Raw genomic sequence first — 72089 nt, forward strand, 5'->3', positions numbered from 1 at the left:
CTCCTGTGCAGGGCCAGGAGCTGGACTCAGTGATCCCTGTGGGACACTTCCACCTCAGGATATTCCATGATTCTGTGATATTTTCACTGATATAAATGTGTGCAAAACTGTCCTGTGGAGATTTGGATTAAATAAAGGCTGTATATTAAAAACTTCTAGATTAAGTTGCTGCAGTCATAAATTGCCATTGCCAGCTCAAGACACTTTTTAAATATGGTATTTAATCATTCAAGTTTCAAAATCCTTTGAATAAGAGCCATAATAGCAACAATTTGAAACTTGTCTGAAACAGTCACCTGCTACACAGGAAAATGTTTTTAAAAACACGGCCTGTCTGTGTGAAATGAAATCACATTTATTTTTGTTTACATGGGCAGCATGACGTCTGACCTAATCAAGCCTGTCATCATGTGCATTATATTTTGCTTACCCTGCTGGGTGTAAATAATTTCTTCTTAAGCAGATTTTGACTGCAGTAAGAATGTAACTGCTTTTTTTTTTTTTTTTTTTTTTTTTTCCTTGCTGTGATGTTCTCAAAATTGACCTGAAAGGAAACCCAACCACCTGCTTTTAAGCTGATACAAGTATTATGATTAAAGTTTTGTGGTTGGAAGAAGAGTGGTGGGGACTTGCTGGGTGTGATGGGGTTTGGTACCACGGGCTCCCTCCCTCCGCCCCAGCTGCCAGGCTGCTTCCCTGTGCCAGGGCTGCATGGGAGGAGACTGGGCTAAGTTTTTCTCCCATGCTTTGTCTTCCTGAGCCTGGAAACCTCAGCCTGGGAAGTGCCACAGCCAGGGAGGAGGAGAATCCAGCTCCCCTTTTGATGAGGAGTTGAGCAAGGGCTGAATCAGCAGCGAGCTGCCTTCTCTCCCAGCATGTTCCTGCTTGGGAATGTTGCCTAATTCAAACTTTCTCCTTCATTTTAATGGCACCTGGTGCAATTATTGAACAGTTAAGGGTTGTCTTAGTGAAAATATGTGCTTCATTTCTCAAATCTCAAGGAATGCTGCTGAACCTACTCTGCCTAGGCTTGTGCACAGTTCACTATAGCACACATTCAAATATCTCCTAGAAAAACAAAATCCAGCTGGGCAAAAATTGTTGCTGTGCCTCAGTTTTACTTTGTCTCTTCATACATGCAACATTTAAAACCAAACATCAAACGGGCCACGAGCAAGTGCCAGATTTAATAAACTCTCTTTATTTACATACAAATACATGTACACATATGTTCTGTATATGTACACATATTTAAGTGTATATACATACATGGTTTCCACATACTCTACAATAAATAGCATGTAGGGTTTTCTTTTAATTGCCTACAGTGCTGAGTAAAAATACATGGCAATAAAATCATGGCTTACAGCTAAGTTACAAAAGCACCAACCACTGAACTCGTAGCAATAAATCCAAGCTCATGTACAGCTGGGGCGAGGACACGCTATACAGAATACAAAGAGACCAACTTGTAGGAATTGACAGGATTAGGCAAACTAAAAAACATCATTATAGACCAGGAGAGACTCTGTATGAAATAAGATGAAGGAAAACATTTAGATTATTGATCAAACTAAACCACACATTTAAATTTGTCACCTAAAGAGAAAAACAAATCACCCAGTTACTCGTATATTTTTAACAGAGTAATTTTTTTGTGTGAGTCTTTACCAAGGAAATCAGAATTAATCTCATGAGTGAGTCCTTCTGAGCTGCCACAGTCACTTGTCTGTGTGCACATCACCAAACAGTATTTCAATAGTGCTTTATTTAAGCTGTGTGTAACTCCTTGAACCCTGTGTGCGAGTCTGACTGGAGGCAATCAGCACTTCCTCAGCCAGCTCCTTCCACAGGACCTGTGACATCGAGCTGTCACCAAGGAGCAGGAGAGCAAATTGGCAGCAGCAGCAGCAGATCAATACCCAGAGAAAGCACAGGGATGATGCTGGAACTGCATGGCCAGAGCCAACCACTGCTGACTGCAGTGGGAGCACAGCTGGTGGAGCACAGCACAGCTGGACCCTCCCTTGCTGCAGCTGCAGCGCAGGGAGCTGGTGCTGCACTAGGGGAAAGCCTGGCTGAGTGTTTGTATTAAAAGTTTCAAACCTGCTTTATGAACTGAAGGTGCATAGATTTTTGTTGTTCTCTCTCTTTGTCATGGCTGATACTTTGACTTAAGGTGTGCAGTGCTACGGGAACGACTGGTGCCAAGGAGGAGAAAGCTGCCTGTTCAGGTGTCATCCTTGTGCTCATCCTTGGTGATGTGCTTTCCTTGCTGCACTTCAATGCTCAGGGGCTGGATAGCAAAATAATTGTTTCCTTTTCCTGGAAGCCAGCCCCTGCTACAGTTCAGAGAATCACAGAATGGTTTGGGTTGGAACAAATCTTAAAGATCATCCAGTTCCAACTCCCCTGCCATGGGCAGGGGCACCTTCTGCCAGACCAGGTTGACTTAAACAGAGATTATCTTTTCCCCAGGTTTTTATAGATTCTCTGTTGCTGCAAAACTAATACTGGGGTGTGTGTCCTTGTGTGAATGTGTGAGAGGAATTAAACCCAGTGATGGGCACGGGAGGAAGGAATGTATACCACACGTGCACACCTGTGGGGTCTAATAAACTAAAGCTTACTGAGGTCTAATTACATCACTGCATATCCATGGGTAGGAAGTCTGAAGGAAGAACTACTCACTCTTCACTTCAATGAACACCTACAGCTCCTACAACTCATAAAAATGCAGATTTCTCTCCTTTTTTATCAAAGAATTAGCACTTTCTCTTAGTATTGGGCTTGACTACTTGAGCCGTCTGTGTAACATTCTTAATGAAAGCAGTGGGAGAGCTGTTTATTTGAAGTTTGGGTATGAGCAGCTTTGAGGCTGCTCCATCACTTGTTCATTCTATTGTCACCTAAAGTTCCCAATGAGAAATAGGACCTGCTAAGCGCTGTCCAATTCAAGTAAAAGACAACCTCTCTGCCGTGGAGTTATTCAAAAAAGTGATTTTTAAGATCAATGTTCATTCCAGACATAATTTAGTTTGATTCTTGTCACGTGCCTGCCTGGCAGTTCCCTTACGAACGATGAGAGAGCTGAAACGCGACGGCCGCAAAGGAAAACGATTGTTACATAAACAGCTGGATTAGTTACGATACAGCACGAACACAGCTACGGTTTTTAGAGACTTTTTAACCTGATAGGAAACCACATTCCTCTCCAGAAGATTGATGGGAATGCTCGTTTCTGTGCGGGATCCCCAGGCCGGCTCAGCCGGAGGACAGGTAGGGCGTCTCGCTGTGGTAGTTGTAGTCGGGACAGACCTTCTGCACCAGTTTGTAATCTACGCTGTAGAACGCGATGTAAATGCAGATGACTTTGAAGGGTTTGGAACACAACCAGGAGACATGGCTTTGGGTCTGCTCTTGGTAGCAGATCTTGGAAGGGTCAAAGTTGCACAAGGCAGTTTTTTTGGCGCGGTCTGTTTTCTCGTACTCGATGCGGCAGTTGAAGGACTTGGACTCCTTGGTCTCCAGCGTGGACTGTGGAGATGGCTCAAACTCCACCACTTTGGAGGGCGGCACCAGGCTGACAGAAACATTCCCCAGGCCCGTGGAGTTGTGTCGGAAATAAACGCTGAAGGTTCCGTTGCCGTGATCGACGATTTTCCCCGTGATCAGGAGGTTCAGCTTTACAGTTTTGATGTTGGAGTGGAAGTCACCCCATCCAAACATTTTCTTGAATTTCCCAGTTTTCACTATAGGTCTGCGTTTAGTTCGTGCCAGAGATTCCTGAACCTCCGTGATGTTGGACAACCAATCCCAAAAGTTTTCTATGCTGTCCGAGTAGGACACCTGGCCGTGTTTCAGCACTGGGGATGGTTTGACAAAGAGGCGTAGGGGGTTGATGATCCTGGAGTGGACCACGTTGTCAACCAGTGTCTCTGCAGCATCCTTGTCCTCCCAGTCCAGCACCTCCGCGGCTTGCACCACCCGGCTGGTGTCACAGAACACCTGCTCCGAAACAGAAACAGAGAGCAGGGTCAAGGGGGGTGATGAAACAGCCAAGACACAGAAGGAGCCATTGATATTTAATTTTATACTCATAGGATCTGAATCGGTCACCTGGACCACTGTAATGAGTAATTTCTACTGCTCTATGAGAGTTCAAGGATTTAACTCAAAATAGCTCATGGAAGATGCAAAAATCTCAATAGGAGACATCCATGGGGGCTCCATGGGGACTCCTGTCCAGTTCTGGACAGGCTGATGGCTGTGATGTGCAAAAGCAGGTGCCCCATGCTCACAGATTTGTTAAATGAATACCTGACTGGGGAAAGTGGAAACCCTGAAGACCCCTCTGCTAAAAGATGGAGTGAAATAGAACAGCACGCATTTCCAGTCCCTTCCTTTTTCTCCCCACAACCTTCCAGCTGGTTTAGGCTTAAAATCCTGTTCTGTTGGTGCAATTGTCTCCTAAACCATTTATTGTACATTTGTGTTTTCTGGTGTTGCTTTTTCCATTTGATCCAAACCTAGTTTGCACGTTTGTGCCCTTAGTTTGACACAGTGACCATGGCCCTGTTTTGGTGTGCTGGTTTCAGCTGCACAGCTGCCTGTGCTTAGCAAGGCCCAGCCTTCCAGAAGTGCTGAGCACTCCCAGCCACACAGCACAGCTCAGTTTTAGGATCCATGACGAGGCCAAGCTGAGTCTGCAATCAGAAAGCAAAACTTCCTCTGGTAGTGAAGGCCTTAAGGTTTCAGAGTCAAACAAACAGGTCTCAGTAAAATTTCCAACTCAGTGCAGACACACATTTCCCAGATGTGTTTCCCTGCTCTCTCTGGCAGAGAAGTCCTGTTGGAAATGCAGAACTCGAGTGTATGATCCAAAGGTCAGAAGGAAGATCTGTGTTTCAACAGGATAGAAATGATCATCTGACTTTTTAGGTCCTTTAAATCTTGAGTAAATCTTTGAAGAAGCTTTTTGTAGAATGCCTTTGGAGAAGGTGTTTTTAGGGTCTGTTCTGTTTAGAACTGCCTTACACAGTCCTCCTAATGTACAAAAGAAAAACTTTTTCAGCTGCATCTATTTCTACAGAATGTGTGAACAGAACAAAGAGATGTTTAAAATGGGAAGAAGAAAGGACACTGTTGTCCTGCCCCTGTCCCCAGTGACAAACTGCTGCTGGCCAAATGCTGCTCCTGCTTCATCACTGATCCCACAATTCCAGAATCCAGGTGGATCCCAGTATAACTAATGCAGGAATGGGGTTTTCACTCTCCAGCAGCAACATTACAGGGTGGAAGTTTTCCTAAAGCAGCCAAAGTACGAAGGGCAGACGTGGAATGTGTGGGGTGGAATTTTGTGCTTTGTGTCTCACGAGGGAAACCTCAATGTTGGGCTTGCTTTTCCCTCTGCTCCTGATCCCAAAGGGTCTCCTACACCTCTGGTTCCTCACAGGACTCTGTTTTTTACAATATCCAGCTGTTATTTCTATAAATTGCAATTTTTCATTTCATCATCTGGCAAAGATTAGAAACTCCAAAGCCCTTAATCTTCAGTGGGGCCTGTTCTGGAGCAATAGGCTCCAAACCAGAGCCCAAACCCACTACCACGTGTCCTTCCTGATCACCCCTAATGCAGTGATTATGAAATGTGGAACAGCAGCAACATTCACAGCTTGAATGTTGAAAGGTGACCATCACTATTGCTAAATCATAAAATCACAGAATAGTCTGGGCTGGAAGGCATCTTAAAGATCATTCATTTCCAAACCCCCTGCCATGGGCAGAAACACCTTCCAGCCTGGCCTTGAAAAATTTCAGGAGCCTGTTCCAGTGCCTCATCACCCTCACAGTAAAGATTTCTTCCTAATAACTAATCTAAACCTCCTTCAGCTTAAGGGCATTCCACTTGTCCTATTACTTATTTTTTACTAGAAATAAATCCACGGCTGGGTGGAAATGCAGTGGGCCAGGTGTGTCTCTGCAAAAATACCTTATTTCCTTCTTCAGATTAAAAGTGGGGGAAGAAAAGACAACAGTGATCACTCTCAGCCCCAGACCTTGTATGTCAACTTTCTGCCTCTAATATTTTTTTATGGCTGAGCTAGGAACCCGAGGAAATAGGAGATTCTAATGGAAACAGTGACAGATGCTGATCTGTACCAGCCTAAATAGCACTGTCATAATGATGCTGGGGAAAACATCACTTCTGCTGTGATGGAGAGTTCCTGGTGAAGCTCTGTCATGTTTATGTGTGGCTCTTCAGCCACTCTTAAGCCTGTCACCAGCCCAGGATCAGCTGTGTGATGCTGAGAACGCTGGCCATCCCCACTGGCAGGGAAATCACTCCCCTGCTGCAGAGAAGTGACTCTGCTCACATGAAGCAAGAAGTGCTGCACACGTTCACCCATCCCCAGTCTGACCTGAGGCCTTGAGAAGCACATAAAAAAAGGCTTTTCTGCTGCATTTCTAGATTACAGCTGGGCCCAGGGGCCTGGCAGTGCTGGAATACCAGAAACTTTCCTCATTTGCACAGCTAAATGAAATGCTATTTAAAATGCTAATGACCACTCAAACCATGGGCACCTACAGCTGGTATTGCTGTTAGCAACTGAGTCAGAGGGGAAAGTAGTTGGATATTTTAAGGTGAAATATATGGAAAGGAAGCTGTTTAGTTCACAGGGGAATCTGGCTTTGCTGGTGTCTGCACCCAGCTCTGAGTGTCCTCTGGCAAGGGCACAGGAACACCCTCAAACATCCTTCTGGGCTCCTGGTCTTCTGCAATGCTTATTGAAATCCTGCAATGGCTCTTTGGCTTTTCTCCCCTGGCCTTTTCTGAGGAGATGCAGAGGACATTGAGCCATGTGCTCAGTGTATGTCTCTTCTGGGGGCTCTCACACCAGATGAGATGGCAGAGTGCTGCTTTCCCAGGGGTGCCTTGCTGAAGGCTTTGATAGGAAAAGAAGAAATATGTGGGTATAGGGCTGGGGATGGCTGAAGGGTGGGAAACATTAACACATGCTAAAGCCAGACAGGTTTGCCACATCAATAACGTATCAGGGCACAAGTATTTCAAGACCATGAGGCTGAAATCACAGAATTGCACCTTGCTAGACTACTGCTACTTTTATTTATGTAATTGTTACACCAAATGAGGTGTACTCATGGGGTAACGAAACACACCCCTGAAGCTACAGTGACCTGGGCTATTTCATGTGGTAACAGAACAGCTTTCATAACACAGGAGTGTGAAATCATTGATAAATTGAAACACAAGGATATAACACCCCTGTTTAAGGCCCAGACAGCAATCCTAGGCTCTGCAGAAAGCTGCACCTCACAGTTTGGGTTTACTCAAGCTTACTTTGCTTGAGTATTTTTTTCCTCCTCTTTTTTGAAGTATTTTGCAAGGCTGTGGGATTCTCCAGTCTTGCACAGCCTTAATTCTTGGCTCTGCTCCATCCTAGTGCTGTCTTGTTCCACTAATTTCATTACAGGGGTGAGATTCAGGAGCTGACAGAACTTCTGTCAGCTCAGAGGGCTGCAGGGAAGCCCTCATGGCCCAGCGTGCTAAATTGTTGTGTTTTGCAAATATTCAGGAAAAAAAAAAGAGCTGAACAAAGAACTGCCTGGTTCTGCTCACTGCCTGCCTCAGCAGCAGGAAGGAGGGGACACTGCTCAGAGATGTGAATGGTGTTTGGGCTTTTGTAATGTAAAACCTTTGTGGAGTGCAGATTTTTTTTTTCCTGTTTTGAATAAAGCTTTCTGCAGTATAAGAGAACCCAACTCTAACACTTGTTTTTTCCCAAGGCCCTTCCCTCACTAGCTGCATTTTGCTGTTAGTGAGGAAGGGCCGATGGCTTTGTTCAGCTGTTTATTCACATTGGTTAGCAATTTCCGGGCAATAAAAAAATCTGTATTAAAAGAACACAGCACATGCTGGAAAAAATGACTTCCTCAGCATCTTTCCATTTCACTATAATGCATCACTATAGTGAAAAATATTGCTGGTAGGGTATTTGAAAAATACCAGCTTAGGGAAGTTAGAGTATCCATTTAAACAGATGGCTACTGCTGGAGTTCTCCTCTGCTGCACAAGTGTTTTCCCATTCCCTCCAAACCATCCATTTCCAAACAGAAATCACCTAATCTTTTTCCCTATTACAGAGGCTGTAAGATGGCACCCAGTTACCCTTAAATTCCCATTTGCCTGTAGGTATTTTCCAGTAAGAAACACAACCTTGGCCCCATCCACAGCGCGTCTCGCTGCTTTCTTTCGCCGCGTAAACGGCGAGAACAGCTCAAATCCGTGCAGCGTGGTTTATATTTATGGAGTTTTAAACTTCAAACCTTTGGTTCTTCCTCTGGCCCCCCTCTAAAAGATGGTGACTGCTCTTCACACTCTCCTCCTTCCACGTATGATCCTGATCAGAGCAGCACAGGGTTAAATAACATTCCCTGTGAGCTATTTTTCAGAAATGAGCTGACACTGATGAAACACTGGTATCAGTAAATGCTCTGTTTTCTCCATTTGCCCAAATTTGGGTTCATTTGGAACTCACTCCAGTGCCTTTCTCTGTGGGCAAGGCACTAAATAAAAGCAGGTGTCCCCATGCAAGAGTTAATAGTTCTGGTGCTTTGGGAATTTTATCCAGGTTATTCATCAATCACCAGCAATCATTCCTTTAGCTTCACCCCTGCCAGGAATCATTTAAAAACTCTCAGCAATTAGCTGGAATGAATTGGTCTGTTGGAATAAACAGCTCTGAAGCACCATTCTGCTGCTCACTGGGAGCTTTTTATCCCACTGCTGGAGAGGAGGGGTACCACCACTCCTCTAGCCCCCAGTTTCACCAGTGAAAAACTCACACTGGGGGGAGGATTCCAGTGTCTCCTCACTCTCTGCTGCTTCCATGCCCAAGTGTCCCATGGGTTTGCACTCGTGTCCCCTCTGCAGCAGCACAGGACACCTCTCTGGGGTCCCTGTGCTGATTCTGGATCCTCACAGGCCATGAGATAACGTGGCCCCATCGAGTGGCTGCACAAAAGCCCCAGTTTGAAGGGGGGTGTGTGGCAGGGAAGAGAAATAACTCTCCTTTATCGGTTTGAAAATTCAGTGATTTCAACACATTTATCAAATTTTAAATAATTTATATCTTGACAGGGCTTATCAATTTTGCAAAGCACACACATTAACCAGATACAATGATCTCATATTAGCTTTTTCAGCATCTTACACTGGAGCCCAGAAATATTAATAAAAACTCAGCCCGTCATCAATTAAATGGAAAAAACCATAAAATTGTGTTCCATTATAGTCTTTTAGTCTTTTTTTCCCCCCAAGAAAATGATGACGGGCTCCAATAATTCATCACAACAAGCTGAGCTTGAACTTTACTGATTATTAAATTTTTTTTTCAAAGACAGAGGCTGTGGAGGGTTTTATGGCTGCAGATGTGATTGCTGTCAGGAATGCTGTGAGGAATTTGGGGGCTAAGCAACATCTTTCAGCAGGGCTATGTAAGAGTGCCATGCTTGTTGCATCCAGTCACAGCCTCATTTTTCAGGATGCAGGGGAGCTGCTCTGCAATGAAGCAAAAAGGCAGAGTTGGATGTGGCTTGGAGCAATCTGGTCTGGTGGAAGATGTCCCTGCCCATCCATGGTATGGGGTTGGAATAAGATGAGCTTTAAGATCCCTTCCAACCCAAACCCTTCTGTGGTTCTCTAATCCACCAAGCACTGAGCTGGTGGTGGGTTGGTGGGATGTGAATATCCAGAAGAGAGGCAGAACCTTGTAGCTGTGGGTGCCCTCACTCCTCAGGCACCCAAAATGCCTTTCCAGGTTCTACGGCCTCGTCCTTGCTAAACTGTACGTAAATAAACACTAGCAGGTTCTTGTGCCTGGCTTTCTCTCTCCTGGGGCAATGATTGGCTCTTCAAAACACTCTGGTGCAAAGATGAAATTAGGTCACAAATTCAGAGTTCACTTGCTTGATTTCTGTTTCATTTTGAACCTGCTGACACAGAGGGACAGTGGGGTTCAGTGTGCCAAATCCAGCAAGGATATCCATCATGGGGGAAAACTGCAGAGCTGGCTGGGAGTCAGGGGGGCTGATCTCCAGCTGGACAGTGGCAGAGTAGTTCTCAAAATCCCCCAGATAAGTTAGGGAGGTTACAATTAAGAAATCTTTAAATGCTATTGCAACCTTCTTTCACTCAGGGAAGGTAGCCAGAAATCCCCTGTTCAATAACTAATAGAATTGGATTATTTTAGCAATTTCGCCCAGCTTTGTGTAGTTAAAAATACAATGAGAAGATGCTTCAGCAGAAAAGAAAGCCTTTATGATTGAACCTTGCAGCCCATTAGATTTTCTGCTTGTAAACAGAATCATTGAATCACTGAGGCTGGAAAAGCCCTCTGGGACCATGGAGTACAACCAGTGACTGAGCACCACCATTTCAATCATTCCATGGCACCGAGTGCCACATCCAGGTTTCCCCAAACACTTCCAAGGACGGTAACCCCACCACCTCCCTGGGCAGCCCACTTCAATGTCTAATCACCATTTCTGTGAAGAAATTCCTTCTAACGTCCAACCTAAATCTCCCCTGGCACAGCTAAGACCATGACCTCTCGTCCTGTTGCTGGTTCCCTGGGAGCAGAGCCTGACTTCCAGAGCCTCCTTTTCTCCAGGCTGAGCCCTCTGAGCTCCCTCAGCCGCTCCTGGTGCTCCAGATCTTTCTCTGGACGTGCTTCAGCCCCTCACTGTCCTTCCTGAATTGAGGGACCAGAAGTGGACACAGCACTTGAGGTGTGGCCTCACCAGTGCCCAGTCCAGGGTCCTGCTGGCCACGCCATTCCTGATACAATTTCATTACATATTTTTTAAACAACATTGACACTTCAAACTCAGTATCATATTTTACAGGGAAAAAAAAAAAAAACACTTTAAAATTCTCCAGTTTGTGCAAGCAAGCAAAATACTGTTTTACTAAAACAGCACCTCAGTAAAGAAACAAAACTGGGAGGAAGAAGCAGCAGAAGAAAAGAGTGAAAATTAAAAATAAAGCCTGCAAAGATTTCCTATTTCTAAAATGTGCCTTTTTCACAACCCTGACAAGTAGTTTTAGGTTATCTGAAGTGTTCCCTCCAGCCGCAATTGGATAAATTGCTTAGAGCATAGATTGCTTTTAAATTATATCCATGCATTGAATTGATCTACCTTTTTGCTGAGAGAACAGAAAATTTGTTCTGAGAAATGCTTCTTGCCAAAAAATGTGCACCAATTCTCCTCTTGAAGATTTTGACTCTTTGGGTTCCCCTCCTCCCATCTTAAATCTAAATTAGAGATCTCTGAGATAAAAATTAGGTCTCTTATTTGTATGTGTGTTGGGGAAAAACTTTTAAATTTTTTTCTTAGATATCACTAAGTAGTTTTAGTTTTTTCACTATTTATGAGGCATTCTGGAAGGGTGGGGAAATAAAAGAAATGTAAAGCTTTCAGTGAAGGGTCTGAAAAAGTCTAGTATAAAAGTATCAAATTGAGATACTGTAGATACAGAAAACTTAGATTATTATTATTATATTAGCACAAAATAACTCCCACTGATTCTCAAGTGGCTTTTTCAGTCACTCTGTGCATTTTTTCAATATTCAGGCTGAATTCTCACAATCTATTTTGCACTGAGCTTCACGGCTACTACAGACACATGTACTGTCTTATGGGACTGAGATGGGGTTTTAGGGTGGAGATCTGGCATTTAGTTATTTTTAGGGCCATTTAGAAGACAATCCTACCCACCTGGAAAGCCTGTGAGATGTGCCAGGTGTTTTCAATCTACACTGAAGTTGTGCTGCTTGCAGGTGCAGCTCATGAGTCATTTAGGTTGGAAAGGGCTGTAAAAAACATCGAGTCCAAGCATTGATCTGGCACTGCCAAGTCCCACTAAACCCTGTCCCTAAAACCCACAGCAGCTTGCAGGACCAAAGCCCATCCCAGCAAAGGGAAGCAGGGACACTCAGCCCCTCTGCCAAGCCAGCACCTGCCCACCAGCCCTCTGCTGAACTTTACAGTTAATAATTTCCCCTCCTGCTTATTTCCTTAATGCCCGGGGGATGTCACTCCACGTTTCAGGACCAGTTCATTAAAATCCTAATTTCAAGCAGTAATTATCTGTGTGCGAGCGCTGCCCGTGGAAGCGGCGCTAGCGCTGACGTGCTCTCAGCTGCAGGAGACTTCCCAGATGCTCCAGTCCTGGAAGCTCTGGGCAGGAGCCACCCTGGTGCTCAGCTGGAGCCTGGCTGGCCAAGATTTCTGGGGGGGAAATGTTTTCAGAATCACAGCTCACCACGACGGCTGTTTTGTGCAGCAGGGAAAGTGCGTGAATGGAAAACTGTTGTATCTGTTAGAAATGAACCTGACTTTACTGAAGTTGTCATGAGGGGGTTTCATGCCTTGTAAAGTTTAAATTAAAAATCAATTATGGAAGAGCCCTTAATCTCCTCTCTGGAGTTGTTTTGTGTTTGGATGTTAACTCTGAGACCCCGATGACCTCTCTCAGTGTGAAATGCGACACAGCAAAGGCTGGTTTTCCTCTCTTCCCACTCATGTGCAATTATTCAATTTTTTACTGCATTATGCAGAGGAGAGTTTTAATAATCGAACCAGATTAAAAGAATGAAAGGATGCTTCTGACGAGTTAGAAACAAAGAGAAGCTGTGCATTTCTAGCAGATTTCAAGCTCTGTATTATTACAAGGCGTAAGAGATGATTAACAAAGAAAAATATTACAGTTATCTACTCCCTTTGAGAGCTTAACTAATGAACCTCTACCAGCTGCTCTTGAAAAATCAGGAACACTATCACTATCAATTTCAAGACAAAGCACAGCTGACAGATGTTTGAAGTGATAAATCAGGCTGCACCAGGATTAAAATAACAAGCCCCAAATGGCCTTTAAAAGACAAAGGTGCTGCAGTGAACTATTTTCAGCCACTTTGGATCCTGTCAAAAGTTAGATCACTGATACAATTATCTTGCAAAACAGTAATGACCAAAGTAATATGTTATGAAAAATCTAACAATAGTGATACTGGAGCCAGGCTTTTGAAAAGAACAGGTCTGATAGTCATTTGTGCTTTTAATGGCAGAACTGAGAATGCCGTGCTTCCCTGAATACTACTTCTGGGAATGAGTGATGAAAAGTGAGCACTGGGCTGAAGCATTAAATGTAACTGAATTGCATTCTTGTACATTTTAATTAATCTTTTTTTTTAAAGCAAGAAGTTAGATTTTAATAGGCAATGAACAGCATTATTTAAATCAAGCATAAGATTTTTGTGTTGCTTCACTGCAGGCTGCATTTTCTAACAACCTGCCGGTGACGTGATGGAGATAAAGATCCCATTCCTGGAGAACAGCCTGTGTGCTTCCAAACTCCACTGCCTTTAATGAGAGACAACTGCAGCCAGGGGAGAGTGAGCAGAAACAAATCCCAAGTTTCTGGACTTTGCCCCAGCTTTCACAGTTAAGTGCATCTCATCAGAGCGTGCACTTCCTTCCTAACCCTCAGCTGGGTTGGAAGGAAATGCTCTGTTTAAAGCATTACAAGGTGTTTTTCTGGCACCACTCTTGGCTCAGGCAGGGTCACCACAGAGCTCAGCATGGAAAGCTCCCAGTGGAAAAGAGCTGCCCTAAGTGCTTTTGGCACTGGCATCTCAGGAAAGCCGTGGTCACCCCAAGTTCCTGGCAGGCTCCTCCTACAGAACCAGTTAACTGGGGCTATCCAGTGACTCTTGAATTCCTCCTGAATCCTCCTGCTGTTTGAAGGAAGTGTGTGGATGTATCCAAGGGTCCATCAGCTGGGCAGGGACCAGGGAGATTGACTTTGACTAATAATACTGTCAGGTTAAAAGCTTTCATCCAGAGAACACTTTTGCTGTTTTCTTCAGGGATGGTGTTTCTTCCTGGAAGCCTTGGTGCCCATGAGCACTGCCATTAATGCACCCTGAGCAGCACAGGCAGACCAAGCTCTGGGAGCTGCTCTGTACATTTGTGGCATCTCCCTAAGAAAAATATTTCTGCTTCAAAGCTTTGTGACAGAAGCACGTGGGAAGTGCAGGTGCAGCTGGATTGGTACTGGCACAGAGGCACAGGGGCACCCACTGCTGCTCAAGCAGTGAGATCAGGGAGTGCAGCAGGGCAAGCCACGGGCACAGGCTGCTTTGGAAATGCAGCCCAGGGATGTCAGGGTCACACACTGGGGAGAAGCTCCCCACTCACACCCTTTCAGTAAGGTGGAGGCCCAGGAAAAGCCTGGTGGTGAGCACCACGCCAGGACTGCACCAAGACCTGTCGCTGGCTGGGCAAGCCCTTGTCACTGCCTTTCCCCAGACAGCACAGGTTAGGGATGAGGGCCAGGCTGAGGGCTGTCCTCCTCCCCACCATGCAGCCAGTGTGGAAGCTGGGCTGTGCTGGAGCTGCCTGTCTCCATGCCTGCTCACAGCTTGTGTCCTCCCTGCTCAATGCGTGGAAGGCCACAGAAGTTTTCTAAATTAAATTAAAATTCTTTTTCCTTTTCAAAGCACTTAGCTTGAGATAGCACACTGGGGCACTTGGAGGTATTTCATTGCTGCCTACACACATGCATGCATGCTGCTTTCCTAAATGAATTACTCTCTTGAAGAAGAGAAAATCATTGACTGAGGCTGCCTGATTATTAAGTTTTAAGGTGAAACAATATTAGCTTTTGCCTGGCATGAGCCAGCCACGCCTGCAGTCATTGTGTTCTTCATAATGGTGTACTAACACTGGCTTCATACTGTGAGGTCCTATTGAAACCCAATTTTAATCTCTTTTAATTTATTCGGGCATTTTTTATGTCCCCAGGAATAGGAAAATCAGAATTCCTTTTCGGGAAAAAACAAAATGACAGGTTTAGGATGTTTTGAAAATGACAAGGTTCAAATTTGAAATCCAGTCACTGTGTAAGTTTTAACAGCGCTTAATTAGAAGTTGGTCAGTCATCTGCCCTGATATAATAAATCCATGACTTGTGTTTAACAAAGGGAGATGAGTTTGACACCTAGATTGCCTGGAAGAATGTCACAACATGTGCCTGGTTTGTTCCCTTGCAGGAATTTACCAAGATAATTAATATCTAAGATCGCTGTAAATGCACTGTAAGAACAGAAAGAGGATCTGAAGACAGAAAGGCTCAGATCAGACGAAAATGTTACATTCTAGCACAACAGGAATTAATACAAATTGCTATCATTTGCATGCAAAAATATAATTTCAAACCTATTTGCTCCACATCTGTATTGAACAAGAAGGGAGCACATTCAACACATCTTTACATCTTCCAGTCTTTCTTTTACTGTGAATTACAGTGCACATAACCCCAAGTGTTAATTTGGTCTCATTTCACTATGCATTTGATGTATTCCAATTGGCATATAAAGAATAACATTTCCAGGTTGTGCAAAAGAACTGTACTAGCAGGGTGCTTGCAGTTGGTGAAACAAGCCCTGACAGCAGATAAATCATCCAGGGGAGCTGGGGATGAGGGGAATGGCACTCTAGCATGTGGCTTTTAAGGCACACATGTCTGAAACATACACCCCAGAAAATGTACAATCCTAGCAACAGGGCAGGGGGAAGTGTTCTCTTCAGAGGCTCACTAGTGGTGTTTTACAGGAAAGGCTGTACAAAAGCATAACCTGAAAAAAATCTTTCCTGTGTTAGCACAAATAATGCAAATATCAGTGGATTAGTGGACCCAGCCAGCTGGATCCCAAAGCCCCAAAGGCCTGAACCTGAGGTCAGTTTAGATAAGCCCTCAGTGAGAAATCTCAGCTCTGTTGAGGCTTGTCTGTCTTCACTTACAGCAGACTTTTTTTCCCCTCCTCAAAGTTCAGATAAGCATAGGATCACAGAATGGTTTGGACTGGAAGGGATCTTAAAGATCATTTTGTTCCAACCCCCAGCCACGGGCAGAAACACCTTCAGCCAGGAAGGTTCCATGGATGCTCCTATCCCCATTCCCCTAACAACCCCTTTGACTTTTCCCTGCTCCAGAACTTGACCATGCAGGGTAACAAAACCAAAGTGTTTCTTAGACACCTCAGTTCCAGATTTCTTTGGGGGTTATTCTTTTTTTTCCGCTGACCCCAGTCTTGAGCTCCCTGGCAAATGATGAATCTGCTTCCAAAACAGACTTTGCTAATTTAAGACTTACTCTGAAAATTACCAATTGGCAGTAGTCAGTTCTCACTACTATTTAAGAAGTTGGATAAACCAGTTCATAAGGACTCAAAATTGCTAATAAGACTTATAGTCACTGCTTAATTCACACACTGACTAAACAGGACAAAGGGAGGTGTTTTTCATTAAATTCTGTGTCTGTGCAAGAAACCTTAGCCCTGGTCATGAGTAGGTTTGGGGATAAGTGTTAACAAGTGCCCTGAGTAATTTCAAACCCCAAACATTTGGGGTTAGGAAGAGCAGGTTTTTAGAACAAGAGATGTGAGATGTGAGCGGATAAAGAGAAGCTACAAGAACTGGTGATGTAAGTGATGCCAGGCTTCAAAAGTCACGCAGTCCTTCTTGTTCCTAATGCATGTTTTCCCACAGATTGTGGAGATCAAAGAAGGAAACAAATCTAAATGTAACTGCCTAGACCAAAGCTGGTAATAAGTGTATGACAGACATAAAAGCAACTCCGCTGTAAATGTTTTAAACTGTCTCCTGTGGATACAAAAGGTGGTTCTACAGGGACAGGAAGTAATTCCCTGTATTAAAATTTAATGTGTTGCCCTATGTGATCAATTACAAAGCTATAAATATGTATGTGCGTGACTGAATCAGTAATAAAAATGTGATTTTATAAGTCTCTGAGTCTCCATGATCAGGCCAATAAACTTGTTACATCAAATTACATTGCAGCTTCTGGTTCCTACAGGAGTGCCAGTTCTTGTGATGAACCATTTCAGGAAGGGCTTGTCTGCCTGTCCTACCTGCCTGTGATGCTGCAGGGGTAAGGATAAATGGAGCACAGCCCTGTGCCACTTCCCTGTGTGCCTGGATCACCCACTGGTACAAACCTAATCCAGACCAGTCACCAGAGTATATGCAAGGTAGTCTGCTAGAGACTTTGGCTCAGAAATTGGTAAATAAATCTGGCTTCCCCGTTCTCCTTAGCTGGGTTTGAGGCTGGGAACCTTTCAGCTCCTGTTTGAGTCACAGCAGCTTCTCCTGTCCACAAGCCATGCATGGAGGAGAGCAGGATGGGTGCACTCAGTAAGAAACAAGGATTGCTATCACCCACCTTCAGGGAACAAGGAGCTTGATTGTGTTACCTCACTGAACAGAGTTAGTATTTCCATATCATGCTCCAGAAAAGAAGGATCTCAGCAGATCTCTGTCCAGCCAGCAAAGTAAAACACCTCATTAGTACAGATTAGTTTTATGTCTTATAAGTTAAGCTCTGGTTCAACTTTGCTCAAAATTCTGCAAAAATCCTGACAGCTGAATACAGATCAAAATGTCCAAAAACTTCTGATGTGCAGTTCATTGCTGTTCAATACATGGGAGGAGATATCTTCTCTGGAGTGCCAACAACATGCTTCACTTGGCTGCTTTTCTCCATCTCTACGGTCACTACATGGGATAAACAGGCTGGAGGGAAAGGAAGGGTCCCAGTGCCCCCAGTTTGCTCCTCTCTCTGGTTTGGGATGCTGCTTCCCTGCCTCACAGCCAGGCTGTGATGCTCTCACCAGTGTGTAGAAATACTAAAAGGTCAGATCAGGTCTGATGTTCTGCATTTAGAGATGTACTAGATTTCCTGTACAGTAAGTCCAAAGTTAATGCACTACACCTGGGTCATATTTTTGTAAAATAGTCCTGCATTTTGCATGACTGTACAAGGAAAATATTCCTTACCAGAAGTCAGACCCATGCATACAGCCACAAGTTCCAGTAGGAGGTAACAGGGAAGCAGGTTTAACTTCTGATAGCTACAGGCTAGGAACATGCAAATAACTGAGAGGTGTGATTGTGGCAAAAGTGAATTGTAGCACCAGCCAGTCCTGAGAGAATATCCTCTGCTGCAGAGAATGGCAAACCCCCTTTGCCTTTGGCTTTAATGATTTATATTATGTGGTAAGTGAATGAGCAAGATACACATGCTGGTTTTATTGCTCCACCCATGTCCTCAACTAAGCATTTCTTCTTTTTTTTTTTATCCTGTGGCTAATATCACAACTAAACTTTGGTATATAGTCTGAGTATTGATAAAAGATCTTCTCAGCTGTTCTGCATAAAATACTTCTTACAGAATGATCCCTTTCCTGATTTCCTTCAGGCATATATTATTTACAGAGGAAAAAACCAGAGGGAATCAAATCACACAACCTACAAAAAGAGTGAAAAGCAGGGCCTTACTTGCTCCCAGCAGTGAAGAAATGTAGTGTTAAGACTTGAAACTCATTTCCAATTTTCTGTGTTCTACCATGGTCTCTAAACAGCGCATTATCTCACACGCCAGATGTGCAGCTGTATCTAGGAACTACAGGGTGCAATAAGTAAGGAATTTCAGCCCTATTTCTTCTTTTATGTTTTAAGTAAAGTACTTATTCTGATTTTAATTTAGGTTTTTTTCTTGTTTTTTGTGTGCTTTGTGGGGTGGGAGAGAAGGGGGGAGTTTGCTGTTCAATTATAGAAATGGAAAAAGGAAATCACGTGGGACACAGAGTATTTTAATGTAACAACACAAGAGAAATCAACATCCACACCTCTAATTTTATTTAAATTGGTGTAAAATTAGAGTATAGAAACAACTTAATAAACACTTAAGTGGAATCTTTCCCACAAGTCAGCAATCTCTTGGCTGCCTCTGGAACTGAAATAAAACGGAGAGATCTGGAAAGTTATTTGAACCACTGCCAAGTGCTATTCTGAAAATACTACTTGGATATTAAGTAATTTGAACACATTACAATAAATGTTACTCTTATGTTACTAGCAGGTTTATTTTTATTGTTATAACAAAAATAACCATAACGATAATGATGATAATAATTATAGCACTTTTCTGTCTCAGGTGGGAGGTAGTGACCTCATGAAGGAGTCCAATGGTGTTGCAAATGCCTGTTTTTCATGAATGAGTAGCCATCCTGGAAACAGAGGACATAAAACTTTGCACCAGGATGAATCTAAAACCTGGATCCAGCATGCTAATTTTCTGGGATGTTAATAGCATTTGGGAGCTGGAAGGTGGAATATCAGCTCAAGAAAACAGAGAGGTCGCAGAGGGAGAAAATGAGTTTTAGTCTTCAAGGGACATTTTTGCCTTGCTGTTTTTCCAGGAAGGCTCCTGAGCCTGCCAGGAGTCAAGGAGCACTCCTTGGGTTCCAAGGAAGGTTTCTGTGGGTTTTCCCAACACCTGAACACCAGCGTGGTGCTGTTGCTCCCTGGCTGTGAGCATGGTTTCCGTGGAAGCTGACAAGGGTTGGTTCCTCACAGGATCAAACGGCCGAGCGTGATGCGCAGTGCTCGCAGTCATCCACAAACAAATGAGCTAATTAAATTATTTTTTTGTGTGTACTCTGCTATACTGCATAGTCCAATTAAGTTGCTAAGCCAATCATCTTGAAATAAATCAACCACATTGTTACATAATTCTTTTTAACAAACAGAGACATCATTATATGAACTAGGTTCTAAGGGTGCCAGATGCTCCTAAACAGGGAGTCTAATTTATTTTGTTGATTTTAAGAAGCAACCCATTCATGTGTGATAGCTTTTGTCATCCAAAATGCTAATTCTTGTCTGAGTTTAAAGTAGGTTTCTGTCTTTCTCATCCATAAATGAGAGCAGAGAAGAGCTAAATCTGGACCCTCTTTAATTCCTCATCACACAATCACATAAAAATCTTGTCCCAAAACACTGAATAAATGTCCTTCTAAACACAGCTAATAGGATTGCAATAGGAAAGAGGCCAAAACCACTTCTCAAAATTATTGTACTCAATATGAAGAAAAAACATCTGATCTCTGAAAACAAAGGTTTTGCTGAAGAAAGAGCACTTGCTGAAAGGTCAGCATCGTGTAATGAGAAAAATGGGATGGACTGGGTTCCTGGGCAGCCCATGGTGCTGCCCAGTAATTATGTTCAACCTTAGAGCAGAGCAGCCTGGCAGAGGGCTCAGAGGCTGTGGCAGACTGGGAAGCCTCGTTCCCTCTGTAAAAAAGAGGAGAAAAGATCATGTGCTTTCGATTTGATTAACGTTTCAAGGATACTGTTAAGGGAGATGGGCAGCAGAGATGTTCCCTTCCAACACTGCCAGTGACACAGGCCCCTCCAGAGGAGAGCAGAATGCACACATCTAACCCTGCAATCAGGCAAGTCTCTTTTTATCTTTTTGCCCTTGGTTAATGCTTCTTTTTCTCCCAGAGAGAAGATCATAGGAAACAAAAAAGCTGTGTTGGTTGTTTTTCTCTGATGCATTCATTGGAGGGTTGAGTGACTCTTGCAGAAGCCAAGGTGCGTAGAGCAGCTTTGGTTGGCAGCCCTCTCCTAACCCATCTCCCAGGGTTTCCTGAAGAAATCACTCTGGACCATTAGTAACCAGCAGCCTCAGAGATGCACAACAGCACCGAGGAGAAAGAAATGGGCATTACTGAATATTTTCTGTGCACCTGTGCTTACCATTCTGACTTGTTCCTGTTTGTTGTGGACCACAACAAAACAGCCTTGCTTTGTATTTTCACTTGGCCAGTGATGATTGAAAGTGATTTCTCTGGATAAAAGCTGAAGAAAAAAACCCTGTGGTTTCCATTTGGACATTAGAAGGTTGATGTGTTTTGCTGTCACATTCTATTTTTAAATGCATGACACTGCACAGGTGTTCAGACTCCAAATCCTTAGCGAAATCTGTCATCTCTCTGCAGCTTGTCACTACATCAGCTCACAGACTGAGGGGAGAATGAAGTTCCTGTATGGCAGAAAACTGCAAGTGCTCAACTGTGGTTAATGATAATTTCTTTCTATAGCTGAAAAATATCCCTACATTGGATAAATTTTTCAGGTGTTATAACTGCTTTGAGGTTCATTTGCCTATCTAGAATTTCTCAAATTATTTTTCTACAAGCCCTCAATGTGTAGGATACAAACTAACATTAAAAATGTGAATCATTTTTGCAGGAGCAAAAGTTGTTAGTCTGAGTCACAGACCAGGCTGGAGCTTTACCTCTGTGCTTGCTCTCCATAAAACTGACTGAATTCAGAAGGATGAGAGTTACAAGGAATAAGGAATTACACATCTTCCCATGCCTGCCTTAAGCATGTGTTATTTCTGTATCTGTAGGCATTGCTAAAATGTAACACAGCAAAGAATTTAATATTCACCATTTTAAGAAAACCATTATTGTTTTTTCAATCAAAAAAAATATGGGGCTAATCCACACTAATGGTGTTCTCCAAAAATTTGTTGAATCTCATGCTAACATAGAACAGTGTCCCGAGTTAATACTGTAGAGAAAGGTGGGGAATGAAGCAGCTCTTACAGGACTGCTCCAGTCACCAAGCAAGTGCCCATTTCTGCCCCACCCTGCCATCCTTGTCCTCAAGGAACACTTCCTTCTGCCTCTGTGGGGCAATTCTCTGTTGATATTGGAAGACCAAACTCAAGACCTTCTCCCTAAGTAAAGCTTAGATCTCCTGAAGAGATCTGAAATGAACCCTCTGTGTCCTTCTAGCTATATTTGAGACAAAATTGTCTCAATGAATGAAAACTATTCCTTTGCAGATGATTATTTAAATTTTGGCTTGATGATCATTTAGCATCTATCACTAGACAAAACCAACAGTGGTGCCTGTCTCAGTGATATCATATTGAACTCCAAGGAATCCATTTGGCTCTTGCACAACTAGTTCAAGTCCTCTGAAGTTTTTATTCTATTCCCTACACAATCCCTAGTATCAGTCTGAGAGAGCAAGGAATTGGGGTCCCCTGAGAAATCTGAACCCAAACATAGCCCAGAGGGTGGGTGTCATTCAAGTGTGCTGAAAGAGCCAGCTGATGTTATTGTGAGGCTTTTCACTACCAGATTTGAAAGGTTTTGGAGACTGGGAGAGGGCCCTGATAACCAGGAAAGACCCCAAATACAGCAACTGTTTTCAAAAAGGCTAAAAACAGTCTGGGAGATGACCAGCTGCTCAGACTCTCTTCAGCCCCCTGGGAAATCATGGAGCACATCCTTTCTAAAGTCTGACGTGCTAAGGAAGGGCAAGATGATGGCCGGGAATAGGCAGAGTAGATTTACCATGGATTTACTACATTTACCATGATTGACTAAATTGGTTGCCAAATATTTATCAAAAAACCAGATCTGTGGATGAGGAGAGAGCAGAACAATGTCCATTACTTTGTCCAGGTTTTTGACACAGCCTCCCAAGCACTTCTGCCTCCAAGCTGGGATGTTGCTGCCTTGATGAGGGGACAACTGAGTGAAAAGCACTGGATGAGGCTCAGAAGGCAGTGGGTAATGAGGCACAGTCTGAGCAGACATCAGGAGCAAGGGGGGTCTGGTTCTTCTGTAAGACTGCAGCCTGAATTCACAGATGGACTTGGAATCACTCTGCCCATAATCACCATCACTACTGAAGAGATTTGACGTAGTTACGGAAATCACAGTATAACAGAATAACTCCCCCTGGAAACTAATCTTCCCAAAGATGATTTAAACAATCTTGTTCTTTCAGATTTCATTAAAAAGTTATTTTCAAAGTGTACTGTTGACAGTTGTTGATGTTGGACCAAAGGTGATTATATAAAGTTCCAGGCTTTGATTGCCAACATTTAATTGAATTCAGCCATTTTTCCATTTGTTTCTAATGTACACATTCCCTGAAACAAGTTGTATTTGTGTTGTAAAACTTGAAGGACAGAATTCACCTGCTAACTGCCCAGGATGCTGTCTTACACACACACACAGAGTATGTCACAGGATGAGCTGTTCTTCCTTGCTAGGCAATACATCCAGGACTGTTTCCTATTTGAGCTGTCAGGAAGACAGTGCATTTCTTGAATGCTCAAAAGCATTTTGAATAAAACAGATTTTTTTTTTTTTTGCCTGGTGGGTTTCAAAATATCACAGAGCAGACATACACTTAAGCACCCTGTGAAAGAAGAATTTAATCTCAAATGTTAATTTATGAGATTTGTATTTATATTTAAGGAGATTATATAAGTGATTTTAACCCTGTGATCTCCTGGTTTAATCTTTCATCCTGCACTTGGATGCAGCACCTGCAGACCCCACTGCTTTCAGGATTCTGACACACCACAGAGAGGGCTCAACCAGTTGGCCCCAGAATTGAGACCACATCATGAAATTAGCAACCAGAGCAGAAAGAGACAATTATGGGCTTTTATGAGTTACATCAATCACTTGGATTTATTCATTTTATCTTACAGAAGATTAATAGATATATAGAACATTAATATACTTTTACAGCAGTGTAATTTATAAAGGGCAAAAAACTTTTAGGAAAAGCTGTGATGCAATCTGCTATTAATATTTTGCTGAGGGGGAATGAGACTGTTAAACTATTCACCTTGCAAACACTACTTAAAATTGACAGAATACAGCCCAGGAAGGTTATTCTGTATCTTATCCTCCAGGGTCAATAATTCTACACTTGGAGCCTTCTCTGAACTGATTTGTCTATATTTCAGATAGGAACACACTTTGATGTTCCTAACCAAATTGATGCATTTCCCCCACACATTTATTGTTCTTATTTCTAACTGCTGAAAGAAAAACTAGCACCTTCTCTAGCTCTTAATGGAAAGCTTATCTATTAAAGATGATGACTTGTATGAGAAAAGGTGGTGGTTCCAGGCAAAAGGACTATTTTACAGACTATTCTAAATGTATTTCTTTCAGTAATAGGAAATCTGAAGCAATATCAGGTTTATATCAACAGAACATGTGATTCTTTAACAGCCTCTTTCAACAGAAGCTTTTCTTACACACTGCCAGCTACAAGGGTTGTCACTGCTTGCAAAGAAATGTGTCCCTTGGGAATGGCTGGGATATTTCTTTGATAGGAAATTAAGGACTGAGCAAAACACTTAGGTGTACAATCTGTTTATCTGTATTTCCTGCTGGTATTTTTCTTTTCAGACACTATCAATTCTACCCAGAGCACTGACACCCCTGAAGAGCTTGCAATGGAAAAACTTCATTGGAGAGACTATGAATGTTTCTGGTAGATACAAGAATGTTCTCACTGAGCTCTGGGCTGACCAAAACCTCCCAGCTGTATTCATCCTCCTTTTTGTGGCTGTGCCTGTGAGCTCATGCATGGTGCTAACACAGTCACGTAGTTCACATCTTCAGAATATCCACAGAGCACACACAGTGTCCCACCTTCATGGGCTGGCTGCAGATGGCCAGGGAAAACCCAACCTGTCTACATCACATGCCCATTAAAAAAAAAAAAGGGAGTAGAAGCATCACAATTTGAAGTAGAAAAAAATATTCCAATATAATTATTCAGAATATAATGTCTTCGTCCTGAATCTAGCCCATTTTCTAAATCTGAGAAATTACCATATTTTCCAAGACTCCTCTCTGTCAGGGTTAAAAGATACTGTCTAAGCAAATTGGGTCAGCACATATCTTTCTAGTTAGATGTTCCGTGAAAACCAACAGGAGAGAGACAAGGAAAAAAAAAAAGTAAATTATTCCAAACACCCAGAATCAGAAGATCAATAAAGAGGTAAAACTTGCTATGACTCACAGTGCTAATGTTGCAGATCTTTGAGGAAAAGGTGCCCAGGAACAGGCAAATAATGCAGTCTGAACAAAGTGTCTCAAGAGTGATAGAAAACAAGATAGCTAAGCACAAAGGGAAGGAATTAAGAAAACTTTGTGCATAGTATTAGGAAAAACTAAACAATATGATAGCATCAGCTAGGGATCATCATGGGACCTTCTAAAAAAACACTAAGGAAGAATAATAGGAAGTGTTTAGCATCAGCAATCCTACATCACAGGAAGGCATTGGGTAGTTTTCCAGGTATCCATCCATCTGACAAGGAGAATGACAAAAGCATGGAGAGTTTGACAGAGAGCAAATGCAGTTCCTCCTCAGTTTCATAACTAGTGCCTAAATCTATAATCTCTAAAATCACACAGTAAGACACATGACCCAAGTGGTCCTTACATTTCAAGGCCGCAAATTCCCCTTAGTTTGTTTAAGAGCACACCTCACCAAGCACCCAAGCTGCTAATCCCTGGATGGGCTCTGCCAGGATACAACCCAGGCACTCCTTCCTTGATTTCTGTTGAAGGATCCAATCCAGGATGTGGTTTTCACACACCTTTGACTTAGGTTGCAAAAACAGGAAAAAAATGCTTGCAGTGATGCTCCTACCATGTTTTATCTTCTAGTGTCTCTTTGCAGGAGCAAGAACATCCCCAGGTAGGTGCAGGAAAAGCCACTTTCCTGCTCCCACTGAATTTGTACCTATTCAACCTCCCACCAAAATAAATGAACATATTTGTACCTATTGTGTCTCTTCAAGGTAGATCCAAGCAGGTTTCAGTCTTGTTGAGGGCAGCGACTGAGCACCCTGCTGTAGAATACTGTCTCCCTTGATAAATTTGATGCTGTCTTGAGAGATGCAGGCTCATTTTCCCTTCTGCCATCCTAACCACGGGATAAGCACTGACTTATTTGTACAGAGAGAATGGAGATACCACCTGTTTGCTCATCAGTCATTAAAAGCTGTTCTACCTTAAGCCAACCTTTAAAAAGTGTGCTAGTGCAAGTGGAAGCAGGCAACCCTGCAATCCCTGTTCTGGACCTTTCCTTCTGGCTGAATCTCATTCTCAAGTACCATACACAATCTGCAGGTGTTGAATTCAAAGTCATGATATTGATAACCTCTGCATTATCTTTTAATGACTGAATTTTCCAGAAGTGTGTGTAGAAAACTCCTGACCACATTTAGTCAGGATGTTATTCTCAAACTGAAGAAAGAAGGAAAATAACCCAAACAAACCAACTGAATTTATGTAGGTTTTCCTGCCCCACTGAAATGGATCACTAGTCCTTTTCCAGGTGAGCATTTTGAGGAGGGGCCAGAACCAAACAAATTATACAACAGCACGTGTTTCTATTAAAGGCAACATTAAAAGCTCTTTTGCAGCCTCTATATGTCTGTCCAAACACCAAAATGTGGCTACCCCAGGAAACCCTGGTGAACTTCTGATTGCCATACAGGTGTGCTTTGGCTTTCAAACTGGTTTCTGTTTCAAATACTATTATAGCCCATTTCCTAAGAAAACCAAGCTTCTTCTAATACTCTTGCCCATCACTGGAAGAACTGTTCAATCATTCTGTGCACTTTAGTTGGATCAGAGCTGGTGATCTCAAGGATAATTAAATTTCTGTTAGATAATTGTAGTGGATGAGACAGGAATGGGGACATAGGGCACATGTTCAGCAGGCTTTATTAATAACTGATTACAGACTGAGTTTATCTTAATACTCCCTGAAAACATGGAAGGATTTCACTGGTGTGGGACAAGTCAGTCAGTGACTACTGAGTTGTGTTTTCAGGACTACAGTTTCAACATCTAAACAGAATAAAGTTCCATCTCCCTCACAGTTACTGCTGTTATTGAAAAAAATTAAAAATAAATCTAATAGTTACTCTGGATGGACAAGATAATCCAATCCATTAGAACACAAGAAAAATACAATAGCCATTATATTTATTTGTCCCCATATTAATCTTACTATTCCACCAAAAGTATAACTGTGCTGTTCATTGAAAGAATATTGCAAACTCACCAGAAGGCAAATTTCTGCAGAATGGTGTCCTTAGCCAGCAAAAATACAAATTTTGCTATTTTAAATTCATTTTTTCCTCCATTGTTCAACATCAAGTATTAAAAACAGCAACACTGAACCCCCAGTCTAAGCAAGCAGAGTAAGAGATCTCATCCAATACTCACAAAAAGGTTTTGTTGAATAAAATATGGAGTTTAAATTCCCTGGTTACTGCAGTGTTAGGCTGCCCATTGCTGATAACACATAGGTCACACATGTCTGAATAAAAGGATTATGGGGTGAGCACCATAAAATGGATCTGAGTATGAGGTATGTCACGTTTCTTCATCCTTACATTTAGAGGCATTTTATTTAATTTAAATCAAATAGGTCCCAACTCGACAATGCATTTATTCCCCTGTCAGGCACTCAACACATTGGTATTATTTTAAGCTAGCTTAGCTTGGTGCCAGAAACTGGATACTGAATTCTAGTCAGAAGAAAAATAAGAAAAGACTTGAAGAGTGAGATGGATGAGAATGGCTTTCCCACTCTTAAAGAACTTTAAGGAAAGGCATTAACTGTGATTTCACCAAAACTGATGTAAAAAAAAAAACTGGGACTATGGGTTCTAGGGAGAAGGAGAGAAAGAGCAGAGAAACTAATAACCTTCTGTGCCCCAGTAAAGTAATGTGGTAGAAATGCAATTTGTTGCATCTCTTGGTCTGGATCTAAGTTTTACACAGCACAGCTCACTGCCACAATAGGACCTTCACAGGCAGAGGGTGTCCCTACACAGAGGTGAAAAATACGCTTTTTAGAAACAGATGCTTTTTAGGGCAGAGTCTACAACATCTACAGCTCTACAAAACTTGCTCCTTAAAAACCAATCCTCACATCGTAATCCAATCAGGTGCTTTAAAAGTGGATATCCACTCAGACTTGGAATCGTGACAAATGAGTTAAAAAATGGACAATTTGAAATGGAAACACTCTGGAAATACACTATACAATGAAGGACCCAAAGCTGATAAACCTTTGGACTGATTTGCTACCAGACAGCTTGGACAGAAGCCACCAGCGAGGAGTGAACAGATGACCATTAATAGATTCTGGAAATGCAGCTCTCACAATTTCTTTCCTGCAAAAATAATAAAATAAATGCTTCTAAAAATATGTTTTAAATATTTAAATAAAATATTTGAAGCTGACTAGTAGAAAGGAAGGCAGGCTTTCTACCTGCTCTTGGGCTGCTGTACTTTGGATGGAGGGGCATCTCCAGGAGGAAGAAGAAAGCAAGGAAACTGCTGGTTCTCCCAGAGGAACTGAGCATCCTCTGCCTGGAAAAAAACTTCAGGAAGATGGAGCACAGAGGGAGACAGAAACAGAGGGAGCAAGCAGGCAGCTCCCAGCAGAATGCAGCTTAGAAAAGCTCCCTGGAGGGCCAGAAACTTCTTGACAGCAGTGAGCAGACCCAAGCCAGGGGAAGGCAAGGAAGACTGATGGATTTGTCATTCAGCAATAGAAGACAGTGCAGCTTGACTCAGAATTAACTCAAAAATGGATGTTTCCAGCACTGGAAGATTAATTCAATGTCTGGAAATCGACACAGCAGCTCAGCAGCAGGCAGCAGAGGCTGGCACACAACAGCAGCTGCAGCACAGGATTTGTCCCAGCCCCACAAGGAATTTAGCATCGGTATTTTCCTTGCCTCGAATGGTGACAGAACTGAAAGTAGTCAATGGGCAAAATTGAATCAGTTTCAAAAAACACTGAGGTGTTTCAATCACCTCATTTAGAGTAGCCCAGGCTAACACACCCGATAAGACAGTGGTGCCACAGCAACATTATCTACTGCCAATCTTTCCAGAAAGCTGATTAGCATTTTGTTAGTTTAATGAGTGGAAAACAACACAGGCTTTAGCCCTCTCCCTGGCACTCCTTTTGCTTGAGAAATTGAAGGACTGGGCTTCACTCCTGCCTTGATCCAAACTACATCACTCCAAAAATGCCCCTGTTGTCAGCCAGTTCAGATCGGATTCAGCAGCTCTTTCCCTGTGTGGGGAGATGGGCCATGGAAGGACAGAGTCAGCTACACAAAATATTCTTCTGCTCTACTGGGTGAAGACAAGGAATTTGCCTCTAGGCTCTGTTTTATTCCTTAAGTTTCCCAAAATAACGATGACACACATGTAACACACCTTGACTATAAAGCGCCATGAACTCCAGTTACAGTGCACTATAAAACTCCTGTCATGTGCATACAGTTTCAGAAGTTTTCTTCCAGCAATCACCCAACCGCCTGGAGTAAGGAGAAAATTCAACTTGGGAACACCTTCCCTGGGTTTAGGCTCCCAATGGCAAAGAAACACACTCACTGTTAACAGCTCCAGCCAAAGGATTGAGACCAAACTACTGCCAATGAGACCCTTACATTCCCACTGGGAACAGGAATTCCAACTTTCCAAACACATGTTAGCAGCAACAGAATCAATGAGCAGGTGCTTGCAAGGAAAAGAGAGACAGGCAGCATTAAATGACAAAAAACTTCAAGGTCTGATATTTCACCCACCTGGGTTTGATGCTCAAGTAGAACTCTGTTACTGTGGGAATATTCCTCGTTACTGTCAGTCTGTCTGTCCTTCTCTGCCTGCAGTAACTTCTCAGGCTGATTTCCACCTGCCCACAGGGCTGTTTTACATCCATCATCTTCCTCTCTCTCTCTCATATTCATCTCTTATTCCCTCAGCAAAGTCCCAGGGCTTTTTTCTTCCTCCAGGTCAGCCTCAAGCACAGCCAGGTCCTTCTCCATTAAAACCCCTTAAATCTACTTAACAGCAGAACAAATACAGGAGCACTTCTATGCACAGTGTTTTATTTTCCCAGATAATGGGTAAAGAAAGATGAAATTAAGGTAGTGTTTATACTGATGATTGATGATATTAGAAATACCTAGTCATCCCCTAAAACAAGTACTATAATGTCAAGAAATTCACAACTGATTGTAAACATAAACCAAACATGCTGGATCTGGAGAAGCAGAATGAGAGCTTTTGGAGTAGCCTCAAATCTGTACTGTAATGATACAATAACCATAATTGGTCCCAATGCACATAAAGCCCGATTTTAGAGACATTAGATTCTTCACTTTATTTTTTTATTTCTCCCTATTCTTTCATTTTCACTTCCCAGCTAATAATAGCTTCTATTACTACCAGTCATTTGGAACAAAGAGAAAACCTATCTCAAGAACTACAGCTCTTACAGCTCTTTAAATCTACCTTAAATTATAGTCAATCGTTCCAATTCTATATTTACAGTAAGCACTGCCATTCCAGGGAGAGCAGAGCATCACACCAGCACTGAAATCCCTGCTGCAAAGACAAAACGACTCAGTCTTTACAGCTGACCCAACTTCACAGCCCTTCATTTCCTCCCCATTCCTAATTTGTTTCCTTGAATCTCTTCGTTAAGTGCGACAGAGCTTAGAGCCGACACAGAACACCAGCCCACAAGGAGATTCCCTACAGGAAAGGAATTAGCAATGTTCCCAAGTCCTGACCTGCAGACCGGACTTACTTCACAGTAGTGATGCTCTGCTGGAAGCAAAAATTGCCAGCAGGTCACCCCTTATTATCACTCTGATTGATCCTTTAAGCACCTAAACACCCTACACAAACTATAGCCACAAACCCAGTGGGAAGGTGAAGGAATGGAAACATAATGGGAAGGAGGAATGGGGTTGGAAAAATAAACATAAACGTATTTAAGATTCGAAGTGAAAGGCCAAAGCTGCCTCAGAATAGGGTGTTTTTGGAAGTCAGGTTCAGGATGAATTTGTAACAGCCACGTGAATGGGAACTTCCACCTTCCTGTTTTCCAATTCTGCTAGATGTGATCTAGCAAAGATTTTACAGCTGGTGTTTGTGTTTTGTAATGGGTATAGTGAAGCAATGTGTTAAAGTGGGCAAAAATCAGGACACGAAAACAGATTAGCAGAGCAAATGGACTGTCCTGCGTAGCACAAACCCGAAAAAAAACCCTTTCTTTCTCATCGCTGTCTCCGGTTTTGACACATTGACAAGTAGGCGTGAAAGATCCAAAGCCACAGGCTTTCCCGAGCACAGGAACAGCTCATTCTGTTTCTGAGCAAGAGGCAATCCCCACCTATGGAATCACAGCTTTTGTCTTAAAACCATTCAGCGCAGAGTAGCACTGACCTTTCCTTACTGCAGCTCTTCACCGCAAGTGCCCCAGAATTTCCACATCTTACCCAACACCTGGAGCAAATAAAGGTCAACACCTCGCCCAATGACCACAAGCAACTTGCTGGCACCTCAGTGCAAATTTCCCAAGCAGTTCTTGCTTCTCCTTGTACCGTTTTGTTTGTAAAGTGTTCTTTAAAGGTAAAAATTTTAACAGTATAGGAGGAATTTGGTGTACCTAGGGCAGAGTTGCACCTCTCTGATGCTCTTAATGTGCAGGTCAGTGAGTGGTTTCTGCTGCTCCCTTTCAACTCCTGTTCCTGAGTTCCCTTCTCACAGGAGGAAAACCAGAATGGTGGGAGTGATGAGAGCATCCTATTTTAGCACTGGGGCTCCACCAATCTTTCCATTTCACTTCCCTGTCTGTTACACTTACAGCACGACTCTGACATCTCTCCAAGTGCTTTACAATGGCAGAAAAATTCTTTATGTGTTACAAATGGAAAGTTTGAAACATGGATTTTGCCTAGGGAAGCCTGGGGTATCTTGTGGCCTATTGGACATCAGTCAAAGAAGTCTTGCTGTACAAATTTTAAACAGGATCTGTAATCTTTCTGTGCCCCAGTCAACCTGCAAATGAACTGAGAAGGATCACGGAACCAGCTTCATGGAACCTAGGACAAAAGATGTGATGTGAGGACAGGTTGAGTTGTGAACCTCCTATGCAAACTAAACCTGGCCCCATCCACCTTAAGACACAACTCCTTATTCAGGGTAATAAATTCTCAATCTGCTGAAACCAGCGTTTGTTGGTCTGTCTCCAGCTCCAAATTACCTGCAATTCTTGAGTTACCTACATTACTTTATTACGCAAGGCTTATAATGCCTACAGCACCGAAAAAAAAATTACCAAAGGAAGCCAAATGAAAGGTTGGGTCCAATACATTTTATAACAAAGTTCTCCCTGAAATTAAGGGGGGATGGAATTTCATCTGTGCACTTCCAGATGACCAGAGGGAAGCATTTACCTTTCTGAAATGGTGCTGAGAGTCTTGCATGGTGCCTATTTCTGATTCTCACTGCAAGGGCATGCTACCTGGACCACATTTGCAAGGCTATGGAGACAAAATTAAAGTAGCCAGAAGGAACAGATCTCTGTGTTTCTACACCTCACAGGATATGCATATTTTAAATGGAAAGGCAGCTTTAGCTCAGCTTTTAATATATTTCTTCTTATGAAGCAGTACCTTGTGCTATAGCAAATATTCTTTCAGCTCAAGTTACTAAGAACCTTACATTCTGTTAAAAAAAAAAAGAAAAAAAACCTCTGCAAAAATTTTGCTTCATTGTCAAAATCTGCTTTGGTTATAGTTATTTTCAGCCTTTGAAATTGCAAGACAAACAATGTGTCATTGAATTTCACTCATGTCAAATGCTATACTACTAAACTTGGTGGAGAAAAATTTTAAATTAACAACCTTTGTCTTTTTTGTTCCTAATTATTTCTCATCTATATAAACAGTGCTGGGGGAAAAAAATCAGCTGCTTTTAAGGGCTTGTAAAATGATTTCTAATGCAGTAACAACTCTGCCCAATGCTAATGTAAAGAGAGTTTATTGATAGAATAATGAAGCAACTTTGACTATAAGCACTGGAAAATGCTGCTGTGAGCCTTTCCCAATTTCAGACCACAGAGATGCAAGAATAAACCAATAGTTACAGTGCCTGGCTACCCCCAGAACCACAGGTCCTGCCTGGGACTGTGTGTTTCTCTGAAACTACACCTTGCCTAGACAAAGGGATAGTGCCAGCTTTTTTTTTTTTTTTTTTTTTTTTTTTTTTGTTCCAACAAGAATTCTTTAAAATAACAACTCATATTTGCAGGGAAGCAGAAGAAGTCCCCCTCCTCCTTAGAGGTATTTAAAGCTGACTTAACAAAACATTAGCAGGGATTCTATAAACTGCATTATCCTAATGCTTCACACACTTTAATTCTCAACATGCAGAACTCCATTACTTCCAAAGAGATAACTAACAGGGCATTCAGCAATTATGTGACAATTGGAAAAGCTTACTGAAAATTAATAGTAAAGCAAGAGCACCTATTAATGATAACACAACACAGCAATTTTTCATCTTCTTATCAATAACAGCCCAGACATGCACTGACTGTGCATTGCAAATTGTTGTTTTGCTCATATTGTCAACAGAAGGTAAACCTGGCTTTAAAAATTAATGAATTTATACAGGAGCAAGTTAGCACCTTAACCTGACTCAACAGCAGCCTTCCTTACTGCTTAATATATCCAAATATGCAAAATATTTTAGGAAATTTATATGTGCAATTGCTGCATGCATACTGATAACCCGTACAATAATCAAAATAATCTAGAAACACGCTAGAAAAATATATCTATGCTGTCTTAAAAGTATAAAACACGAACTTCTGACTGAGCAACGTCAGATACAGCATACAAAGAATCACCTAACACTGCTTTCAGAAATTCAGTGAGACACTCTGCCATAATCTCCTCAGATTTGTGAAGTTTCACATGGATTTCATCCTAATTTATGCATCTTTAACAAGTAGGTAAGTAGACAGCACACTTTGATATCTGAAAGGAAAGACAGCATTTGAAGTTCAATCTATTAAAATAAAAAGCACTTCTCCCTTCACAGAAAGGCAGTGCCAAAATATTTCCCATTCTAACACCTCTGATTTTATAAAAAATTAAGACTGCCCCAGAGGAAGGGTTTGATAGTAGCATTTCTGGCTTACTGAAATGCTGCTGTATTGCATCACTGAAGCCCAGGATTTTTTTTTCTTGGCTGAAATGCTGAGCTTTCACTGTAGTATTAATATTATCCACACGGATTTTTGATTAAAAAGGAAAGAAAAAAATCAAGAATCAGTAATAACAATGCCTCCCTTCTAAACCTGCTAATCAGATTCCAGGAAGCCACCAGTCCCTCCAAATTCTGCCCAGAGAACAAAGAATAGGCACAGACTTGCATTCAATGCATTACCACCAACATAAAATATTTCATAATTTATAATAAACTGTAACTTTAACCAGACGTTCTGGTAAGAGCATGCCAAAATACACTTACACAACTTTTTAGTAGTAGGCTAGCATTAAAAGGTACCCAAAATGCTTCAAAAATCTCACACATTCTCATTTTGCTTTACTTTATTATTTAAACTAACTTATATGTGGTATAAAACTAATTTACTCAAAAGCCTTGCTGGTTTGTATCTAAAGAACGCAGAAAAAAAGAATCCTCCTGGGTGAGCTGAGTGCCACATCCACCTGAGAACCTGCAGTGGCTATTTATGATTTTTGTTTGATTCAAGGCAGCAACTTTGCTTCATTTAGTCAGCCTTCACTCAACACACTCACAGCAAGCAACTTCCCAACATCACCTATAAAACACTGCACAACAAACCCCATCCCTGATGGTGCAAGTTCCAATTGATCCCTTTGGTAGCTCTTAAAAAAATAAAAATAAAGGAAGAAAAAAAGGATGGTGCAAGTGAGTGAGAGAGGTTGTAGGTTTGAGTTTTTATTTAGTTCCCTTCTGCTCAGCAACTTTGTAATCCATTTGCTGCTCTCCTTTCCCCATCTCTCACCCCTGCGCGTTGTTTAGTTGGAAACTGGGCTGCAAGAATGTGAAGAATGTAAACAGCCTTTTATTGTCCAAAAGGATGGAGTGTGAAAGAAATGTGCGCCTTATCGCAGGGCTGCAGCTCGCTACTTCATTGCTATGATAAAGTGCTGGAGCAAAAAACATTACACGACAAGCACAATCCAAAACCGGATTAGAATTTGACATAAGCTTCCTCAAAAACTAATCAATCACCTCACACTGTAACACTAGACTCCAGTTCTTAAGGAGGGTGTTTAATCCCTTCAGGGTTTATTACACACTCCCTATTGACTACTTCGTGACAAACTTTCGCGTCCAAGGCAAGCTGGGGAAGAGAGGCATAACTTTTGCAGCAGAGCTATTTGTGAGAGTAACACCAAAACTCCCCCCAAAACAGCAAGCGCAGTTAAAATCTTTCCGAAATAAAAGCGAAGATGGCCAAGCTCTTTTGCAAACACTTTTTTTTTTTCTCTTTATGAGCGCCTCACGAGCACGAGCATCAGTCCATTTGCTCCGTACCATCAGCGCCCCACGGACGAGGCGCTGGGCGGGAGAAGTTGAGCTCCTCGCCCGTCTCAGCCGCGCACCTCGCTTCGCCTCCCTCCCTTCCTCCAGCGCTCCGAGTCTCGCACTCTGCAGCTCACCTTGCCGCCACGTCAGTCCCCGCATTCCCCCACCGCATGCAGAGGAATATTCACCACAACGCCGGCGTGTCCCACAGCTTCTGATAAAAATTAAGGAAACGCCTGGGGCGCGCTGCAGCAAGCGCAAACTAACGGGGGAGCTTCCCGAGCGCTACCTGCGCACCCAGCTCTGTCTTGCACGCGAAAAAAAGGCGCTTGTGGCCAGCAGAAAACTTTCCGGGAGCGGGCAGTCTCGGCGATGCTCGGCACACACAAACACCCCCATCCCTCCCATCCCTGCCCGCGGTATTTTCCAGCTCCGCGGCGGCTCCCGGCGCATCCCTGGCCCCCGGGGTCGCGCTGGGCTCGGGCTGCGAGCGTCCCGCATTCCCAAACGGGGCGAACAGAGGCAAACCCGCCTAATTAAAATAAAATAATAAAAAAATTAAAGAAAAAAAAAGAAAAAAAAGATGGAAAAGAAAGAGAAAACCAAGAATATGTTAGGGGCTGCGGGAGGCAGGTTAGGGGAACCGGGCTCCAGAGGAGACCGCGCCCGCCGCGCTCCCGGAGGAAGGCACCGGTGTCCGCCAAGCCCCCCGTGAGAGTCCGGGGGCCGCGGGGATGGACACTTACGAGCTGGAGGACGCCCTGGACCACGACGAGGGGCAGGGGCTGCAGGGGCACCATCCTGGCTGCCGGTCTAGGCGGCGACTCCCCCGGCGCGGGTCTCGCTCATCGCCGCTCCGGGAGGAGGACGGGGGGCAGGACCGAGCGCAGGGACACGCCGCCCGCCGTCCCCGCTCACGGGGCGCTGCCAGGCAGCGGCCAGACCCCGGCACTGCCGCGGCGCTCGGCTCGGCACCGCTCGGCTCCGCGGGCGGCCATGGCGGGCGGGAGGCGGGCTGAGGCGGGCGGGAGGCGGCGGCGCTGCCCGGCTCCCCCCGCGGGGCACGGCGGGGCCCCCTCACAGCCCGCGGCCGGGCCCCGCCGCCCTCCGTGCCGGAGGGACCCGCCCGGGCCGCGGCTGAGGGGAGCGGTGCCGGGGGCGGCGCGTCCCCGCCGGGCGCTGAGCGGACCCCGCTGCCCCGGGCGGGGCGGCCCGGCCCTCACGGCAAGTTTAAAGAGGCGGCGGCCCCTCCTCCGCCCGCGGCCGCCCTGCCGAGCCTTGGTGCGCCTCTGGGAGCCGCCCTGGGCCGCCCGGCCCCGCCGCTGTAGGCAAGAGGAGGCAGGTGAACAGACTCGACGGCCATGCCCTGGCCCCGGCTTTATAGGGCACTCCTGTCACGGCTCCTTCCTTCGGGGGGATCTGCCCCCGGCACACACAGGCGGCTCGGCAGCCACGGGGCTTGTGGGGAAACCCGACGTGTTTGTGCTGTGAGTGGGCACGGTGGGGCAGGCCCGGGGACACTCAGAGTGTCCTGGTGACACCGAACCTGCCCCGGGGACCCCGAACCTGCCCCGGGGTCACTCACAGTGTCCTGGGGACACTGAACCTGCCCCGAGCTCACTCAGAGTGTCCTGGGGACACTGAACCTGCCCCATGGTCACTCACATTACCCCGGGGACACCGAACCTGCCCCAGGGACATGGAACCTGTCCCGGGGACACTGAAGCTGTCCCGGGGCCTGCCCTGGGGACACCACACCCCTGTCACCTGGGGCCGGTGCGCACTCGAGTGGGCACAGGCCCAGGGTCATGTTTAATTTGGCTCCTTGTGCAGGGCCACAGGGTTTGGGTAATGGTGTGCGAGCCTGTGGGGAGCCCCGAGGGCTGCAGGACCCATTTCCAAAGAAGTCACTGGGGTCAGATCCATTTAATAACAGAATTTAATGAATATTCACCAGATCCATTGTTGAGATAGCCGTGAGCAGGCTGAAGTTGTCCCTCTGTTTTTTGTGACACCTGTGAAAGGTGGCAACCTCAAAAGGGGAAATAAAGCTTAGGGCGCAGGAGGCTGGGTGGAACAGTGACCCCAGCCAGGTTTGGCACAAGAACCACACACACAGCTTGGGCTGAAGCAGTGCCACCACAGCAGGTACACCTGTGCCAGGCCTGGCAGTGCCTGTGTTTGCTCATCACTAATTCCATGGTGTGATATGTGGGCTCTCTGCCACTGGGCTGAAGTGCAAGTAGTGGTTTCAGTTTCCAAACCCTGCCTGCCATTTGTAGATTGCTTTCCTCTTAATTCTCAGCCTCATCTTCTTACTAGGTCTGTATTCAGGTTACATTTTGACGACCCTTGTATGATCAGCTGCTAAAATCCTTGTCAGTGGAAACAGCTTTGCAATCCCTCTTGTGGCACTTGAAAGCAGCCATGATCTTACCAGGTAGTGATTGTGGTTGTTTGGTTACATCCCACTGGTTCCCTTCCTAGCTCTGCTGCAAGGTGGCTTGAAAAGGTATCATGTGGATGTCATTGAGCCAAAAGTCACAATCACTCATTTGAGTTCGGACAAAATGCTTTATCTATAATAAAATAATCTACTTATTAAGGGAACAACTTTAAATGAGTTCATTTGCAGTAGATTCAAAACACAGAGAAAACTGAAATAGTGGTGGTCATAGAGTCAATGTATTATAATGGACTTAATACAGTTACTTTTTTTGTGGAAAAAGTTCAAGAGTTTTTTTTTTTTTTTTTCAAAGAATCATAGACTCTCAGAATGATTTGTGTTGGAAGGGACCTTAAAGTTCATCTTGTTCCATCCCCTGCCATGGGCAGGGACACTTCCCACTATCCCAGGTTGCTCCAAACCCCATCCAACCTGGCCTTGAACACTTCCAGGGATGGGGCAGCCACAGCTTTTCTGAGCAACCTGTGCCAGGGCCTCTCCACTATCACAGGGAAGAATTTCTTGCTAATTTCTACTCTTGACTCTACTCTCTGTCAGTTTGAAGCCATTCCCCCTTGTCCTGTCACTCCATCTCTTGTCCCAAGTCCCTCTCCAGCTCTCTGGAGCCCCTTTAGGCCCTGGAAAGGACTCTGAGGTGTCCCCAGAGCCATCTCTTCCTCCAGACCACAACCCTCAGCTCTCCCAGCCTGGCAGAGCTGCTCCAGTTTTCAGAGCTTCTTTATGACCTTCTCTGGACTTGCTCCAACAGGTCCATGTCCTTTGTCCCTTGGGGTCACTGAGGTGTCACCAGAGTGGAGGGGGAGGAAGGATCCCCTCGCTCGACCTGCTGCCCACGCTGCTTTTGAGACAGCCCAGCCACACAGGAGAACTTCTGGGCTGCCGGAGCTCATGCTGAGCTTTACATCAGCCTTCTCCTTGGGAATGCCTTCGATCCTTTCTGCACCCAGCCGGCACTTGTGCTTGGGATTGTCCCGACGTTATTTTAGTGCCACCATTTGACATCCTGGTTAGTACACAGCGATCAGAATAGAATACGCTAGGATTTACCCGTATGAGAGTTTAAATCCAAGAATTTGCGCGGATGGAGAACAGTCAAACGCTGCTCTGCGTGTGTTTACCAGTGAGAAAAGGCACTTTCTGCGCTGCCGAAATCGCATTTTTTGCGCTCAATCGCGGGGCCCTGTGGCCAATGGACACATCTCGAGCGCCCTCTGCCGCCCGCAGGCGGTACCGCAGCCCCGCTCGGGGCGCGCCGCTTCGTGCAGCCAGAGTTGGAAAGGCTCAATTCGGATCGAGTGTTTAGAGAAATCTCGTCTGTATTTAAAAAAAAAATAAATTAAAAAAAAAAAATCTGTGCTCTATAAGTTCAGGGAAAGCCGAATTTCTGTAATTGGCTTTTAATGGAACAATAGCGTTGGAACTGAAGTACTGCAGTTTTATCCTATTAAATACAAACAGAGTTGATTCAAATGACATTAACTTTGTCACACAAGCTAGCAGAAGCCGGCCTGAAATCATACTTTTTCCAGACTAAGCAGCAGTAAATAATTGTAAAGCGCTTTGAGGATGAGAAGAAACATACACAGTAAGCGCTAAGTATTATTGTTACCTGCATTATTTGCCAGAAAAGTCAGTAGTGCTGGCTAAGAAGAGATTGGAAGGCCTGTGCTTTGCATTCCCTTGCTTTGCCATGTTAGCATGATCTTCAAAACTCATTTAAATGGGGATGGGCAAATTTTCTGGTCTAATTTTAAGGCACAATAACTGATAGTTGGTTCATCTCAGGAAATAATGGTTGTATACTGCAGGAAGTAATCCTAATCTCTCTAGAAATGGATTAATGAGCCAGCTGTGGAAAAAAAACTAAAAACTCAGGATCTGCTAAACCATCTTGGCTGCTACAAGACAGTGAAAAATACCTGATTAGTACATGATCTCTAATGCTTGTGCACAAAGTCAGTAATAACTTTTATTCCTTTATCAAGTAATTTGTCCACACAAACAAGTTTGTTGCCTGTAGTTAGCATCAAACCCATCCGTTTTCAGCCTCAATTCAAGTCTCAAATCTCATTCCTCTGAGTTAATTTAAAGCATTGACATAACTTTTACTTCTCTTTGTCCTAAGACTCCTCACTCTGTTTCCAGCTGCTGGGAACAGTGGACTGGAAAGAGCTGCCTGTGTCATTCAGTCCATCTCCCTTAACTGCAGACAGTGAAGTGTGGGGTTTTTGGAAAGTCCTCAAGATCCTCCTTTAAATTAGCTAATGAGGAGTAGGGAAATTTCATGCTCCAAAAATTCACACCTCTGGCATTTGAAGACCTCTTCCTTACCTCTAATTTTCAAATTTGCTGTATTTGATAGCTGGAACTTTTTACAGTCAACTGCTTTATGTTAATGAGCTCTTCTTCCTAATTATAATGTGTAGCCCAAAAAATTTAAAAGGTACAGATTCCCTCTCAAATTTTATTAATCATGTGAGCCAGGCAGTCTCTCTCAGGCAATAGCACTCCATTTCCTGTATTAGTCTAGTAAAACTTTTATCTGCTGCCATTGGAATAAATCTGGGTTTTTTTAATGTGGGTGAGCATTCAAAGTTAGATGCTGGAGTCTTGTGGAATGTCATTAATGCCTAATTTATCTCTGTTGAAAAGGAAATGTTTGATACACCATGTGGCAGTATTTTCCTTGTCTAGAGTGCATCCCCATTATATTTTCTCTGGATTGTTCCAATGTGTTATCCAGATTCTTCACACTACTGAGTGCCTGTTGCTTCTGTGTGAGCAGCATGTTTCAATAGCAATTCCTACCTTGCTGGAATTGCTAATTAATTTATCGACTAGCTAATTAATTTATTGAATACCAGTGGTCCTAAAGATCAATCTCTAAAGAACCTTATTACTTATTTCCTCCCAGACCCTGAACACAGTCTGTTAAAACCATACCTTATCCTCTTCACAACTTTTTCCTAATCATTCTCTCCAGCCTATTTGTTTCACTCCATGACATCCAATCATATTTTGGTTGAAGTGCTGATAAATGACTCTATTTCTTTTGTCTATAAAATTAGTAACCTAATCAAAGGCAGGTAATGAAATATTTGTCATCCTAGAATAATCTACCTTTCTGGAAAAAAAACCAAAAACTTAAACCAAAACCCGGATGAATATATCCCATATTCTATTTCTCTGTGTTTCCAAGCCTTTTTTCTCCTCCTTCAGGTGGCTTTCAACAGCTTTGCATATTTTTAAAACTCATATTTGTGATACCGTGTTTCTCTTCATATTCTTAGGAATTAGATTTGCATTTGCTGTTCCACAATTATACCATTCCTGATTTCACAGCTTCATTACTGATCTCCTCTCTCTGACTTGCAGTTTTCCACGTTGGTTATTTCAGATTAGGAGTGAGAATTGTCCACTTCCACCTCTCTGCTTCTCTGAGCATATCAGCCTTTGGAATTCTGTTTTACTCAGGGTGTTGCAAAAATTTTCTCCTGCCCTTTGATTAGTAATATCTGCCCTAAGATTCAGGATATTCATTCACACTGAAAGCTAAAGTAGAAGATTAATTTGAGGGAGATTGGTTTCCTTCCAAAGACAGAATGCCTTGGGTTTTTTCCTTTCCATGTACTTTTGGGTGTGGCTGAAGAGTCCTGGCTACTTTTTCACATGATCTTTTATGGCTTTCAGTTTATTACACTTTCTGACCTCTAATAAATCCATTAACTTTGATTGTCAATATTTTGCCTTATTTTGGTGATCTGTGCTTATCTTTAAATGCTAAGCTATTTTTTATCTAGATAGTCCCAACACAGCTGGCACTGAGACATTAAGAAGTCAAGTTAAACTTCTAGAGTTTATAAACTATTTCAGAAATGTCAAAACAGGCAAATGGGAAAGATTTTGGAAGGTACATTAAAGAGAAAAAGTAATGATGAAAATCTGCTTGCAAGGAAAATGGGTTGTCTGTAACTGGTTAAAGAGAGCTATTAAATAAAATTGTTTTTAAAAGTCATACTAGCTAGAGTTATTGCAGAACCAAATATTGAAAGAAAGCAATCACAGCATTTGAGGTCAGAGTGACTGCATTAACACCCTTGGGGGTTTTTCCCTACCTTCAAAATTTTTAATATGTTTTGCTCATCAGAAATTGATACATTATTTAATCAGTTAATTTCTTGCAAAGGAACATTTTCTCATTTATAATGAACCCTCATGTGAGATTCATTTATGCTGTGGCTACCCTGTTTAATTTATCTCTTAGGTTCTAGTTCTAAAATTGCTTTAGTTTTAAGTTTTGTTTTTGTTTTCAGAGTTTTTTTGAGAATCTAATTTTTAACTATTTATTTTCCCATAGAGTATGTATAAACCATAACCATGTACCATGTGCTTTGTATTTAACCCAGCAGAAAAAAGATGCAAATCTGCATTATGACAGAAATATTTGCTGTGTAATTCTATTAAAAAAATTCCAACTTTATAATATGAGGAAAAAAAGTCCCAGAGCTGTGCTAAAATTTTGTCTGTGACTCGGGAGATTAAATTTGCTGTTGCATTCATTTAGTACTGAAAAAAAGTACTGTTCAGCAGATGCTGCCAAATCTACTTCCCTTTCATTTTATTACATTTCTAAGTCATAATCTTTATATAAAAATATGCATTGTTTTTACTGTCATCTTTCATCTAAGGAGTGATAAGGAAATAACTGTATAAAACATGTAAAATTACTAATATCAAGGTAAACTCTGGCTATTTCTAAAAGACAACTCCAATATAATATTTTTAATAGAGTTTCAGCAAGGTAGGGATATAAATAGCTTAAAGGGATGATAACATGCCCAAGTGAACTTTGTCAGAGATAGAGAGAAATGTATCACATTATGCCTTAAAGAGGCCCCTTGTGGTTTTTTAAAACCATCATTTTTCTGGCCAAATTGGCCAAAATAAGGATGTCTTTATTTACATAATTTCTAACATAAGTGACTTGAATCACCGATGGGGACGTTGTGCTCTGCATCTCTTTTCACATTGTTTATCAGCAGATGTCAGATCGTGTTACTCTTTTTTTATTCTAAATCTACCCAGGCTAGAGCACAGCACATGTCCCAGTGGCCTTTGGTGCCTTGAGAGATAAAATTGTTCATAAAACATCCAGAATGTGCCTTCTGTTATCAGAACAATTAGAGCAGATTGACAAATGCACAAGCTCTTAGGTTAATACATAATTGGTTACTTTTGAAAATTGACACAAGTTCTTGATTTTCCTTATCATCTTCCACAAAGCAAAGCAATTATTCACAAGATGTTTTTGTATCCCAGAGAAACAGGGAATTTTTTTTGAGTTTTCCTCATGTCAGGCCGCTTTGAAGGAATTTGTGTTTCCCAGGTGCTGCCTGTAATCTTGTCACCAGGAGGCTGAGGTGGAGAATATGCACAATTCCTTCCCCCTTCCCTTTCAATGTGACCCAGGTGAGGTCAGAGCTCTTGAGGAGGAAGGAATTTCCTTTGGAAGGCTTATTCAGTAGTGGGGAAACCAACACAAGCCTCTTTTTCTTTAGAATCCAGACCAGAACCGCTGAGGAACTTGGAAGCAGTGCTTTGACTCTCTGGAAAAACAGCTTCCCTCTAAGAATGAAGAGTGTGAGAAAAGCAAACTTTAGTTCTTGGCACAATTGTTTTGGAGAACTGGCAAAGCTGCTGCAAAGGTGCTCTGTTTGTTCAGCGCTGGAATAAATCAGAGGGCCTCAGGAGTCTTCCCTGAAACAAGGTAGTTTATGTTGTTGTTTTTTGGTTTTCATTTGCTGAGATATTTTTTTAAAAGTCTGCAATCTCTTGAGACCTGGTGCTTGAAATAAAATAATAAATGTGGGTTTGAGGAAGCCTGGCTTGGAGGAATTGTTTTGGTTTTTTACTTGACCAGAAACTCAGGACAGGGGCACGAATTTGCAATTAAATTTGCCACGTATTCCAGTCAATGCTGCTTAGCTTTGCCTTTTGCTCTGAAACCCATCTCAATAAGGGCAAGATGTCCAAAAATGGTGCAGTGATACCAGCTGGGTTATCTAAGGAGAGCAGCAGTGATTTTTGAGGGACCTATTGAATTCCTGTATAAGGTCACACCAGTTTGTTCTGTGTTGACCTCAGACTTCACCACCCAGCTCAGGGCATAGATACCTGTATGAAAATTATAACACAGCAGGGAAAGCTACATAACCTTTGAGAGAACTGGAACAGAACAAGCTTCCTCAGTCCTGGAAAGGGTGGCAGAAATCAGCCTAGGTTGGTCTTGAGAGTGCAGGAGTCCAAAATTGCACCTTGGGGTATCACCAATATCACCAGGCCTGGTGCTGCTGGACTGAGCAGGAGACATCCCCCCTCTGCTCATGGGGAGACAAAGCTGTAAACTCGGTGTGACTGGGGGATGAGGAACAGAGTGTTCCTGCTGCTGACTCTGAAGAGCTTTCCTTTCACTTACAGCAGGAAGAGGCATATATATGTCTTGTTGCATTCATTTTTATCCACTCAGTCTCTGACAAATCTATCATGCTCTCATTTTTCTTGCAGAGATCTGTCAATTTTTTACGGTTGTAAAACTAAGTTGAAAAGACCCATGAAAGCCTCTGCCAATTTTAAAAGTTTCAGAGTTATAGAAAGAAAGATTTGACAGATCAATTTTTCTTTTCTTTTGAGAGTAGAGTCAGGAGGGAAGAAGACAAGAAAATATCTAGGTGGATGAGAAAAGTTAGGTTTCTTAAATCAAAAGACATTCTTCAGAAGTGTTCCCAAAATTAAAACTTTAACAGACTTCTTTGATCTAATGATTAGTGGAAGCAAGTGCTACTATAACTTTTCAGCCAGCCAATGTCAATAAAGTAATGAATTAAGGAAAACAAGAGTTGTGGGATTAAGTAATTTATAAAAGATTGGGATTTTGTGCCATCACATAATTCCGTCCTTTTTCTCCCATCACATAAGGCACATTGTAGCCAGATGCAAATACTTAAGTGTAGCAAGTAGAAATTTCCAATAGTGTTTTCAAAATTCATCATAGGCATCAAACCCATTGGTATAAACAGATAGATTATACTCTGTTCTTTCTCATCAGTACTCATGCTGCAGTCATTTCAGGGCAATAGTGGACATAAATATAGACAGGTGAAATCTGACATACACAGACTTCTTCAAAGCTATGTCCAAAAGCTTTGAAGTTACCAGGGATCCTTGTTTAGTAATTGCAATTTCCACAAGCTGACAGCATTTGTAGCAGTTTTCTAGAAACATTTACCATAGTTAATTTTCTATGACAACCAATATTCAGGATAAAATCAATTGATACAAGTGCCTAGCAGAATAAGTTTTGCAGGACAAGTTTTGCAAGACTCCTTACTATAAGGAGTAGATGGGTGCAGGGATATTAAAAAGAGAAAAAGATAGTTATAGTGAGGAGACTTATGTCTGCTCTGTTTGTCTGACCTGTTGTCCAGAGGTTTATTGATTCTTTTCAGGGGTCAAGAAGAATAGCTTGGATAACATACTTTCTATCAGTTGGCTTACATTGACAGTATTGGAATGTTGTGACATTTTAAGAGCCTTCCATCTGAGAAGGATGGAAAACACTTATTTAGCTGTTCAGCTGAACAAAGCAGTGGGGTCATGCAGTTAGATGTGATTGCCTGCTAGGACATGGAAATTTCTTCATCTCACAAGAGAGACAGAGTGCCACAGATGAGGTTGTTACATCCATGATGACTTTTTTATTTCCTGTGCTTTTCCTGCAGTGTCACATCTGGCACATGTTGCCTAGGCTGTTTGCACACACCAAACTTTTCTTGCTGCTGCATCCCCAGAGTGTGCAGGTTCTTGTCTGTGAGGGCTGGCAGTGCTTTATCCTGCTATTGCTCATCAGGGCAGAGAGAGTTAGCTAGTGCCTCTTCCCTTCCATTTGTGACTGCCTAATGAGACTCAAAATATGATCAGTCATTCTGTAGATCGTGTTCAGTATTAAAAGCAAATCACTGACTGTAGGCAGGAGGTCATTCAGCATTGCCACTAACAGCTTTTGATTTTTCTGCATTAAAACCCAAGCCAAGCATTATAGGCACTGAACCATCTGCAGGCCTAAGTAGGCTTATTGTTGCTTAACTTCTTAGTGCAAATGAAGAGGTCTGTTATGTACTTCTGTCTGCTTTTGTGTGAATCCTCTGCTGCTCTCACTGCTGTGTCAGAGTTGAATGAGATGTAAAGAGGTTCTTTTATTTTATTAAGTGTGGGTTGCTGCTCTCTGCTTCCTCGAAGCAACGTGATGTGACAATGAAAACAATGGCTCTTCCTAAGAGAATGTCAATAGTTTTCCAGGATAGCTTCTTGTCCATGTAACCTCCTCCCAGTGGTTCAGGTGTCTGTGATCCAGGATCCAGCAATGTTTGTGCAGCCCCAGCTCAGACTTCTGAGAAACCTGCTGACCTGATGGCAAGAGCTGGAAAAGCCTCCACAGAATAGAGCTGTGCAAAGAAACAAGTGAACCAGAGATAAGGTTGGTGAGAAGGGCATAATTGGTAGCTCAAGGATTCAAAAGGAAAAAAAAGTCATGGAAAAAACATGGAAAAGTCCTAAGAAGAAAAAAAGAGCTAAGATGGCAGCTCTGCAGCACCAAGGTGTGGTGTTTGTGAGGTCCCCAGGATGAGGTGAGAGATGAGAATTTGACTCCATGTTTTCAGAAGGCTGATTTATTATTTTATGATATTATATTATATTGTATTAAAGAATGCTATACTAAAACTATACTAAAGAAAGATAAAGGATACATCAGAAGGCTGAGCAAGAGTGAATAATAAAAACCTGTGACTGACTCAGAGAGTCTGACACAGCTGGCCATGATTGGCCATTTAGAAAAAAAACAATTCACATGTTTGGACAAACAATCTCCAGACCACATTCCAGAGCAGCAAAACATGGAGAAGCTGAGGCTTCTCATCTTCCCAGGAGAAGAAATCCTGGCAAAGGGATTTTTCAGAAAATATCATGGTGACACCAGGTTCACCCTGTCCCAAGGACAAACAGAGAAAATCCTCCTCACATGATGTTCCTGGCAATGTTTGAAGCAGTCATCTGGACTCATCTCTGGAGCAGTGAACTTCTCAAGGGTTGGATTGGTAGCTCATTATTCCTAGCAATTGTTTTTGTGTATTGGGCAGTAATGAACTGGTTTGTACTTTTACATGGAGTGTCCCCTGCTTCCTGAATCTCTTTGTGCCTGTTAGAAGTTGCCTGAAGTGACCCAGGGTGTGAGTGTTATGTACACAATAATTTCACTGCAGAGCAAACTGCATCAAATCATGCCTTTGCTTTATCTAAGCTGATTATCTCATGCCTCATCTTTTTTTCTCCTTTTTAATTCCTATTTCTCCTCCAAGTTGAGGCCAGGTTATTAAAAATAATCTCAGACCTTTTGTGCTTTTGAAGCTCGGTGCAGCATCGCTGGCTTCTGCAGCTGCACTACCTCTTTGTAATCCAGGCCTGATTTTTGAGATGTGGCTTCATTTCCAAAGCATTGGTGAATGCAGGGAAAGTACAAGAGGGACAGATGCTGTATTTGAAACCTTTCTGGCAGTATCAGAGCTGAGAAATTGTTTTATAAGCAGTTAAATGAAATATTTTTGTAGGTACAGGAACTTGCATCAGGACAAAGGCTGCCCAATGCAGGCAGTGTCAGAAGATACACTATGAAAGACTGGGTGAAACCTGAGACATTTTATTTAACAGTAAAATGATGAAGGCTTAAACAGAAGAGTGAAGTGTTTTGCTCCTTGATGTGGAGCAGCTCTAACCTTCTAGTTGTGGTAGTGTTGGCTATATAGTGTCTGGAGTATAAAGTGCATTTCCACCTCCAACACTGCCACACAAACCAGGTTTCCAACAATTTTCCAAAGTCAAATCGTGCCTGAGGTTTCTGTGTCTGTAACAGGGACTTCATCAGGCCAGCACTCACTACTGTGGATTGCTGATCTGAAGGTACTTCATTGCCAAAATCTTCCACTGAAGGCAACTGGCAACTGGCTACTGGCTATGGAAGCTCACTGAAGGTGTGATACACAATACATGATATTAACCTAAACAAATTGTAAGGCCTCTGAAGCTAAAGGATAAGTGAGCAGTCATATAATTTCTCATGGGTGGAAAAAGCCCTAACTAAATACCAGCTTGTCTGAATTTAGAATTTAAGAGAAATTTTTTTTTTGATAACAAACCTATTTTGCTGAAGGTCTGAAGGAAAACTGGGAGATACAGGCACAGCAGGCTGCCAGAGAGTATTTTGTCCCAGAAGGTTATCCAAGACAGGACTAAATCCTTCCCAGACACAGACTCAATCAAAGAAAAGGGTTACATGTTGTAGCCTGAAAAAGCTGATTGCAAACACTAGAAGTTGCACATCCATTGCCAAAATTAAATATATTCTTCCTATTCACACGGTTCTCTGGAAATTAGTTCTCTTTCTCATTTGTAGGTCCTATATTTGCTTCTTATTAGTGAGGTCAGAGAGTGAGAATATGACTTCTCATAGATTTTGATCTGTTGTTTTCTAGCTGCATTTAGGTGCCAATTAACCTAAACATTTGCAACTGTCTAGATCAGATATCATTACCTGCAACTCAATGGCTGTTCTTATAGCTGGACACAGCACAATTATATTATTGCCTTTGCTAAATTGTGCCTCAATTTCTTGCATGTTTCTATGTCCAGAACTCTTTCTCATGTATGAATTCCCCTTCAAATTCTGCTTGTTTTGATGGTATCATAGTTTGTCCATACAGAAAATATTATTTATATATAAATTTTATTATATAGAGATATGTGTATATATACCTATATAAATATCTATAATATTTAGGTTATATATACAACTATACAGCTATATCTTCCATATAAATGTAGATATCTATGAAGAAACCTCTGTTATGCTACTTCATCCACTCTGCTTTAACTCTACTATTCAACTTCTGCTGTGTTAATTTTCCTTAACTTTGAGTGTACTCTTTGAATTTCCAACTCTAAGAAAAACTCTGAACATTTTTGAAGGGAGATAAATTAGATTTGTTGTAGGGAAGGAGGTTTTGCAATCTATTTGTGCTGAGGTATGTTCCAGCAGAGGTTAAACTGGGCTATCATGTGAGGAGGCAGAAAGCTGGCTTGTACCTTTAGGGACAGCTGGTGAATTCTGGCATGCCTGCTCATGCACTATTAGCACTATTTAAATATATAATGACATTAGATCCTGTTGCCCCTCTTTTAACCTTATCTTTGTTAAATGCTGCTTCAGAGAAGATCCTTTCCTCCCCCCAGTGCTATACATCAAATTAATTAAGGTCTGAAGAAATACAGGAGAAAACACCTGGAGAGAGAAGTGAGGGAGGAAATAGAGATTAGTGGTAAGGTAATAAGGAAAAAGGAGGTCAAAAAAAGAAATCAAAGGGTGGGAAGGATATCAAAGACATAAAGAATTGTATTGTCAGTTGTCATGTTGCCTATAAGGTGTGCTCAGAAACTGCCAAGCAATAGTTGCAAGTAGGATGTAATGTGGCAGTGTTAGAACAGCATTAGAACTTGGAGAAGTGGAAAATATCCTGTTTCCCTGTATTTATGGAATTAAGTTGATGCAGACCTTTTACTGCTATTCTTTGCTATAATTGATGCCATTTTAATTGTCATTACCTTGGGATATTTAAATCCCATCATCATTTTACTCCATTAATACTGCTTAGCAATACAAAGGATTTTTACAGCCTTCTTTGTAGCTCATCTGCTGCAACTCAAAGCACACCAAATTTCAAAGGCGTATTGAAATTTGGACTTTTTGAGGTAGTCTGTGGCAATAATTGCCTAACCCAAAGTGATGCTCTCCATGGATGAGCAGCTGGTTTCAACTTCTTGCCAGATGGACTTTTGGAGATTATTCAATCGGGGGAAGCTTGGGGGAGCACATGTTCCTCCTGACAGACCCTGGGAGTCCTGGGGCAGCAGGACTGGCTGGGGAGAGGCCCTGATCTGGGTGCCCTGAGCTCAGAGGCTTGCAGGAGCCTGTGGCTCAAGCACATGAGCCCCTCCAGGAGCTCAGGATTCACAGGCAGTGCTTCCATCAGTGCTGTGCCCTCCAGCTATCCTGGCATGGGAGCCATGGCCTCTGTCCTCACAGGCTCAAAGCAAATGGACTTGCTGCTTTAAAAACATCTATGAGCTCTCACGTGCTGCAAGGCCCTTCTGAGGCCTTGTTTTATTAAGATCAATTGTGTGATATGTTGCAATTTAAAAGCACTATGTTGTTTGACAAAAGGGTTTTCTTTCCCCACAGTGCTGAAGCAGCTCCTACTTGCAACAAGGAAAAAGTGGAATTTTAGCTGCTTCTGAGGGACAGAATAAGGCTAATGAAATCATGTCAGGAAAGAAAAACACACCAGCAACATAAAATAGGTTCTTGTTTCTTTAGCATTTATTTTGGAATGACCAAGTAATTCTGGCTATAGAACTAACATGACAAAGGAGATGCATGAGCTGTTTGTGGACTCATAGCACTTGTATAAAATTTTCAGAAAAATACTCTCTTAAGCTTCTATATTGTCAGAAAGTGAAAGGGATATATCCAGGTAGGAGAGAGGAAATTTCTGTCCACTGTGAAAACTCTGTTATAAATACACCCTAAACTTGCTAACCTGAAAGAACCACATCACATAAATGGAAATAAACCTTGCATACAGAAATACACTTTTTTTTTATGCTGCCCACAGCATTTAATATAATTACTTATTCAGAGAACCAAACTGTAGATTGCAAGTGCAAATAGCTGTGTACATTTTCTCAAGCCCATTTTGGTTTTGGGAATGTAAAGAATTAGGAATTTAGAATGAATGAAATATGTACATGATACTAACTTGGGAATTGTTTCCATTTAAATTATCATATGAAAACCAGCTGAGAGAGGAGTGAAATTTTGGAATTCATTATTTTAAATTTTGTTAGGTGTATACTCCTGGATCCACTGCTGCATCATTTTATACAGGTAGGAAAGAGAGAAAATATTATATATGTGTGTGTGTATTGTTTGATAGAGGAAAGTACTCTGTGTAGTCAAGAACTGTGAAGAAGCAGGGACACAAGAATTGGTTTTGTTGCTAGAAATGATGTCTTGAACTTCAGATACAGGGCTGGAATTCCAAACCTTTACAAACCTTTCTGAGTATCTGTACCAAGAGACCTTGTCTAGATTATCTCTGCTTTACAGAAATCTTTTAATTTCTGCTGTGCTTTTGTTTGGAAAAAAAAATTCTCAACCAAACACCAAACCCAGAATCAAGGAAAAGCTTCACAGTTTGACTCAGGCCCTGAAGGATTTTGTAAGAGACATGACTGCAGTATTTTGCTGGGAAAGATATGTAGGGGTAGGGGTTTACAAAGACCCAGCTGTTTCTGCCTGGGAGTTTGTTTCCCCTGTAAGAATTTTGGCAGTCTGTGTGCTAAGCAGCCACATGCTGCCATCTACTGACAGCAGGCCTCTTCAACAGTGTCTCAGAACTCCATAACTTCTTTAAATTCATACACTGCAGGAGAAAACCCAGTCATTGAAATACAAAGTCCAGCAAAACAAAACAAAACAAATTGTTTGGAGGTAAAAAAAACTACAGTGAAAGCGGGTGAAACAAGTGCTATAAATCACAACTCCTGTATATGCAGGATGTAAAAGTTATAGTTCACATGGGAATAAAAATATGGGTGAGAAGAAACAAATTCTTTATGAGTGAGTTTCATGTCTTTCCCAACGCACTGAAAACAAGAGAAATATTCTGCATTTCCCTAAAGGAAGATACTTGAGATTGAGATGGTTCTACAATTGTTCAAAGGGGATGGTTGTGAGAATGTGTGCAGTCAACAGGACTTAGTGTGGAAGAGATTCAGTGGGAAAAATGACATTTGTAATCCCCTCTGAACGATTTTAACTTCTCATACTTGGATGAGTAATGTGTCTTCCCACTTTTAACTCTCTCTTGGGAGCAGGTCTGCAAGGAATGAGGGCTTGCAAATATGATATGCAGTCAACACATCATCTGGGGAGAACATGAAAGCAACAAGCACTCTTCAGTGCTTTTAATGAATTGTTCTGAAAACTGGTTTGTAATGCATGACCTGTTTTGGTTTCCCAGGCTGCTGTACAAGATGCTAAGGCAGGGAGTGGCAGGGAAGATGCTGTGTTTCTATGAGAGCTTCCTGCTATTTTTTCCTAAATATTTTGTATGTGAATGAAAAAATACATGCAGCTCTTCCTTCATTTCAATGAAAAATGTACCTATATAAAAATCCTGACAAGTGGATGTTGACCAGAAAGTAAAATCATCCTGTTTATGATCACTCCTGCCATCTGCCACTGGACAGCTGATGTAGTTGCATTTGCAGAAGAGGAATCCCTCTCCAAACTGGTGAATGTGAAACAAGCATTTTCCTAAAACAGCCTAAAATCTCTGTGTTTAGTTGAAATTTGTTGCCATGAAGGTCACATTCTGTCCTGTTTCTTGTTTAGGACATATCCATTTTTGGAGCTGCCTATGCACATGTGAATGTATGTTTTTGAATGAATACATGCAATGATGGCACAGATTCTCCTATAATTTGAAATAGTGAATTTATTTGCTAAAACTTATAATTCTGACCAATGAGGAACACTGGCAAGAACTTTCGTGAGTAACCTTCAGTGTTTTTTTCCTTATCTCAATCAGAATACCATTACAAATACTGACTGTATTTTAGAGAACCATAGATAATATCTGTGGTTGGATAGAGGAGTAAATTCTTTGATACAGACAAAAGATTAGGAATAAGACTTGTAGGCTGACCTTCCTTTGATGCATGTTGGCTCCCTATTAAATTTTGGTGTTATTTTACCATGCTAATACCTGGATTTTGTGACACTACTTTACAACTGGGTGTTGATAGTGTCCAGTATGTAGTCTGAGACCTGGGTGAAAGTTGGAGAATTGGAAATTGGACCTGCAAGCGCTCAAAGTTTGGTTGAGGAATGGCTGAGCAGGAATAGGAATGGCATCTGCCTCCTTCTGTGTTTTTAAAAGCTGCCAGCAAGGTTTGTAACATTTGTGTAACCAGAATTGTTTAAATTCCTGACGCTTCTGGCTGCCTGTAGACTGCCAAATCACAGCAGTGAGCTGGGAAAGGTGTTGGTTATGGAAGGTTCCTCCCTTTTTGGTGGCTTTCTCTTCCACCCTTGTTTGGCTGAAGGAGCACAACAACTCCTGAATGATATCAAACTTTCCCATAGAAACTCAGCACTACTGTGATGGACCAGTTATCCAAGGCTGTGTCCTGATTCAGTTTCAGAGTAGAATTGCATAGGATGTGTGGACTGGTCAGTAGGCAAAACTGGCTTCCATCTGAGTGGATTTCTATGTATTTGTTTGTATCTGTTTGGGGGTTAAAGAATTTGGCTCAGAGATGTCTTGATGAGGGCAGCCTGCTGCCCTCAGCAGAGATGCCTGCACTGCTGGGACATAAAAAGACCCTTTTGCTTATCCACCCTTTGGCCCCTTGCTTTTCTTCCTGCCAGGATCTGACTGTTGGTGTTCCCTATATATAAAGTTTATCACTTTATTCAGACTTTCAGGGTGAGGGTGAGGACATATGAGTATCTTCCCTACTCTTTTTGGGTGAAGTCCAAAAGTGGATGGCACCTGTTTTCTAGATCTGGATGGGCTGCAATCCAAGTTGATAGTTGATGGAAATGTCAGGAACAGCTGATCTGGAAGCAAGGACTGTCAAAACAGTCATGGCTTACAACCTTAAGCCCATTTTTAGCACCAAACAAATAATGTTCTGTTATACTGAGCAACAGCAAGCCTCATGTTTTCTTTCTGTGATTTTGTCTTGAAATTTCGTTGAGCACTGTATCAAATACTGCTGCTTTCAAATGTCAAATGCATATACTGGTACAGTCATAAAATTAAGCCTTGATCTGAACCTGCCCTACACCTAAACTCAGATGTGATTCAGGCTATTTCTGATGAACAGAAATAGTAGGAGTTGGATTATGAAAAAGATACAAGCTTGTTCTAAATTGACCTCTTACTGAAGAACATTCTGAAAGAAGTTGAACCCTATGCCATGATTCTTGTAAGTCTGGCTCTAGAAGTACAGATCAGCCAGGCAGACAAACTTACAAGCTTTTACTGCTGTGCCCAGCCCTAAGTAATTTCAATATGACTTTGTTCTGTATTAGAGCCTGTGCTTTCTCATGCTTATTTCCTCAGCTTTTGTATGTGGCATCATGGGAAAATAAAAAGTATGAGAGATGCCATGGTGGTGAAAATTTTGTAGAAGTGTTGCTATCTTGTCTGGCTTTTATCAGACCCTTTGGATACTGGGCTGGTAACTCTGGTACCAAGGCAAGCTCTTTGTAGTGCTAATCAGGTTTTAAGCTGAGAGTTTGGTTAAATTTATGGGGCAGAGTATTTTATTGATAGAAGAGCTTGCCAGACCTCTTTGGCAATGCTCTCTTTTCACTTAAAGACCCTGGTGTAAATCTTTTTAATGCGTCAGCTACAAAAAAAATCTGAAAGGAACTTTCCCCTCTTCTTACCATTGCACTATCATCTGTGTAAATCATCTTGCTTACTCATTCTCTTAGCTACTTTAGATTGTTAGTCTTAATGACAGGACTGCAGTAAAAGTGGGGGAAAAAAAGTATTTTAAACTGTCATTAGTCCATAAAACTTTGATCATTTATAGTAAGTGGGAATTCATCTTGGACTTTTAAGAGAATGGAGAGGTCAGTCAGAGCATCCCTACTCAGTTGTGCACCTGTGTAATGAAGCACACCTCAAGGGAAAAATAGAAGATGGAAATGTAATTATTAAATGTTCTAAGACTTGGATACAGCTAATTTTAAATTTATAATATATGATGCAAGAATAAGAACTAAGGGTTTTTCTCCTTGAACTTTCCCTGTACTTGAGACTTGCATATTTAGAATTTTTTTAGTGGCCCAAATTTCACAGTAAATAATTTCAGAGTTATGATTGTTATCATTCAGCAGTTCCTGAAATATAAATGCTGTGCTTATTGTAGTAGTGCAAAAGGACTTTTTGTTTTATATTCATTACTTACATTTATGTTTAATATCTGTGACAACGTGTGGGAAGCTCTTGCAGGGTGAATGTGGGTGCAGTGCAGAGAAATCTTACAATAGCATTAACATTTTTCTAGTTAAATCTTTAGAAAAGCTTTTAGTGAGACAGCAAGTCTTTCCTGGACCTTGTGCTATATTGACATGAACTTCAACCACAGCCTCTGTTTGCCAAGCTTTACTGCTATTGATAAACTGCAATGCATGACCAGACCAAAGTTCTAAAAAGAGATTTTTTGCTGCAGCTTTTAAGATATATCATTTGACAGGTTAAGAGTTGGTCATTTGAAATGCCAATACTCTATAAATTAATCTCTTTGAACTTTCAGATGAATTTTGGATTACCTGAAGACATTTAAGCACTGCTGAAGTGTGCAGGTCTCTTTCAATTAAAAGATTTTCAGAGTTCAAAGCACTGCATAAGTATTTAGGAACTTGTCTCTTAAAACTGAGAGGAGTGTATTGTGATTATTAATGAATTTAAGTTGTTTTATGTGCTGAAGTATTGGTCTAGAAGTATGTGTGTATTCTGGTTGATTTGTTGGTTTCTTTTCTTTTTAATGCATGTATTTTACAGCAAACCTGTAGATTCCTTCCTGGCATTCTCTCAAGCATTGCTCCAGTTCACTCAGTGACATTATCCCACTCTTTCCAAAATCCATTTAGACTGTTTTGATTGTGCTTAGTTTCAGCACAAAGAGATGGTATAATCAGATGAAAATCTGATTATCCCTTTTAAATGAGGAGAATCTATAAAATACACTATTATACCTGCTGCAAAAGGTTGTTTTTGGGATGCTGCTGGACTTTGTCTACCCAGTATATTTAGAAACAGTGCAGCATGAGACTCTGGTATTCTGCACTTTCATTTTCCTGTTCCTCTTACATAAAAATCAACAAGGTTTGACAGGAGGAACCCTCCATGCAGAACAAACCAGCACATGGATGATCTTCCTGAAACACTCACACAACTTTTGGGCAAATGCAGGCATTGTTTTGAGCAGAACAGTACATGGTGTGCAGTGTGCTGAAGAGCTTAGCTGTGTTCCTCTTTCCCTAATCATTTATAGGAAGTCAGGTTGCACAAAAGAAGAGGTAAGCACTAGGTAAATATCCTTATTGAATCTCAGCCTGGATTAGGAATAATTGTTTTGAAGTATTAGAACTCAGTTTACAATATATGCATTTCAGAGGTCTTGTTCCTAGTTTGCTTTATTTAGCATCTTCACAAATAGTTTTTTATTATTGATTTTGTTGTTATGTTTTCCTACAAGGTTTACAGATGTACTGGAGGTGTTCTTTGTACAATTTCATTTTCTTTTATTGTCTCCCCTAGGACATCATTATCCTTTGAATAAGCACAGAAAACTGTGTTCTCTTTCTCCTCTTTGGATTTATTCCATACTCTTTATTTCTATTTGAATGACAAGATTGGTCAGGGAATTCAGAATCAAGACTTTGTTTTCACATTCTCTTCTTTGCTCAGCTGTATTGCAACAAATATTATCCTCAAGATATTATAAAATGAGACAGGAATGCATCCTGACAAACCAGTAAGGTCACATGTGAGTGGCTGGAATGCATCAGATCACAAAATGGTGTGAAAATGTTCCTCAGCTTGAAAGAGATGGTTTGGAAAGGTTGCAGTCAGAATTGCTTTGTGAGGAGGAAGGATGTCAGAATTAGGATAAGATATCCAGAAAGTAGGAGAAAACTCTTTTGAGGTGTATTCTTCTTTTGGATCCCTTATGCTTTTCTGTCCAGTCTATCTTTCTGTGTAGTCTGAATCCTACTTTGCATTTATTAAGAAAACTCTTTTAAAATGAAGTTATATCCAGTGGTGCAAGCAATTTCGCCTCAGTCATGGGAAAGAGAACAGAAGAAAGTCTCTTTTCAGCTTGTTTATCCCAAAGGGATGGATGTTTTCTGCCATGGTTTCAGGAAAAATAGATACTTGAATGGCACATTTACTACTGACCCTAAGATTTCAATGAGTTAAAAAGAAGAAAGAAAGAAAATTAAAATAAAAAAACCTTTAAATTAAAAAGCTGAGCAAGAAGAACTTTTCATCCTCATTTTATTTGTTCTCTAAACTTTGACAGCTAGAAAGAGAAAAAGAATTCCATATTACACCTGGAGGACGAATGAAAGTGAAAATTGTCAGACCTTTCAAAAAAAAAACCCAAAAACCAAAAAAAAAAAAAAAAACCCCAACCAAACAAACAAACAAAAAAAAACCCAAGCAAACAAACAAACAAACAAAAAAAAAAAACCAAAAAAAACCCAAAAAAACAAAAGGAAGCTGAAAGGCATCCTCTTAGTGCAGGATGTCAGGGATGAGCCTTAATTGCAAGGATGTAAACAAAAAGTTGCAGAGGTGCTTGAAATTGGTACATCACATAAAAGGGGAGTCAGACTGCGCCATTGCAAAAAGTCTTTTCTTTAGTTTTAATTGTTTGTTAATATAAACAGTATAAATCTGTTTACTCAGATTTAATTGTATGCTGCTAGTCCTAGTTTAAGCCATGAACTCTCACTCTACTGGAAGCATGAGAGAAAGGTTTAAGTGAGAAGCACGTTTAGCAAAACTCTTGTTGTTGCTTTGCTTTGGTATTGTGTCAAACCCCTAATGTTTACTGCCTTATTATGCATTTGTGTTTGAATGAGCAGCTTAGCGAGGCTCCATCTGCTCCCTCCTGGTGGAGCCCAGGAGGATGTGAAGGATTGGGTTTCAGTGTTTGAAGAGTAGTAGATGACTCCAGTACTGTGGCCAGCACTGCCTTCCCTCAGCCCATGGCTCTGCAGATTAACTGGCATTAGTGCAAGCATTCACAGCTGCACATGGAATATTACAGAAAACACCAGGGCTCAGGCTTCCACTTGCATATGCTCATTTGCCTACAAATATGGCTAGAGCCTTGTTCTGGTTTCCTTTTTTCTTCTTTTTCATTTTTTTTTTCCCTTTGTATTTTCTCTCTTGAGAAAATGTACAAGTAAAAGCTCTTCTGGTCACTGTGCAGGACCATCCTTTTTATCTCCATTTACCTGCATTATATCTGCATTAAATCAAAGCTTTCAGGGTGTGTTCTAAAGACTCACAAACTACTGAGGTCATACTCATGAATTTGTAGTTCCCAAGTGCCTCCATTCAACCTTTTAAAACACACACAGCGTGTTTTCTCTTTTCGAGCCTGAATTAGGTTTGCTGGAGAAATCATGCTATCAGACTTTATTAATGGTGACTTTAAACATGTTGGAATTGAGAACATCAAGCTTTACTTCCCTTTGGGTTCAGTAATATCTATTCCTCAGTCTCATTGCAGTTCAATGTCTTTACTCAGACCTTGAGTATGGTCATCTTGGTGAGTATTCAGAGATTAACTTGGGTGTCAATCTAGAACTATAAATTGATGCTTATTTCCTTGTTCTTTTACATATTACTGAAGAATATTTCTAAATTTTGCTGCAGGCTCTCATTCTGTGTAATTTTTTATAGTTTTCACCATTTTCTCTTGGATCATATTTGATCCTGAGAAGGGAGCAGACTTCTTTGCTGAAAGAAAGGTCTTTTTTTGTTTTTATTCCCCATAGCCTCTGCATATTTATAACACCATTCTGGGGTGGGTTTAGCTCAGTGTGAGACTCTTTTCCACCAGTTTCCACCAGCTTTTAATCTTTACTTGAAACAGAAGTGCCAAGTATATTTTGAATTTAAACCCCTTCTAAAGCTAAAAGATGGTTTTGGCCCACTAATAGGTAGTAGTTTCAAAAGGTTAAGCTGCCTGGAAAATGTGACATGATGTACTTATAAAATTAGGGCTGAATCCAGCCTGTATAAATTCAGGTTTTTGATGTACATTTTAAATGTACCACATCATGCAATTTTAAATCATTCTTCTATGCTGGCATCCAGAGCTGGCATAGATGACAGGCAGCTACTGAGTCCAGCTCTTGTTTGTAGTCCTGCAACCTTTACAGAAATGTCATGGCTGGGCACAGTGTTTGCTGCATTTGAAAGAACTCTTCTTCTGAAAGGAGGCATGGAGAACATCTCAAAATTAAATGGATTTTCCCACTTTGAGCCTAATCTTGACATAACTGGTGCTGTGCTACCAGCCTGAGTCCTCAGGCAGTGTGAAACATCAGCTGGGTGCTGTGACCTGCATTGCACAAGCCCTGTGATGTTGGGGTGTCCTGGTTGCTACCAAACCTCTGATCCTGCATGTGCTGCTTTCCTTCTGGCAGGTAATTCAGTTCTTCTCACTGAGGAGGGACACAGCCCCTCCTCCCTCTGTGCTTCTGAAGGAGAGGCCACCAGCAGGGAATTGGGCTTGCTCCTAAGGCACTGTGAGTATGTGAGCAGTGGCTTTGAGGGAGAAACAGGAATTCCACCAACAGCTACCCCACTTCATCCTTTGGCTGGCTTGGCCTTGTCTGATAGCACAAGGAGAGGCAGCAAAGTGTAGTTTTGCAGCACGCTGGGACACAATCCAATTCTGGATGGATTCTGTGTACTGCTGCAGGGAGCTGTCAAATTGTTGTGCCATTGCTGGTTGTACTATTTTGCTTGAGGATGTGTTCAGATTCTGTCTAAACAATAATTAAATTTCATTTGCAGGCAATGGCTGAATGTGTGGAGAGAGAGATAAAATAATCAAGGACACGATTATTCACAAAATCAATAGGAATTCTAATAGTCTTATAAAGTACCACTTCATTTCTTTCATAAAGCTGCTGGATTGTTCATATTTCATATTTTTCTCCTGTACAGGTCAATTAAATTTTAGGTAATTAAATACATTTTTTCACTCTTACTTGCCTTCAAAGGCTACTGTACATCACCAATTTATATAAACTACTCTTGCACAGGCTATTTTTAACTTTCCACACTTGAACACAGTGCCTGGCTGTTGACCTTTGCAGGGTCACACCTGTGCATATTACTGAGTAATAGCCAATTTGTTACTCTGATCTCTGTTCTACATGTTTGTTTAAACCTACAAGCTAATCTGAGTTAAGTTTATTTGAAGATACAGAATTGTTTTTGTTGGAAGATCAGGGAGGTTTGCGTTAACAAATCAGAATTTTTTTGCTGGAACTCACAATTGCTGTGCCTGACAATCTAAAGAGGAAATATCACTATTCTATTATTTTGTGACTTTTTTAATATTAAAATTTATTTCAGAATTGCAGCACCTCCTTATATATGAAAATCTAAAACAGTGAAGCTCTTAATTGAAAAATATTAAACTATGATAATTTCAGAGCGATATAACAGATTAAAATTTATCTTTATGCATGCACTAATGTATACAATGACTCCTAATTATTAGATACCTGCTGGTATTGTCTTCATTCACTGAAAGTGAATGTCTAAATGGATTATATAATTTATAAATATTTTCAGATCATCTATTCAACTATGAATCCATCTCTTTCCACAGGTCTACTTGCCAGATAGAAACAGGCCCCAAAATGAAAGCATATAATTCAATTTCTGCATTTTAATTATACATCCAATTATAAAATGCAGAATTATACAAAGATTAGCATACAGAAATATATTTTTTTCATGACCTATTAAGTTATTATGAGTTACTTAATGAAATGGTGGGATATGAAGATGGGCAGAACACATAGTCCTACTAAGGCAATAGACTGCAACACTGCTGTTACTGTCAGTCATGGGTTTAAAATACTCCTCATCACAAGCCTTTCTGTCAGCAACCTTGAATTAAATTCCACAAAGCTCCTAATTAACACAGAAATGTACAGTAGCCTCCTGGAACTGGAGATTTGTTACTGTATGAAGGACTTGGTAAATCTTGCATTGATTTCATTTAGAGATGAGCTCCTAAAGTAAGAGCTGCAAGTTAGTGTGTGTATTATTGTTACTCATATTATGCTGCCTGAATTAAAATTATTTATTTTGGCAGTGTCAAAGCAAAACAAACAACAAGCCCTCACAAAACCAGATGACTTCTTTTTGCTAGATTACCAACAACTATCCAAGAGCTATCTGCAGAGGGCTCAGGCACCTCAGAATATTGAATGCTTCAATTTCCTCTCTGTTACTACATCACAGCGCTCAAGGCCACTTCAGTGCCTATTTGTCATGCTTGTGAGCACCTGAAATCTGATTTTTCTTACTCACCATGCAGCCTCTGCTAACACCAATATAGAAAGATCCATAATGGGATTGGAAAGTTTAGTGAACACGACACTTAATCAGTGCCATGAAATTTGTTTTAGCTATACTTTCATATACAATCAGAACAAGAGGTACTATTTTAATTTTCCAAGGTGACACAGAGTTATTAGAAACCTATCATTACATATTGAGGCAAAGTGGGCTGTAGGTTTCATTTCTGCCTAAAGTGGGAGTATAATGGAGTACCAATCCTGAAGAAAGATTGGGACTGGGACATTATCTGCAGTAATATTCCAGTTCTGCTCGGTAGTTGACTTGACAGGGATTCACAAGGAAGCTCAAACCATGTACTATATGCCATCAGGTAGCCTAACAGAAGGGGTTTTTATTATTTTTCTTGGTCAGCACTGTGATTTCCCTTTTTCTTCCAGGCTTCTGAGATCTCCCTTTCCCTCCCAGGCCTGTGTGTGGCTCAGCTGCTCTGCTGACATTTGGTTGTGGAACAGCAGTTGTGCAATGGGGACTTGCTCAGTGGAAATTGCAGAATGTGCTGTTTTCAGCTAAGTTACTGAAATGTGCATTTTGATTCTATGTCTTGGGAGTGGAAAAAGGAGCAAACACACAGAGCAGAGCATCTTTCCCAGCTCCTCCTCCCTGTGCATGCCTGGTCTTGTTCAGCAGGGATGGAGCATGGATGGTTCACACATACTCTGTGTCTTTGTGGAAGTAAGCTGGTAGTGAATACTCTGTTCATCACTTCTCAGCTGATGTCCACCCCTTCAAATTATGCTGCATTATTTTGATAATTTTCTCAATTTGGAATACACAAAGATGGTCCCTCCTTTCCACACTGGTCAGTTCAGGTAATGGTTGATCTGGAAGCACATGCACGGAATGGGGTTTGTGCGTGTGTAGATGTTGATCTTTGTACTCATTGTGATTTTTATTCAGCATCTGAATCCTAGCAAATTTTTCCCCATAAAGCCTTAGTTTCATTTTCAAGGACTCAAATCTTGCTGAAAATCAGATGAGTTTGGATATTGAGAGGTAAGTTCCAGCAATTCCCAACTGTACAGTTTCAGAAGCTTTTGACTTTGCCTGTGGCAGAGTGAGGGACTAGCAGAGCTGGCAAAAGGAACCAGAGCCTTGCCCACCAGAACCAACTGTCTAATGCATTCTTTGAAACTGCTGCTGATATATTTGGAGCTGTTTTCTCAGTCCAGAAGCAGTGGTGCCTACAAGATTTGATCTGTTTCTGCTGAAACTTTCAGCAGATGGAGGTGGTGAGCAACAAATTCTGAATCACTGGTTCAGCAATTGTCTTTTAACAGCTTTGATTTTCTGCATTGCTTTGACTCTTAATCTTTCTTTTTATTTTATTTTTTTTTTAATTTTTGGCATCTGTTAAACTCCTTGTGAAAGAGAAGCAGATCTGGAGGGTAATGGAGTGAAATTATTAGCCTTTTAGAATCAGATGATAATTAAGCTAACATGAGAAGATCACTAACTATAAATAATGCCAGTGAAAATAAATCCACTAACACTTATTTACATTACGGAGACCTTTGGACCTCTTTGTACTCTTTGAGGCCATAAGGTCTCTGAAGTCCCTAATGGAAATGAGAATAGGCCTTTTAAATAGTTTTAATTAAGCGGTTTAACCATCTTAATTAAAAAATTTCAAGAGCAGGCAGTGTTTTCCTACCAGTAGTGATATTTCAAATACTTTTCCCTGTGTATTTCCCATCCTGGGGAAAGCTGGTCCACTTGAGGAGAGGCAAACACGCCAAGAAGGCAGAGAGAAACAATTCCTACAGAGAAGATCTGCTCATTTGCAGCACATTGGTGACAGCTGCCAAAGGATTGTCTGGTGGGATGGAGGACACAGCAACGCTGCGGCATTTGCTGGAATGCAGAGGCTCCCCAGAGCGTACATTCAGTTTCTGCTCCATCTCATTGCAGAGGCTAAAATAAGCACTACCATTGTTTTATCTAGCAGAAAAGTGGTCTTTGCTTTTCCTCCTGCTTCTGGCTGGTTTCAGCTCTGTCCTGTGCAGCGCAGGAATGTTGTGGGTTGCGGCTGTTGGCCGTTCCTCTTTGGGTCTCTCTTGTTGGCCACTGCCCATGCTCCAGAGGGCCTGACCTATGCTTGGCTGCTCCAGGGTTGGTGTTTCACACTGCTGTAGATACTGAGCGTTCCAGAAACTGCCTCTTACATCAGCCAGAAACTCTCACTAATGCTGTTATCTTTGACAGCACCTGTTATTAAAGCCCGTCTTTTCCACTCAGGTTTTCTTTGAGCAGTGTGGCAAATAAAAATAATCGGTTGCGGTGGTAACAAAACACACAGTAGGACCTTGCTCCCTGCAGCCTGGAGCCTGTTTCCCATGGATGTATCTTGAATCACTTTGTTATACCTCTTACCACGATGCTAAAACTTCTATTGTGCATTTCTGATAGTCTAATTGTTGTATATGCATGTGTTTAGCATATTCTCAGGCTTCAATCACCAGCAGCACCACAGGTACTTTAAATGTTACCCTCGAAAACTTCAGTGTCTCATAACTTCCTTTTATATTGCTGCTGGTGTCTTTGGGAGACATTTATTTGTTAATAAGATACAGATATCTCTCTCACTGTTACCTGGTTTGGCATTCACAATCCTCTCAGGTCCCTCTCCATCACTTCATTTGCACAGACACAGTAGTTAAGACTATGTACTTCTCTACTTGTAATATTCTTCTAAGTTACAACTTTTAACAGATTTTCCACCCAGCTAGATGCTTCAGACAAAATTCAGGGACATTCTAATAATAATAGAAATTATTGCCAAAAGGGGTCTTGGTGAAGTTTGCATCCAGTATGGGGTTTGCTTTCATATGTCTGTGATATGCAACACCTCAAAAATAATTTTCTGCTTGTCATTTGCTATCATATGTTTGTGTGGTGCATTATTCCTGCCAGCTGTGGCACTACCAACATTTCTTCATTAAAATGCATCTTTTTAAGAACATTTCTTGTTTAATTTTTCTATGATTTTAATCAGCCCTCCAAAGTTGTCACCTGTTAAATTTAACCATCATCCAAACAAGTAGTTAAAAACTCTTTACTAATTCAGACCTGAGAGGTCCTTCTGATAGAAACAGACCCCTGCCTCTCATTGTTTCTGGTTTTGGAAATTCCCTTTATAGGCCTGTTGATTTCCTGGTTTTCCAGGAATCCCTTTGATATGCTTACCTGGATGCCCCTCATCTTGTCTGGCACAATAGATCCTGGCACTGACCAATAGTGTGGGTTTTTCCTGTGAAATCCTTGCACTTTTCTTTTTATTCTATTCTACAAACTTTCTTTCCAGAGCTCATCATTTCATAAAATCACAGGAAAAATTAGATTGAAAAGGACTTTTTGAGTTATTCCATACATCTTCCATTTTCAAAGCAAGGCTGACTTCAAAGTTAGACCCAACTGGGCCCTCATTCTGTCAAGTTCTGAGGCTCTCCAAGGAAGAGGCTTCCACATCCTCCCTGGATGACCTGCTCCTGTCCTTGACCATGCTTGGGGTGAGAAGCTTTCTTCCTTAAGTAAAAGAAAATAAAGATAAAATTATTGCAACTTGTGATTTTTTCTGCTTGTGCTGTCATTGTGTGTCCCTTGGGGAAGTCTGGCTCTACCATCCCGTGTAGCTGTTGTGACACTGCTGTTGGATTTCCACCTTCTTGTTTTTCTTGCCTCTGTTTTAACCACCCCTCTTCCCACAGCCTGTCCTGGGTGTCCTGTGTTCCAACCCTCTCACTGTCCCAGTGGCTCTCTGCAGTGATTATTGTTGCTAAAGTCACCTTTGTGTCTAATATAAAGGATTAATTTGAGACTATAGAGTGAAATGATCCTCCTGCCCTTTATTTTTTACTGTTTGGTAAAGGTGTTATCCTCCTCTCGTCCTGCATCTTTTCACTTATACAGAGTTGGTATTTTAGATTAAAATGAGCTCTGAGAGTTTGTGTTTTCTCTACTTATCTGTTTGGAGACTTCATTTTGCTGCTTTTCATACCAAAGATGTTATTTCCCTAGGAAAAGTGAGCTTCACGGAACCCTTTCTGATAGAGCACAGCTGTCTGATCTTATCTGGGCCTGACAGATGCCTACCCTTCCCACCAAGCTCCACTGTCTTATTGAAAGAATTACCTGTTTCTGCAATCTTTGCATTTAAAAATGATCTGCATACATATGCTTGGAAAGTAGGGCTTATTTTAATAATGTGAAGGAAACACAATAAGATGTTGGAGAGAGATGCCATAACAAGTGGAATTACTTTTATCACTTCCTTGTTCCATCACCCATTTCAGTGTAATTGTCTTATTTGTATTGGCTTCTCCTTGGGAAGAACACATAGCAATTTCCAAATGTTTAATTAAAACCTCACAACACTTCTGTGATGTGAATGCTGTAAATGAAAGAGAGTAGATAAGGCCTTTCTAAAGCAACTTTTGTCTTAAGTAGTTTGTTACATTTTACCTTTCACCAAAACAGGGATCACTTTCTTTGGTGCACCAGAGTTTACTTGTATCAAGATGTCAAATCCTTGCAAATAGTGACATTTCTTGGCACCACAAGGAATACTCTCCATGGTACTGGAGGGCTACTGGTTACTCTTCTTTATTTATCCATGCCTTCTCTTTCCCCTTCCTCTTCTGAGGAAGCCTGTGCTCCTTGCTGTACATCGTCAAAAGTGGGATGAATCTTCAAGGTTTCTAAAACTTCGTATCATGTTGTAGCAGCTAAAGGATTTCACTTGAAATAACAACCTGGGCTGCCTGGATATGAATGTATATTCAAATTTTGAGAAGGTTTTTAAAGAAATACTTCCACAGCAGCCAGTTTAGTTCTTCTCACTATTAAGAAATGTCACTTTTCCACCTAAGCTTTCATGAAACTCTACAGTATTTTTTATCTCAGTAATAATTTTCTTTTCTTCCCCCACACTCCTCACATTGATTTGTTAGAACCGTTTTTCTTCAACTTTCAAAGGTTTCCTGGTGTAAGAGATCTCCCAGATCTCTTGCCTTTGTAGCACGCTGTCTATTTTAGCTAATTTTATATAAATTCATTCTCTCAGCTTGTATTATCCAGTAGCTCTTACTACTAATCAAGACATCATTCTCTTTTTTTGAAGGTGTTGTTTAGGCAGTCAGTTTAGGTTAGACATAAATTTTGGTGATAGTCTCTCAATGAAGTGTCAGCAGTCTCACAGTGCAGCAGGCCAAAGCACAGAAACACAGCAGGGGCTGCTCCCACTCTGGGCTCTTTTGCTTGTCTGCCCTGATGATCTTCCACTGATGAATCAACCTTTTCCTTTCTTCTCCCTCCCTTTTCCCCCACCCTTTCCCTCCCTCCATCTCCTCCTGTGCTTGGCACTTTGGATATTGCACAGGCCCTGAGCAGAGGAGCTCACTTTTCATTTTCCCAAGTTTTCCACCCACTTCCCTTCTCTCCTGCCAATGCACACACATGGTGCATTCACACACATGTCAGTATGCTGCTGAAATCTTGGAGAGATAGATTTGAAAAAGGTAAAGAAAACCATTAAATACTTGTATCTTGAGATGGCTATAGAAGAGAACTTCCATCTTAATGTTTGCAGTTTGTTGTTTAAATTAGTAGCAAAAATACTGTTTATTTTAGCAAATATAATCACATTTTGCAAACAAATACAGATTTTTGTAAAGAAGCAGATTTTCCATGAAAGGGAACTTCTGTTTTGTAGAACAGAAGTGAAAATAGAAACTAACATATGAAACTACTTTGACTTACATTATGATTAATTCATAAATAACCAAGAACTATGTTCAAATGCTTCTTTAAACTTAACCAGTAAAATCAAACAACATGATTTATTCACTTTGCTAGGTGCTGTTTTTATACAGTGATGTATAAAAGCAGGCTAAGTTAAATGATTTATACAAAGTACCATGCTTGGATTATTTTAACAATAATTTAATAGGATCTGAGACCAAATGGTGTATATCTCACTGTTTCTGCTTTATTCATGCATCATGTAAATTGAATAGCCAAGTGTTTACAGAAAAACAAAGCTGGGATTGGCATCAGGCATGCCTCTGTTCATACACAGAGAACAGAATGCACTCACAAATAAGTCAAACCCCCAAGATCTGCAGAACTCTAGAGGTGGTTTGGCACCTCTGGAACAACTCACATTATTGCAATGCCTCACCACCAAATAAGGTACTTGCTCTCACCTTCAAGATTTTGACTTGTATATTTGTGCATGTCATGAATAACCCTTCTCTGTGATTAAAAAAGTAGGACTGATAAGACACACAAGCTCATACAGTAAAAGCTCAGTAAAACATTGAATGATGATGAGCTCTTTTTATGTGCAATCTGAGCTCTCAGTTCATCTGTGTCTCCAGAAATTAAATTCTTTTTCCCTTGATTTATAGAAAACCCATTACAGAGTAACAGCTCGATTTTAATTTTTTTTTTTTGCTCCTGAGGTTAAAAAAGTTTTACATTACAAATAAATTTTGGCAAAGTGAAGGATTTGTCCCCAATTTTCCTCATTTAAATACACACAGTTACACATACACAAACATTCCTCAGAGAAATCATGGTTATAATTGCTTTGCATAGACATTATCTGTCTATACCATAAATATTTGGGCCACAGTGCTCTGGGGTCTAATTTCTGCCACGATCAATCAGTGTTGCTGAAACTCCTGCATTATTTAGTAATTGAAACCCTGAGAAAATCTTTGAGCCCGGTTGAATTCAACAGTTTATCCTGAGTAAAGAGAGAAGAATTCTGTGTTACACTGAGCTTCATTAAACAGGAGAGAAGGCCAAGTTCTTAGGGGCTGCTCCTGCTTTTCTCATTGAAAAGCATTTTGTATAAACCCTTTACAAAACCAAGGAGATAAAATCATTTTTAAAGGGAAAACACCAAATTCCTGTAGGATTGTAGAAATTATTCAGGAGAGTTTCGAGTTATGAAATTTCAGCTCTTACTTTGGTACAGAAATGGACTTCATATTTTGTACTTATTTCTTTTAATAACTAAGTATAAAGATATCTCATTAAATCCAAATATACTTCATTTGCCAAGGCTACAGTAAAACCTCTTAAAACTGCAATAAAATCACAGCATTTTGAAAACCTGAAATAAATAATTTTATTTTCTTTCTTACGAATTCCGAAATTCAGAGCATACTCAATGAAAAATTTTCCTAAAATTGTTTGAAACTGAATTATGTTTTGTCATTTTAGGTATAGTATGAAATGATACAGCTAAATGAATAAATTAGTGTTAATTGTCTATAAGGAGGTCAGATACTTTGGTTTAATGTGTTCACAAGAATGTAGGGCCTAACTATAAGATCAGCTTTAATTGTAGAGCAAATAACTTTTTAAAAGACAACTTTTTTCAAATTGATTAAAAAAACCCAGGAAGATATGTTTGTAGAACTCTACACCCACACACAGAGGCCAACACCACACCACCACATTTTATACAAAGCTGTAAAGAGTTCCAGCTTCGCAAATCAGTGCCAAAGCAAACACAGACCATGATCTGGCAGCAATTGAAAGTTCCTCATTTAAAAAAGATTAATGATAGAAACCTTCTAAAAGCAAAAATCTCCTCTCAATCCAGGAAAATACAGCCCATGGCTTTTAATAACCAAAGAGGCTGACGTGATGTGGAATTGCTGGGGCTTTGCTTGGATATTTTTCTTTGTCAGAATTCAAAGGAAGAGCTTATTGCATTTCTGTAGGTACAGCAGATTTTTCCTCGTGCTACAGAAAAAGTGGCCACTGTGTATTGGGCATGGGAGAGGGAAACTAAAAATGTGAAGTTGTATAGGAGTCCACCATGACCTTTCTCTTGCCAAGTTCTTTGTAACAACTGCCAGAATTTTCTTTGCACTTATGTAGGGCAAGAAGAGACAACTCTGTACAGAAAAGAAAGTGAACACCACAGTGCTGCTTCTTAGCCCTCACGTTTGGCCAGAGCAGCAAGGCTGGCCAGGAGCACACATGGCAGCAGGGGAGGAAAAAGGAGATAAGTTCTGCTTGCAGCAATTCTTGGAGTGGTACAGTCACCAGGCTCTCAAAGAGTGCAGAGTGCCTCCCAAAGTAACAAGTTAAAGCCTAATTAATTATATTATGAATAGCTATAAAAAACATTGCAAAATTAACCTCCGTGTTTCTTAGAATCCAGCATTACTGGGGTTTAAGATTTTAGCCTGCTGCTTCACTAATGTCCAAATCTGAAAACAGAATATGCTTAATTGCCTTTTGGAGTTACTTCTGAAAAAAAATATACAAGTTAGTAAACGGAGGGGAGATAACCTCAGTGATTTACAGGGCACAATTATGGAAAGACCTGGGTGATGGGTAAAAGCCCTTGGGAAACCCTCCTTGCCAGGCAGATTTAGGAATATCCCGTGCTATTTAAAGGACTGGCAGGACTCACAGTGTTAATAAGAAAGGAGCATCGCTTACACTGCACTTCTCCCCTTTCCTCTCCTGCGCTGGCTACGTCCCGTGCCTCTGTGCTCTGTGCCTGTGCACAGCCAACGGTGCTGCTTCCTTTCACTGGAAGTTTTTCCAACTTTCTGTGAACACCTCAAAATAATCTCCCAGCATCGGTGAGACCTCTCAAGCATGTCAGCTGTCGGCATCAGCCCGTGTCCCCAAGATCTGGCGTGCAGCTGCAGGGGTGGGCGGCAGCGCTGCGTGCAGCCCGGGCTGGGCTGGAGGCGTAGGGCACGGCGTGTTCATGGCAGCTTCCCCTGACAGGGGACACTGTGTGTTTGGAAGTTCAAGTTTCATCATGCGACACAGGTTTGGGAGGCATCAGGATCAGGGCTTGGCTGCTGAGGTTTAACATTTCTCGCGCTAAAATAGCTGCAGCGCCAGGTGCAACCGAGGCAGTGAATTTCACTTGCAAAACACCCTGAAAAAAACCCTCACAATATGAAACAAAGTGCATAGGCTTAAAAAGTAACTCTTTTAGGACTGTGCTATCTAAATGTAAACATGCAGCACGAGTGAGGCGATGTTACCCAGAGCAGTGGTACAGTCAGAGCAGGAGTGGTGCGAGACCTCAGCCTGTTCAGAGTCCGGTTACGGCTGGAGCAGGTGATGGTTTCTCTCTTTCTCGGTGCTGTTCGATGGATAAAAACACAGGTTAGGAGGCACCAAGGACAGCACTGACCCCTTTGGCCGGTTCAATCCCATACCCGCGGGGGACACCAACAACCTCCCCAGCAGAGAGCTCCCAGAGAGGCGCTGGGAAGCCGGCCCTTACCCTCTGCCGCTGGTCGCTGAGGCAGAAGGTGCAGATGGAGCGAGGCGCGGAGGCACCTGGCGGCGAGCAGGGCTGCGGGGGCTGAGCGGGCTGCGGACAGGGCTGCGGGCAGGGCTGTGCACAAGGCTGCGGGCACGGCTGCGGGCACGGCTGCTCGGCATCCACCGCCTCGCCCTGCCGGCGCTGCTGCAGCAGCAGCACGTTGGCCAGGTGCGAGATGTAGCTGGCCGCCAGGCGCAGCGTCTCCACCTTGGAGAGGCGGCGGTCGGCGGGGCGGGTGGGGATGAGCCGGCGGAGGGCGCCGAAGGCCGTGTTGACGCTGTGCGTGCGGTCCCGCTCCCGCGCGTTGGCCGCCGCCCGCCGCCCGCCGCCGCCCCGCGCCCGCCGCCGCCGCCCCGCGCCCCGCGCCGGCCCCGCGCCCGCCGCGCCCCCGCCGCCCCGCATGGCGCCCGCCGCCGCCCCGCCGCTCCATCACTTTTATGCGCGGCAGGTGCCGCTTCGCCCCTGCTCGCCCCGTGTCCCGCCGGCCGCGCTTGGCGGCTGCTCTCGGCCGGGGGCCGCCGCCGCCGCACCTGTTGCGGTGCCGGGCTCGGCAGCGGCTCCGCGGAAACCCCCCGCTCCTCCTCCTCCTCCTCCTCCTCCTCCTCCTCCCGCTGCCGGGGGGGCTCGTCTGCGGCTCCCGCGGGAACAGCGCTCCCGCATCCAGCGGTGTGACCGATCCTTGGATCCTCGTGGGGCACACAAACCTCTGCGGGTTTCACCCGTTCTGCGCCCCCGTGTTCCGTGTCTGTCCCAGCATGTGTGTGGGTATGTATGCACAGGATCATTCAGGCTGGAAAAGACCTCAGAGGTCATCGAGTCCAACCTTTGACCGGCTGACAAGGTGATGACCTTTTCAATTAACCACAGCACTGAATGTCATGTCCAGCTGTTTCTTGCACACCTCCAGGCATGGTGGCACCACCACCCCACTGGGCAGCCCCTTCCAGTTCTTGACAGCTCTTCATGTGATGAAATCTTCCTGATGCCCAGCCTGAACCTGGAGGCTCTGTCCCCTTGTCCCTTCACTAGCTGCCTTGGAGAAGATGCTGACCCTCACCTGGCTTCAACTTCCTTTGAGGTTATCTTTTGGCTGGAGTGATAGATCAAGCATGGAGGCGGATTTCACCACCTTCCCCAGGCAGCCTTAGACACATACCAATCCAATTTCTTATTCTGTTCAGAATGAGTGTCTGCCTCAATCATTTACTTATTAAAAGGTCATCATAAGCACTAATTGATTGCACCTCTCCTCTTCATAAAAATTTGACATCCTGTCTGAGCTCAGAGACTCATGAAAGGTCATGGCACAGGTTTACTCAAATGAATCATCTCTACCTGATTAAGCAGCCTCAAATGACCCTTTCTCTGTGGTCCTGGAAGCTTATTTGTGGTGACCTAAATATGAATCCTTCTTCCCAAATCAGGGCTGGATTAGCAGAGTCATATCTCTCTAATCATGTGTGCACACACTAAGGGAAGGCAGCTGCTTAGGCATGTTTGGCTGGGACTCGTGCCCTCAAAATACAAAAGCTGGTACCAACAGGCAGGGCTGCATCTCTGCAGTGCATTCCTCTGCTGGGATGGCAAAGTGCTGGTTTATGTTGGTTGCACTTTGGGCAGAACTTGTAGGAAAAAATGGACCAACACCTCTGTCAGACAGCTGCAGCAGTGTCCTACCTTGGCCTATTAATGAGCAACACTTATTTAATGTGATT

General features: G+C 42.1%; 2 protein-coding genes across 2 annotated transcripts; both read right to left on the reverse strand.

The window, feature by feature from the left end:
- Positions 1-1178: 1178 nt before the first annotated feature.
- NXPH2 (neurexophilin 2) lies at positions 1179-36184 on the reverse strand. Its single transcript, XM_036387217.1, has 2 exons — positions 35960-36184; positions 1179-4008 (listed from the first exon to the last, which is right to left on the reverse strand). The coding sequence occupies exons 1-2, from the start codon at positions 36011-36013 to the stop codon at positions 3265-3267; spliced, it is 798 nt and encodes a 265-aa protein (XP_036243110.1). The 5' UTR covers positions 36014-36184; the 3' UTR covers positions 1179-3264.
- A 30474-nt stretch (positions 36185-66658) lies between these two features.
- Positions 66659-70689, reverse strand: LOC118689130 (basic helix-loop-helix transcription factor scleraxis-like; the record flags this gene model as incomplete). The annotated part of the gene is made up of 2 exons (XM_036387216.2): positions 66659-70188; positions 70333-70689. Coding segments are annotated over 2 exons (408 nt in total), but the record flags the coding sequence as incomplete, so codon positions are not given.
- Positions 70690-72089: the final 1400 nt, after the last annotated feature.

The sequence above is a fragment of the Molothrus ater genome, chromosome 7 (genome assembly GCF_012460135.2).
Source record: "Molothrus ater isolate BHLD 08-10-18 breed brown headed cowbird chromosome 7, BPBGC_Mater_1.1, whole genome shotgun sequence".
NCBI lineage: Eukaryota > Metazoa > Chordata > Aves > Passeriformes > Icteridae > Molothrus > Molothrus ater.

Coding starts and splice junctions, on each gene's coding strand:
- NXPH2 (XM_036387217.1), bottom strand. CDS start 36,013: ATGGTGCCCCTGCAGCCCCTGCCCCTCGTCGTGGTCCAGGGCGTCCTC. Junction 4,009..35,959: donor TCCAGGGCGTCCTCCAGCTC/GTAAGTGTCCAT, acceptor GTTTCGGAGCAG/GTGTTCTGTGACACCAGCCG.